Below are 64,548 nucleotides of genomic sequence, written 5' to 3'. Positions count from 1 at the left end.
ATTTCCTGTTTTGTTTCACCTTAGTTCTGGTCTTTTCTTTACGTTCATCACTCATTAGTTTCACCTGCTTCGTTATTATGTGCACCTGTTTTCATCTCTATTTAGGCAGCGTCCTCCCATGAGGACGCTGCCAGATTGTTCTAGACCCCAGCTCAGACTTTCCAGCGTTATATTCGGTTTTTGGTATTTGTGTTTCTGACTCGGACTGTTTTGTGGATTACCCTGTTCTGCCTTGCCCTCTTATCTCGGACTGCTCATGTGTATCGGCTTATCGGACTTTCTATACGGACTACGCACTTTGGATTTCCTTGGATGTACTGTTTGCTGGCTCTGACCTGGGACCGATACCGACCGTGAGTTTTTGTGTTTGCACCGTGTCTTGTATGGTTTTTTGTTTAGTTTTAGTTCTCTTAATAAAGAGACTGTTTTTGTTTACACACTTCCTCGTCTGGCCATTTAATTGAGTTCACAAAAACACTTTTCGGCCGCATTACGCGCGCCGTTTCTGACAGCTCTCTTATTCACTTTTGTGCACTTCATTTTGTTGCACCATTCTCACCTCACATCTACTGACCATTTGGAACAGCTACAGTATGAGCACTTTGGTCTTTTGGCACGGTCAGACAACATGTCATATAAACTAGTTGCATTCAAGCATACCCTTGTCACCCACACATTCAGGGAACCATGAAGGTAAAAGTTGCCTTATGTGACATTTTCAATTACAATATGACAAATTATGGAATTTTTAGGCCTACATCAATTTTAGACGGTAAAGAAATCTGAAAACAATATAATATCAGTTTATAGTCATTTTTTAAACATAAAGGAATAAGTAAACATGCTCAGCAATGACAACTCAAGAGTTGTGACAACTTTGTATGTTGAAACAAGATATAGTTTTTGTGCTATTTTACACTTCACCAATAAAATAAAGTAAACAGACAAATAATAAAAAATAAAAATGTTTAGCATTTAAATTAAGATAAAAATTACAATTTAAAAAAATGCAGCCTAAACATCTATTCAACAAAATGTATTTTTGTATATTATCGACCATTTATTCCAATATGGCATATACTTTGGCATTAGCTTTGTCAGTGCTTCTGTCCCCATATTAAAAACCAAAAAAGTACAACTACATTTAATTTTGACAAGACATAGACAATAGTCAAATACATTAATTTGCAAATAATTTGAAAGAATCTAGCAAGACAAAGAACTGATAAATTACGTTTTATCTATCTATCTATCTTTTTATTAATTACATTAAAGAGGGTCTTTTTGACTCCCTTTGAAACGAGCCTGAATGTAGCCTAATGTTATGGCATGAATGAAACATAATGACTACAACTTTTAAGTCCACCTTTTTATCATTTATCTAGTTAATATTCAGGTAAACAGTCATTTTGGTTCACAGTAGAAACAGCTCTTACCTGAGTAAGAGCACTACTTTCCAGGCGAGTAAAAAGCCCGCCAAGGAGAGCTCATTTCTCCTCATTGCTCTCCAGAGCCTCGGAGACCTCCGCTCTCCTCGCGCACTTGATGCTTTCAGCACCGCGAACAGCGCTCGTGCTCCAGCTGTGGTCAAACAGCAGGCGGGGGACAACTCAGTAACATACTGTAGCAACAGAAAGACTGCGAAAAATCAGCGTTCTGTTACTTCCCACTAGTACGGAAACCGGCATGGAAGCGAGGCATCTCACAGAATAACTCAGTTAAACAAAACAAACAATCTGGGCGAAGCGCGCGACAGCTATTCCATCTGCTCTGGGCTCGTTCTGTGCCCTCGTGAAGCACGGGGGGCAGAGAGACCCGCCCTCCGCTCCGGATTGGTATGATTGACAGACAGATACGCCAATCATGTAGGCTATAGCTTTGTTAATTTCTCTAGATGAATCGCATCTGAAAATAGAAGCCTGGGGCTGGATCAAATGTAACACCCACCCACGCATTATTACGCGCTCACCTCTCAGTGTGTCTGAATATCTTTATATAGCTCTCCATTCAACCATCCTCCTCATTTTCTTTTCTCTCTTTTCTTTCTCCATCTGTCTGCTTTCTGTCATTCTGCTCTGATAGACAGATTCACATAGAGCTGCATGTGAGTGTGAGTCCCAGCTGTCAAGTAGGCTATTCTGAAGACACCTGGCCATTTGTGGGGAGAGAGAAATGTTGATTGAACTTCAGGATTTAGTAACATAAGGCAAGAATGCACATGCAGTCCAACCTGTCCCTAGGCACTGTACTTGGAGAGTGGCCTGTTGTCCACTGTGTGACTCTATGTCGGCAGTTTGGACTTTAAGTTTAGTTTCTAAAATCAACATTGTCTGTGTGTGTTCTATAGGTTAGGCATTAGTGAATTGGATTTTGGGCACTAATGATGATAAAGTGATACTTCATTGAAAATATCACTACTTCCATTGTAATTGTACATTAGCAGAACAGCAATGATGCAGCATAGTTTGAATAATATGAATGTTTAAGTGTAGAATGGATGATGTTGCAGGCTGGTGTTTTTACGTCTCTATGCTGGTGAGAGCTGTGCCCAGAGGCTTTACAGTATGTTTTCAGGTTGTCTGTTCATCCATTTGTGAGGCCCAATCTCCTGAATGTGTTACCTATAATTTTATCAAATTTGACATAAATGTCCACTTGGCCTCAAACTGATTAGACTTTGGTGGTCAAGGTCAAAGGTCAAAGGACCACACAGAGACCTCACGTCCACCCGGCCCATTACTGTGAATGCAGTATTTCAGAAATACCTGAAGGGAATCTCTTCTAATATGGCACAAGCATCCACTTGAATACATGGATCAAATGATTAGATATTGGTGGTCACAGGTTAATGGTCAAGGTCACAGTGAACTCAGATCTGTCCCATTCCTGTGAATTTAACTGGTTTGCGGAGGCATATAACCGTGCAGTAATTCCAGTCTGTGAAGGAATAATTTTATAATAGCTACCTGTCAAGTTAAAGTGCATTAGGCTTCTGCAGTTTCCAAAATATGTAATAGTACTTGAGTAATGGTTTGTTTTACTACAGTACAGAAGGTTGTTTTCATTGTGACTTAAATAACTATGTGAAGTAATGAATGCACTTTTTGAGATTCCGTACATATATCACAGATGTTTTGAATATTTAAATATGATGCAAACCTTCAGAGATTAGCCAAGCAACACCAAATATTCAGATGTATACTGTAGCTTCATACTCTATGTTTAATATATGTCACTGTAATTTCATCTGCTTCTCAGGGGAGCTTTTCAACAGAAGTATCATAGCATGGCACAATTGCAGCTAATAAAATTAAAGACTCCCTTCACTCAAAATGTGTTTTTTTCTTATTTTTATACCTCATAAATATCTGACTGGAGCGCACCTATGACATGAGTTGAACTGAAGTTTTGTGTTGAGGGCCACATAAACACTTTTCCTCTGTGGCAAGTTTACATACATTGAAGTCAGACTGACATATGGCAAAATGACATTTTGAAATAGTAGCCATTTGTCAGAGGTTGAATGTTATAGCTTATTCATGTCAATTTATGAGAAAACAGTAACCTTAATATATTATTGCAGGACCCCTAGCCTGCACTGTGCCCCCACTGTTTGTTCATTTGTCTTCGTCAATGTTAGCTAGCAACACAGCTAATGGCTCATTCACTGTGCAGATGCAAGGCTAATGGCTGCTACCGGCCACTTTTAAGGTGAAATATTTTCTTCCATGTTACTCAATATATGAATTGATGTTGTTAATCAATCACCACACCTTAAATTTTAATATCACAACTCTGATACACTTTACTGATGATTGGATCTTCAAATGCTCACAGAAATGTAATGTTATGAATTTCAATTGGATTATGCAAATATTTTCTTCCTGTATGCTGCCCTCCACTATCCTGCCCAGTGTAGGTACAGGTTTATCACTTTCAGGGTGTTTTTGGATTCCTCTGCTGAAGGAGGCAGCTGTCTGTTTGCTTCCCTGAAATCTCTGTTTCAACCATGGACATGCAAACAAAAGTTATGATGTCAGAAATCGGAAAGCCAATCACAATTTACCACGGACATATCTACAGATTTTAGGAGTAGTGAGGAACCTGCTGAAACCTCTGGTCTGAGAGCATTTAGAACAACTTTTCAGTGACCGGGAGTAGGGGAAACAGAAAATATACCAGAGTGCACAGTTTATAGGGTGGACCACGGAAAAGTAGCCCGTGCACTCGAGAGCGTATTGGAGGTGGACTACTTTTCCGTGGCCCACCCTGTGGTAGCAGAAGTAGTTTTTACCTTTCATACGCTATATACTAACAGCATACTCACATGAGGCACAGTTGCTTCATATGGTTGCCCCCCTCCTCACTCACCCACTGGCCTGCACTCACACTGCACATGAAGCACACTTACATCACCACAATGCAGCTGAAGAGAAGCGCTCTCACATACAATAGCACATTATGTTGGTGTTCTGTGGCTGGGCATGGTTCATAATCACAATGTGTGTACTGTGCCCAAGTCCCAGGTCTTCCAGACGGGCCAGGGCACAGCACATTGAACTGTTCCTGGGCAAGGTATGAAGCAGTCACACTAGTCAAATGAACTGGACTTTGGGCTCATGAGTTGATTGACAGTCATGGTAGATCAGTGTCGGTGGTTAGGCAGTTGGTGTTTCATAGGATGAAAACCAGACAGAGGTTCTATCACCAGGATAGCAAGTATTACGTCTATACCGTATGTCTGTACTGTACATATGCAGTATGTCTGTACAGTATGTCATCCAGTTAAGAATTTTAAACTGAATATTAAACACCATTGACTGTATTAAAACCTATTTTAATTTGTAAAATTACCTTTGGTCCCTCAGAGGACTGTGCTGTAGTGATCAGATGTAAGCAATCAAAAAAAGATGAAAATCAAAAGTTATCATTTCATTTCAAATTTGAAGAACTTTCTGAATGATGTGTTGCTTTCTTGCACAGCAGTTTAACAGTTCCCTTACTTAACATTTAATGGAGTAGAGTCTTAATATATGGCCCTACCTGAGTAAATAATGTGTTAGAGGAGTTTGCAAAGACTTTTGCTTTTATGCTTGTTAAGTCTGCTTGCTTGCACCACCACACACAGCTTCTCTATACTTTGTTCATCTGTGCCCGCACTCAGGCCTTAGGCCTTAGAGGTACCTCTGAAGTACACAGTCGGTAACCCAGATTCACACAAAGGTTTTCATCTTACTGAAACATATGTTTCATAGAAAACATTCTGTTCCACTTGATTGGACTGTGGTCCTGCTGTACACAGTTGTATATAATTCATTGCAGCACTTCAGCCTTAATATCTGTGTTTATGATGCTGAAAATATTTTTGTTTTTGATGAAATTGCCAAAATGTATAAATTAAATTATATGTTTATTATTGGAGGTCATATAAATGCTGTAGGAACAACATTTAGCTAACATTAACAGGCTAACAGCTGCTGTTTGGCAAGAAAAATTGGAAAAAGTATGAAGACAAGTAGTTTAGATTTTTGGAAGAAAAATATCTTAATGGCTCTACTTAAATTTATATTGGTATTACTGCATACCCCAAAAAACTGTGTGTAAGAATCATTAAATATTTTCTTGATGTAGAGGAGCAGCCCCTCCTAGTTGCCTTATCACTGGCTACCTTAGCTGAAGAGCCAGAGAATAAATAAGTTACTGTCGCCACACAACTGTCTGTGGCCAGTAATTGATTCAGGTGGAAGACACCAAGAGCATTGCAGTGCAATAAGTGCAAAATAGATCCAACAGAACATAAATGAATTATGAATGATTTGTTTTGCTACTTTAAATGTTTTCTCTAAAGCTCATTTTTTAGATTCACCATGTTTGTATTGAACTTTCCAGACTATATCATAATTCCTCATCATCAAATGATCCACACATCACCATCACTAAGTACAGAAAGATCACCCACAGTAACAATGAGTAAGCTTTACAAAATGTATACTTTCTTTACAAAGCACATGCATTAGAGATATTAAACTAGCTGCTTCAGTCCCAGAGCAAAATTAATAATCCCTTATGCACAAAAAAAACTCTGCTCACTGCTCTTTTTTGTGCATCAACTGCCAAATGCTGCATGTGTTTTGTTGCTCTTTCTTTAACAGTTATAATAAAACTATAAAACTATAATGGACATACTGTATATATAACTGTAGGCTATATCTGAATGACAAAAAGGCAATACTTTAACAGACAAAAGAAAACAGCAATATTCTCTGTACCAAAGAAGGCTTTGTTTTAGAGAGTATCATGAAATCACTATGTAATTAATATGAAATTAAAATCACAATCTGCAAATAATTCACTACCTTATCACAGTCTCTGGTAAAGCTGATACATACAGAATTAAAATCTATAAATTGTTAAATTCTACATCACAAAAACACAAAACCGGTGTATTTCCCCTCATTTAAAACATAACTCATGACTATATTTTTGAAGCAGTATAATCAGCTGTTATGAATATGGAATCCTTGCTTATTGGTTTAGATAGATACTTTTATTGTCATTTCACAAAATATACAACAACATTTAGATGTGTCGTGGCTAGAGTGTGATGCTGACTAAATTAATTCAGACAAACCATCCCAATTTAAAGGATCATTTAATATTACAATTATTCTGAATAGAGTAGTATTTAAACACATAATCTTGTAGTTAGGGAACAGAGAACAGAGAACAAATTCACTCCTCCTGCCATGGAATAGATACAGTATTACATGAGACTTGTCACAGAGTCAGACAGTCTTTGTCAGCCCACAGTCAGTTGTCAGTCTTAATTCAGCGTCCCCCCAGCCGGCTGGGTCTGCGTCCCCACAAAGTACACGGTTTACTGTTCCAATAGCATTGTCATCCTCTCTCCCCCTTCTTCTGCTCTAACCCAGCTTTTTATCTGCTCATACTCACACAGCCCTTCATGGCCGGAGCCATGAAGACACGGTCCCATGCCACCTACCCACACACACCATTTCTTCCTAGCATTGTCTAAACTGTCCAGTACATGACCTTCTAGGTCACATTGACCTAGCACACATTTCCTTTTTCTAAACCTGAACAGAGCACACGAACAGTTCACATAAGCTGCAGCTACAGTATATCCATTCCCTATCTAGTCTTCCTCGGGATGTTTACCCATAAGTTAATCAAGGGGGACACAGCCCAAGATATTCTTGCCTGCGCCAGGAACAGATCAAGCTTCTGTACACACTTAGCTCAGCCTTACATCCTTACACAACTAACACAAGTATTATCTAAATATGAACTACATACTGTTCTATTACATATTACCTCTGGAATCTTGTTTATTGCTAACCATTACAGTTGCACTTCAGGGTACAACTATGTAAATACCGCTGCAGAGCTGCTCCCGTACCACACCAGGATGCCGTGCGTCAGGACACTCTCAATGGCGCTGCGATAGTAAGATCAAAGCAGGTGTTGTGTGAGATTTATCTTGAGTGTCCTTAAGAAGTACAACCTCTTTTGTGCCTTTATGACCAGCATATTAGTATTAAAGGTCCATGAGAGGTCCTCTGCAATGTGAATACCCAGGAATTTCAAACTTGCAACCCCCTCTATGTCCTCGCCGTTGATGTACAGTGGTGTGTATACCTCCTTATTCTTCCTAAAGTCAATTATCAGTTTTTTGGTCTTTTTGATATTGAGTGTGAGATTATTTTCTTTGCACCACGCAGTCAGCCCTTGCACTTCCTTCCTCCCTGTAGGCAAACTCATCATTCTTATGGATCAACCCTACCACTGTCGTGTCATCTGCAAATTTGATAATGGCATTGGTATTATATGATGGGGTACAGTCATGCGTGTACAAGGAGTAAAGGAAGGGAACCAGCACACAACCTTGTGGGGTTCCCGTGCTCAGTGTTAGGGTGGAGGAGTGGTAGCCTTGGTGGTTGTAAACTCTGCTGATGGTGATACTGATGTCTTGATTGCCAGAGAGTCTTGTCTGGTTGATCCAAAGATTTTCTAAATTGGGAGCCTAGAGGGGTTCAAGAACTAGTCAAGAGTGCACCACAATAACTCAGCACATGACCTCAAAATAAACTAAACCAATAATACAACGATAAGCTTGGGCTTACAATACATACTTTTGTAAACATTCAGATTTTTCAACAGTTTGTACAGAAGTTCAGTAAACCTCCAGGCACCATGCATCCCCAAGGCTCATAGTTGCATATTGACCTCACCTCCCTACATGGGAGGGGACAGTGGTGCAATGGGTAGAGCAGTCGTCCCCCAACCAGAAGGTTGAAGGTTCAAATCTCAGTGCCTCCAGTCCATGGCAGATGGCTGCCATTGGTTCTGTAGCGGAAACAAATTCCTTAAAATTCCAGTAAAGGTGATTATCCTTCTCCTAAACTATCAGTCTGAAGTCTAGAGATACTTTCCCATTGAAGTGAATGGGAAACTGGTAGCCTGAAGTAACAGTGCCATCAAGTGCACATAGCAAGCAAATATGTATTTGTTTGCCACAGTGTCTTTCTTGATACCACCGCTAAAGGTGGAAAATGTTCTTTTCTACATACACAGCTTTGAGGAATAGTCATGACTGCAGTTGTAACTGCCCGCTCTCCTACAATAGCTTCCTGTATTGCTGTCCTATTGTCCTTTGGCAGGAGCCTGGGCGGATCGTCTGCGAGGTGGGAGTGGCCAAGGTACAAAAGCCCTAGGGTATGTGTCATGTCTGCTATAAGATTATTCCTATGTCCACAGTCAACTTGGAAGGCATTCCCGGTGACATAGGACGTAGCCAATTCCAAGTTTTTTATATTGGATCTGCGGACCAAGGAACGAGGACAGTGTTGGAGGAGCCATGACCAAGGAAACATAAGCGCATCCTCCATGGAAGTTTTTTATGAAATAATGCACCACTTTGCAAGATTTGATTCTTATAAACTCTAGTTACTTTATAACCTTTAGCTACTTTTCAGTTCTTCATTGTCTTTTAGTTACTTTTCATACCTTTACTTTCCTTGCTTATACATGTATTGATGATTGTCCAGAACTTCTGAGCTGTGGTTACTTTAATACATTTATTTTCCTTGCATATATATCTTCCAATTGTATTGATGAGAGTCAAGAGATACTGAAGTAGAAATTGACTACTTTAACTTCTGTGTAGACATAGTGTTTGTATTAATGAGGTCCTGAGCAGGAAGGAGTTAACAGGAGTTAACCTACTCGCGCCAAATGAGCAATAGGATTACAAAGTGTTGAGTATAGTACCTCTGTCCAGGGCGGAGCAGCCCAAGAAGATACATGTATTGTTAAAACGTAATTCATGGCTCAGATGACAGATCTCCTGCAGGAGCTCTGTCGCTCTGATCCCAGCGCTGTAATGACTTCACTGTGCCCAGACTTTCAGTAAACTTTCTTTTGATTTTAAACAGTCTTCTCCTCTCTTCACTTCTCGTGCTTCCAACAAAAGAATTAGGTTAATTTCTAACACTTTATCTGAAATCAAGTGGTGATTGGACATTCACCTGAAGGATCTGAGGAAAGCACATCCTCAGATATGATAATAACAATATGTTAATAATGTGTTAACAGTGTTAATAACAATAGTCCTCTCTCCTCACGTTTACCTCACATCTTTTCCTTGCATTATACATGGGTAAGACTAAGGAAAAAACTCAAGTGAGGGAAATGACATTATCAGAGACGTGAGATGTACCTCTACTCTCACAAGCTGCACCCTCTCTTTCACTGGGCAGCTTCAGCATTTCCCTTTAGTGTCCACAGCCCCACAGTTTGCCTTTGTTTACTTCTTATAACACTTCACACATCCACTCACTGTTCACTCACATCTCACATCGTCAACTTAGTTTTAGATGGCATACAGTAGCTTTTGTTTTGTGCAAGGGAATGAAGATGAATGCAGATGACTTCATTCTCTTGCACACTTTTTTGTAATTTTCACTCATTAATTTGAACAAATTCAGTATTACTCTTAGTTTTACGTTTGTACTCATGACAGGTTTGTGCTTGGATTACAACTCAGTTTCAAATGCTGGAGACTGAAGAAATACAGCAGAATGTGAAGCACTGAGGAGTGGAAAACAAAATGATGTATAATACATACCACGAATATAGGGCTGTTACGGGGTATGCAAGTTAGGTAAGTTAATGTCCGGCAACGACGGAGCGTCTGCCAGAGGTATAAATAAGGAGGAAGGTAATCATCGGGATGCACCCCAGCTGTGTCCACTGACAAACGAGTCGCTAATTACTGAAAGCAACACAGCTGAGGTGCAGATCCCGCAGGATCGAGAGAGCAGAGGAGAGAAAGGTGGAGAATAAGCAAGTCGCGCCGAGCGGCCCTGACAGATTTTAGTGGCGTGATGGTGATCTTCAGTCCACATTATCTTATCTGTATCACTGTCAGCTGTTATTGTCTCTGGGTGTCTCTGTGAAAGATCAACTAGAAGAGAAAAAACCAGTCATGATATGTTGGGCACACATGCACCAAACTGCAGGCGCTTCATGCACATAGTGTGTGAGTACAGAGATGACATTCCTCTGAGGGAGGGATGACTCACATTTAGGCCATCCTACAGCTGAGAGTAAAATGCTGAACCAACCACAGGTTCTGCTTTCCTCTCCCACTAACCAGCTGCTTTGCAGTGTGTTACTCTGTGGACTTCCTCTGTCTTGTTCATTCACAGCTGCTGGAGACAAACATGCTGTCAGCATTTTATTAACATGTTTCATTTATAAACAGTCATCATTAGTGGTAAGATTACTTCATGTTGTTCAGACTGCAGTACATGCATAGTAGCTCTTGTCCATCCAGACCCTTGGAGATCCTTAATAAAGTGGCTTCTACTATAGTTTACAGTCCATTTTGATTGTCATGATTGGTCTAGGCATCTGTAAACACATCAGCCTAAAAGCTTTCACATCAAGAAGATGCTATGTTTGTGGGTGGAGTTTGTTAGAACTGGACATCCTCCCTCGGCTTTTGGGTGGGTTAACATCAATTGCACAAACCTGTAAAAATGTATTTTTCCTCAGATTGTAGAATAGAAGTTAAATTTGTTGTGTGTTATGTTACTGTTACTGAGAAGGATCTGCTATACCACTGAGAATTTTGTTCAGAATGCTGCTACTATGAAACAAAGATTTCAACTGAAAGCTATTTCTTCTCTATCCCTTATCCTTATGAAAAAAAAAAAGAAAAAAAAAAAAGGGAGGCGACAGTGGTGCGGTGGGGAGAGCAGTCATCTCCTAACCAGAAGGTTGAAGGTTCAAAACTCACTGCCTCCAGTCCATGCACCGAAGTGTCCTTGGGCAAGACACTGAACCCTCAAGTTGCCCTCAATGGTTAGAGCAATCGGTTGAGTTGGCGCCACAGATGGCTGCCATTGGTTCTGTACTGGAAACAAATTCCTTGTGTGTAACATACTTGGCCAATAAAGGTGATTATCCTTATCTGTCCTCTTTTATTGATGAGACTTGTAAAATAAATTCTGCTTTGATCTGTTAGATATTAGATTAATGTGTTAGTAATGCCGTTTAGTAAGATTCAAAGTCTGCTCTAGTCTGTTTTGTTTCAAGGTTAGCAGACAGAATGTTGATTCTGAAAAGTGAATCATGGCACCAATTGTTTTCTTGTAATCTTGTAGCTTGTGTTAGAATATTATGTCTGAATGAATTCCTTAGCTACGCACCACGTGACAACATACACACACGTTGAGCTTCCTCATTTTGTTATGACTAGGTAAAACGCAGTGGCTCCAAGCATGTGGAGCTCTAGATAAGAGATGGAGTCTGCGGACCGACTTCATCTGGGGTTCTGTAATCTTTTTGTGTAAGGGGTTAGCCCAAAACTTATAAATGTATTAGGCTTTGTGTGGCCAGGGACTCCTCTCTCCAGCAGCCAGTGTGTGTGTCTCTGGAAGGGGGAACAACCCGCGTCGTGTTTGTAACTTTTACTTATGGTTTAAAATAAATCAGCACTAAATGAAGAAAGACGGACTCCTTCATTATTCAGAGCTGTCCATAAGAACTGGGGTATTACAGATCTTTCAAAAGTCACTGAGCAAAGTGAGTATAAGATTTTCCTATATTATCACCTTTTCTGCTGACTTGTGCTGTCAGATCGGCTTTTAATCAAAAGCGGAACACTGCAGACTGCTGACTTGTCATGTAGTATTAAGTCGTCGTCTGATCAGCTACCTCTTTAGTGCCAGTAACAGTTAACTATCAGTATGTTAGATAGAAACAGCCCTTTTACAGATGTGCTTTCTATCAATTGTGTATGATGGTGTGGCTTTACGACTGAGGATGATACAGATACAGAAAGCTATGGAAATGAAAGTTGTCCTGAACTTTGTCCTCCTCACTTTTGCAATTCTGAATGCACCTCTATGTACGTATGTCTGCGTGAGTATCAGGTAAGGATCATATTTCAAGAATGTGTCACTGTGGGCATGCCCCAACCCTATTCACTGAGAAAAAAGAAAGGAAACCTTTCTTAATCCAAAGTCCAGCACTGAGGTGCGCTTGATTTGCAGATGGACTCTCACACCAAAACAGGGAAGGTTTACCTCCAACCACACAAACCTGGCAAAGTGAGTATTACCATTTATTCTCCTGTATTTTCAATGAGCCATTTTAATGAGCATATCTGTTCAAAGGAAGAATAGGACATGAGGTTGACCATACAGCCCTGTTTTCTTACATGGTTTAATTGCTTTGTGCTATGATTAAAGCAGTAAAAACATAATTAGAGTGACCTGCTAATGCTGTCAGAACGCCACATAAATGGTAAATATGTAGCTAAGAAAGTTTACGTACTATAATGTCATATTGGTTTTTAATACCGCGTGGCTTTGTGCTTTATGTATTTAACAGATGACGTTTAACACACATACAGGTATCTCTGGGTCTCATTCCACAGTTAGCTGAGGAAATGACACGAGTCAGGTCCTCGGTAGAAAAAGCCCTCAAACCTTTCTGTGTATTGCTCAAATGAAACTAGAGCAGGAATCCAAATGAACAAGTTGAGACACAGCACAGTTTCCTTGCTACACATTCCTGTGCAGTACCAACAGATAGCACACGCTTGTGTGGTATCACTACACTGGGCAATTTACTGAATCTCTGAAAATGCATCTTACTCACAATCATCACACCTAGAACAATGTAAGTATGTAAGATCCATTGAAAATTACTGGTAACCTGCTGTAAATGCTCCGTTTTAATGCATTACACGAAATATTAGCTGTATGTCTGTTAATGTCAGTAAACTACAGTTATCAGTTTGTAATAATTTGTTACTTAAAGGCACCATAAAACTGACAAACAAGGTCAGTATCCCCTCTTTTATTTTGAAGGGAGGACTGGGTGAGAGATGCCTGGAGGATTTTCTTGTCTTTCATTCTGTTTATGTGGTTGACGCAGATGGTGTGACAAATGTTTACCTCACACATGCAGGGGATTAAAACTAAGTATCCTATTCATACCAAAATGGTTTAGGTTGAGTGTAGAGTATGTGCATATGGAGGTGGAAGGTTGACATAATCTAGAGGAGGAGGACAACGTATGTGGTCCTACTATACTTTATATGAAGTAGGAACAGTATATTTACAGGCTGGAAACTAGCTGCTGACACAGTTCTGCTCTGTTGTGACCACTGTCACCCTGAGCACCCTTAATCAATTAATAACTTCTCTGTCATTAACCATCTGTCTCTGCCTTCTCAGAAATGGAAGCCAGTGTGGTTGTCTCTGTTTCCTCCCAGTAGCAGTGGAATGGGTCGACTGCAGATCCAGGACATGGGAGGTACAGCGATCTTACAGTGTCTGCTTCTATCACTATTTGTCCTAGAGTGGTGTCAAAGGAAAGCTCCAGTTTAGTGCAACTTTGATCTTATTCTGGTAATTTGAGCCATCATTTCTATCAGTTATGGCCACACTGTACTGACAAAGTGCATTAAGTTATTAAGATGTTGGAGCATCGTTCCATTGAATTTCATAAACCTTTTTTTTTAAATAGAATGTAAATTCTGCAGTATTTCCTGATATATTATTACTGATAGGAAGGACCACACCTACATTGTTATAAAACCACTGAATTCTCCTGTGTTGAAAGGGTTGGAAGGTGGGTGGCAAGATGATGATTAATAAGATAGGACAGGAGAAACACAAAATGATGTGTATTTAGACATTCTTCCCAAGTTTACCTTTTCCCCTGTGATGTACTTTATAATTCTATCTTTGGGGCAGATGAAAAGTCACTTTCTGGTTGAACTGGTTAAAAAATTACAATGTAAGTCTTGTTTCAGTGCTTTGAAGACCCACACAAAAACAAAAGATAAAAAATAAACACAACAAAACTTTGTAAGAGTACAGTTTTGTTTATGCTAAAAAAAGAGGTTTCATTAATTGCAAAATCCCAGTTACTGATGTCAGAGCAGGTGCTTTAAAAAAATGAACATGCAAAATTAAATTTATTTAATTTAAGAAAGCTGTAGTGAGAGATGTAGCAATCCTAAGCGATAGCAACATCAGGAAGAAGGAACACGAGAAGCTCGAGAAATACCAAGGGCTGAAAGAAGAGCTAGAAAAGATGTGGAAGGTGAAGGCACAAGTATATATATATCAGAGTTACTTTTTAATCATATTCTGTTTATAAAACTTGCCACCATAATAAAGGCTTTTTAATTTTTTCAAGATAAGTTCTTTGGTTGCTTTTTCAGTTTATTAAGGAAGTTCCACATTATCTACCAAAGGTCTTTTTTCCCCCAAGAGTTCCAAGAAGTTCTCCTAATCTATGGAGCTTTAAAAATGTTTATTATTATATTTTATGATTTATATTTAGTGAGCTGACTGAGCAACACTTGACAAAAATACACGTGCTGTTGGGATGTGTACATTGGAGATGCTTCCACATAAACAGAAGATGTGTTGGTCTAGAAGCTCAGCTAAAACCTTCTTGTAACCTCCCCATGATAAAAAAAAAACAAAAAAAAAAAACAACACAACAGTTACAGCAGTACAAATACTGGCTTTCAAGAATTCTTGCTTGATTTCTTCTTCGGAAATTCTACTCACACCTCTTAGTTAAAGGTAGTCCCTGTGGGTATTTGGCATTCAGAAGAGCATGTTGCCTGATGCAGCTCCTTCTCCCTGAGGGAGACTGTGTAGACTCAGAGAAGATTTTCTTTGCTGAAAATGGGCTTGGCATAATGCAAAGTGTGTGTAACTGCTGTCAGTATGTTTGACAATATATTGGTAAGGTGGTGTTTTTGAGAGTATGTATGATTATTTCCTACTATTGTAAGGTTTGTTTGTTTTTTTATTAAAAACAAAAAAAAAACTTCATACAAGCTTCCAGATCCAACTGAATGAGGTGTACCTCTGCTGCTGGGCTTGTGATTTAACCTGACCTGTCTCTGTCTGTCCATCATGTATGCTCCAGGAGGTAGTGGAGGTGACCATGGCGCTGGGGGCAGGAGACACTACCACCATCCTCGTGGGGACAAAAAGCTGAAGGTGGTCCGACTGTCCGAGCTGATCAATGTCCTCAGACTCCCTCCAAACGCCGAAGCCTGTCCCATGGTCAGCCTGTCTCCTTGTTTCTAATCATTGCCTGTATCGGTAATGGTTAAGTAAATACTACAAGCTGCTGTTTGTGCTGCTCTCAGGAGAACATGTCAGCATTTTGTGTGGAGACGCAGGACAGAACAATGGTGTTTGCTGCCCTCAAAGACGAATGTATGGACTGGGTAGAAAAACTGTCCCATAGCACATTTCAGGTGAGAGTGAAATAAGAATTAGATAAGTTGTGTCAATAGTTAGTACCTTGATAATCACATTAATAATACATTTATACATTCTGAAATGTTAAAACAGGCCCTAATTATGTAAAGCGGTATATCATTTTTTAGGAGGAGATACACTTTTACTTGCATACATTCTTGTACTGTTTGGATAAAAAGTTACTTAAATTACTTAGCTCTCACTTTACTGACTGTGGTCATTCAGAATGAAGAACCTTAGCTGACTGTAGCTAACTTGTAGCAGGACCTAGAGATCTTGTTCATGAGAGCAAGAGAATGACTCCTCACCCTGATCTCGGTTCAGGGGCTAACACAAGTTGTCAATTTCTATCCTGTCTATGCTCAAACTGAACGCTAGTGGACGTTACTCTTTACTGCAGAGAACGATATTGTTATCAACAGTTCCATCTGTGTTCCATTCATGGGGCCATTGTGCATTATTTTTTGTGATTATTTTGTCAAAATGAACATGTTAGTTTGGCAGCTGTATTAATTTTATACCTAGTATATAAATCAGTTTGAATGCAATGTTTGGTCTATGTGGATCTTTTCTAATCTGACATAATAACTCTGTGCCTTCCTCTCCCCTCACTGGTCTCTGTCTCAGCGAGGAGGGGACTCACACTCCAGTCAGCTTCATATGGAGGAGAACCAGATATATGCCTCAGCAGATGATGGTGACTTTCCTGTTACTACATTTTAATCTTTTCTCATTCTCACATGTGTGTAACTGGTTTGACATTTTAACCAACACATATACATGCATGCAACAAACAGCTAATAGTACAAGGGACAAACAGAATCATGTGCAGTTATCCATATTTTGGCATAAATATGAGTATTTAGAATACAGTGAATAATACCTCAGAAGTATTGTCTCTAGACATTTTGTTGCGGCTCTGGGTCATCAGTGAAATTTGTATTAACTAACTGCTATCCTTCACAATTGACACCTTCAACAACAGGTACTTTGTGTTTGACCATCAAATCAGGCTTCAGTGAAGTGTCCTTTATAACTAGATCTTGTGTGTGCAGTTGATTATGGTGTTAGAGAAAAGCACATGGAGTCACCAGGCACATTAGGATTTATCATTTGGGTAATGAACATCTACAACAAATTACACAATACTGTCTTTTTTAAATCAGTATATATAACTCCTAAGCTTTATACTAACTAAAGCACTTCATACTTGAGGGAAGCTTAAAGGTAACAAAACAAAGTTATGCTTACATTCAGAGCCATATTCTGTGTTTATCCTTGAGCCATAATAAACACTTTGAATACATTTCCATCCTCATTCAATCTTTATGGAGCCATTTTCTGGAAGCTGGTGACACCTGCATTGTCTACACCCATGCTTGCTTGTTAGCAGCCTTATAATATCTCACCTTTGTTGGTACATTGCTACGTTTCTTAGCACATCACAGCTTCCAACATCAGTGGAATAGCATGACCAGCACCACTTAAACCCAAGTGTACAGTATGTGAATGTGTCCTAATGACAAAACCAAATCCCATCTTTAAATCATGGCTTTGTGCTCAGCTCTATCAAGTTGGTTTCATAGTAATTACAGAACACATTATTTCTTTCCAGTCTCAGAGTTTTGGATTGTGATACAGAAGACAGATGCAGCAACACGTTGCGGTCTGCAGGGGTCATACTGGCTGCAGGTAGGACAAGAGGCACTGCTGCTGAAAGAAACCCAGACGAAGAACACTGTGAGAGAATGGCCATATGAGCTGTTGAGACGATATGGAAAAGACAAGGTACTGCTCATATGTTGTCCATTAAAACTGACTTATACAAGTTTCATTAGGAGTGTTGCAGTGGATTGCTTTTCATTCTTATAACTGTTTGTTAGATAAACATACTTCATGTGCCTTTTTGTGTTTTCTTACCAGCTGGCTTTAACCATCGAGGCAGGCCGACGCTGCGACTCTGGTCCTGGAACATTTACTTTTGAGACACAGCAGGCCGAGACAATCTTCTCCCTGATAAAGAGTACCATAAAGCGCAAGACTGCTTCTCCCAGCAACCAAAGCCAAGAGAATGAGAAAGTCATAACCAACATACAGACTCATTCCCCTCTTCCCGAAATACCCGATATGAGCAGCATGGCTGCATTTCTGGAGACCAAACTGAGGACACAGGAGAGGAAATGTGCTGCTGCAGAAGAGAGTGCACATGGTCCAGAAGATCTGGCTGGTCAGTCAGAATGTGTATCAGCACAGCCAGCTCCTGTCACACTCATGCCTCTCCCGATGATCCCTACACATGACATCCCCTCTGTAGGTCAGCAGAGTGGCCTTTCAGATGGCATATATGCTGATCCAGCTGAGTGCCTCCAGTCTGTACCAAAGCCACAACCGACTGCGGCTCTGTATTTAGACCCTGCCACTGTTCTTCCACTCAAACCCCCAACAGAGCCTGGTCCTCCCCTTCCAAACTCCTCCAGCTCACATCCCTGCTTTAACATTGATCACCCAGATTCAGTCTACTCAGAGGTGTTCGACAAAGTCAGTTCAGTCCAGAACAAACAAGCTGTTCAGAGCACAGGAAAACCGAAGTGTGTTGCAGATGATGAACCCATTTATACTGAACCAGTGAAGGCAGCAGACGTTTGCCATAAAAATGAAACCAAACCCGATCCATTTGCCCACCTTTATGCGCGCATCTGTAAGACAGCACCGTCCTCGAGCCCCTCGACAACTTCTAGCATCGCCACTTCCTGCTCCACTTCCTCTGTCTCTGTTACTGCAAGTACAAGCGCAGCAAAAGACACAGACCAGTCTCCAGATGACGTCATCTATGAAACCTTGGGCAACATTTAATGACTTGATACCAAAATACTAAACCCAGGCTTTGAACAGTCTGACATCTGTTTTTCTATTGTTTTAAATGATTGCTGGTAAATGTAGGAGTTTTTGAGACAACATACTGTACTGTACTAGCATTTCTCCTGCATTAATGTACTTTCTATTTAATGTGTGTATAAAAAGTATTTTTTACTTTTATTTACTATTTTAGTATTTTCATAGTTTTCAGTAATATGAGTATGACTGAGGTCTCAACAAGAGGACTTACTTCTACTGTATTTCAAGTGTTCCTACCACACACTAATATTTTTAGTATTATACAGCTCATCCAACCATCCATCCAAAAAAAAAAACCAGTAGCTAACCCATTACCACATATCAAACAGCTGTTTTTGAGCTAGGGTCTCAATGCAGGAGCTCCCACTTTATAGGTGAAGAAATGTCGATCCGCGTTAAGTTCCAGGTGAGACGAGTTCAGTCTTTTTTTTTATTACAAGACAACATTTAGTATTTTATCGCATTTCCTAAAGTACATTTTTGTCATTACTGTGGATTTTGCTTTTTTGTCAATCTTAGATTTAAGATGCATTTCAAACACATTTCAAATACACAACATTAACAGATCAATTACATTTGCTTTCGTTCTAGTCAAAGTATGCCTGTTGAATAAATAAGGTAAGTATTAATCAATTTACTGAGTTGTGTCTTCCTGTTCTCCCAGAGAACTGGTTTGAGTACGATGTGTCTAAGAATGTTTTCTGGCTGTTTTCCTAGTGAATGCATGCCTGATTCTAGAAGCATTCAGAGGTGTAGAAAAATGCCCTTTTAATAAATATTTAATTTGTATTGTACCTGATCTTTTCAGGATATTATGAGGCTGGGCTGTAGGTCTTACCAAGCTCTTAGCAGCTGTCAACTCTCACGTAATTGACAGAACAACACAGCTAAGTGGGCTGTAGCGGCTCCAAAGATGCTGGCTGGTCATATGTTGAACATACTGCTCTCTTCTATTATGGACCATATGATTATTTTACAAAGCTCTGCTTACAAACTTGACCATGTAGTAAATGTGTCAAAAAATTTGTAAGCTTGCGTACATGTGCTCGCATAGGTTCCCATCACTGCTTGTGAAAATAAGTTTGTAAAAACTAAAAGCATAAACCTGCAGAATGGAGTTTGCAGCCAAAAACCTAAATGTACAAGCCTGCAAAATTCAGTTTACAGATACAAACCACTGTTTCCAAGCACACGTTTTTTTTTAATAATCTGTTTTTCCATATAGTACATCTCTGCACTTTGACAGTGTTAGACTGTAAAGGAGGCATCAAACCAAACTACCTTGTACTTTGGCATCTGTTGCAGCATTAGGGGATAATTCTGAGTCTCTGTAAAGGGCTGACAGTCTGTAAACACACAGCTTATGTGGACCTTTACCAGTGCTTCTTAAAATCTAACTACATGTACATATTTAAAATAATTTTTAAAGGGCAACATTGGTAATTTTGTATGTTATGCACACAGTCTAAAACCAACAAAGAATTTTATGTACTTACAGTACTGTAATGTCTGTGAATGTCAAGACCAGTTTAGCTTATTCATCAACCTCCGCTGTTGTCTGAAAACATTTAAAAATGTGATGTTGCCTGAATTGACAGCTACCAAAATGGACAGTGCTCTGTGCTTTCACGCTGTACTAGATACGTATTTTGGTGAAACAATTTAATGAGTGCAATATGATACATACATTGTTTCTGCAATAACAGACATTTATAAAATGTTCAAAGTGATGTATGAAGAAGCCTTTTAGACAGCTCTAAAAGCTGTGAAATGAAGACAAACTCAGAATGTTCCCTTAGTAACAAGTACACAAGTGTATTATTTTGTTTTATTTATATATGCAAGCAATTTATGTCTTTACAAATAAAAAAGCCACTGTCTGCTCAAGCTGTTGGCACAGATATGTACAAAAGTGGAGGAGTGAATCAGATAAAGCCTGCTACTAAGCAACCAGAATGAATTACAGAAAGTCTCCAATATTATGGACAAACATAAAAAAAAACAACTACTCCCAACGTCCAAAATGTCCAACCTGACATAATGCATATGGATCTGAAACATGATGATCAGTTTAAGGTCACCGACCAACATCATCAGCTTTTAGATCCATGGTTCAGTTCATGATGGACGAGAGCTGAATCTGTTCAGGCACAGAGGATCTGATTTTACATCCTGCCATACAGAGCTGAGGTTTCATCAGAAAAAGATCTAATCTTTCTCACAGAAGGTTAGAAATGACATTTCATGTTATTGAAATTCATGCTTTACCATGCAGACACGGTTTCCTGACTCCTGTCACAAATGCGTGTGGGCAGGATCATGGAATGGCAACATGAGTCCACGTTCAGCATGGTCAGTGGGTAAACAAGAAGGACGCAGGATTATGTCAATACACATATTCATCTTTACAAGGAGATGTAACTTAGAGAATAAATGAGGAGACAAATGGAGAGCAAGCAGCTCACATCCCCTTTCTGATTAAAACAGCAGACAGATCTGTTCATGGCTGCCTAAATAGGGAATCTTAGTTTTTATGTGATTTGGCTTCAGTTCAAAGACTTTGATGCTTCACACAAATGAAAAACTGAATATTTTCAAGTTTATTTTGCCATATTCCTAAGTGGAGATGAATTTCAAAAGGAAACTGATATCAGCCAGTGTTAGTTTCCAGCATCCCTCTGAGTCAAAGTATCAGCATTCACTGAGTGTAGCAGTCTAGACGCAGGTGTCATTCCTCTTGTGATTCTCTCTATATTTGCTTTAGAAGTAGCTTAATTTATTATTTAGGCTTTTAGTGGACACCAGGAGCTGTGGTGTGAATGTAGCCTAAACTCCCAGGGAGAGGAAGAGGATGTGAGCAGAGGTGGGAGCAGGATAATGGGTGGCCAGAGCAATACATTACACCGCAAATCCGCTTTATTAGGATAAACAATAAATAACACCATGATCATATCACTTAAGACTTGCAATCATAGATTCATGCACTTTTATGCCAGAAATTTACGGGAATGGATTTCTTGTTTACATCTTGATTTTGTCAAACTGCTACAATATATTGCTCTGGTGATAAACAACTGAGAAAGCAAGTTAGCTTAGCAACACCATTAGCAAGAAGAACCGCAATACTGCACACTGAAAAATGGAAAATGAAACAAAAGCAGCAGAACAGCGCCAGTGGGAAAGAATTATATTTTTTTGTTTGTTTTGTTTTAATCATTAAAATTATGACCATTGAATGCATAACCATGCCACAAACAACAACTAGAATTACTGTTTTTTTTGTTTGTTTTTTTAACCTAGTATAAGATTATCTTCATTATTATGAATTCATTCATTTTCATCATTATTTCTTCAGGTTATAACCAATGCTGCAAGACTATACACAGGTCCCACAATGGGGATCTCAATGCACTTACACACCAAGAATAAGAGAGAGAGCTCACAATGGTCAATAAGTGCACAAAAACAATTTTTTTCCCTTTTATCTGAGGTTAAAAACACTGACAAGACATCCATTGTCAGGCAATGAAATGGTCGAATACTGTTACTGTAAAACTAGACCCTTAAAAATACTGACTGTACTGTATGCAGCTGAGATGCACCTGAACAGGACACGAGTCTGATGGAGTCTCCCTTCACTGACACTGATGGTTGACACTTCTTTTTATTCAGCTGCATTTACACAACACAAAGAAACAGATCAAAACTCTGTTTTACCTATACAGCCTTGGAAGAAATTAGATTATGTATGGTTTGTGAGAAAATCCCAGGCAAGCATAGCTTTAATGCCTCTATGAAAAATCAGCCACTAAAGATGTTATTGCATGTTTTGTTCACATGGTTGTATCCTCTGTATACATGTGAAACCTCACAGGTTCTCTTTGACTAATATTAAAATCAAACAGCCAACTATGAGATCCATGTGGTCACAGCCTTCATATGACACTGCTCTGATATGGTCAGTGCCTGAGGTGCCATCTTGCGAACATTTCTGCCTCTTGAAGTACTATGCTGATGTTTTTGGACATTTCACTTTATTTACCACAAATAACATATTGTATAGTCTACATTATTGCCAAACACTGCTAAAACATTACTTTAAAATATTTAAATGTTTTTATGCCTCTGAGCCAGCGTAGCCGTGGCCGGAGGCAGTATGCTTTCAGGTTGTCCATCTGTCCACCCCGTTCTAGTGAATGCCTTGAGGGGATTCCTTCAAAGCTGGTATAAACATTCACTTGGACTCAAGGATTAACTGAGTAGATTTTGCTGGTCAAAGGTCAAAGAACTAGGTCTCATTCTTGTGAATTTGCTTGGCTGACAGAGGCATAAAACCATGAGGCTGTAATTCTAGTTACTACCTTTAGTCAAGATATCCATTACCATGTAAAAAACATCTTGCAGAATCTCAAAACCTGACAATCCGTGGCACACATTTATTTTTACATAATTTCTTCTCATTCAAGAAAGCTCCCATTATTTATGTGTGTGTAAATGCAGCTCTTGTAGAAAGTAGAAGCTCAGGACACTGGGTGTGAACCAGCTCCTCCAGACTCTGCCAGCAACAGGAAATCCTTCTCCTGGCTGCTCACCTCAACTGTTTCACATACAGTATATGTATATCTTTATACAGCGTTAATGTAGGTACAGTGCTTAATACTGCCCACAACAAAAGGAAAACAAATTCATTTTTTCAAATTAAATGAGTTCACATTTAAACAGTTTCAGAGATTAAAAGTTGATAATTAAATAGTGAAATGATATTGGTGAAAAGTAGAAGAGCAAAGAATTATGGCTCAGAATGATGGCGGTGGTGGAGGTGTGTGTGTGTGTGTGTGTGTGTGTGTGTGTGTGTGTGTGTGAGCGTGTGCGTGTGCTGATAGTCTCATCAAGTAACACCAGTGTCATCACCACTGTCACCACCGTCACATCATCAGGACAATACGCGTTCTGAAGACAAACTGAATTCCCTCTCAGTCATCTCTACTGGCCGATAGAGAGTCATCGCTTTCCTTCACAGCTAGAACCAGGACGTCACAGTTATCTTACTCTAATGGATGGTTCAACACTACCTAACAGATAATACAAACATAACAGCCCTACAGTTTAACTGGATCAAATTTCAAATCTCCTTTTAAACACTGTATAAGAACAACATTCTTCTACTGGGATCAACATTATCCTGATTTTTGGCATCATTTCTCTAGGTTAAATCAGTTCTCTTAAAAACATTAAAACTTGACTATGCTTAGAATTGGACTCCATCATGAAAATATTTAAAATCCAATCTGTGCAGATTAAATGAAAAATGATGAAAATATTGCAAAGTTGCATCCAGACAGTGCTGCTGACAGCATCGCAAACATAAGCAGATGAAACTCAGTAGATGAACTGTGAGTTGAACAGTCTTTAAAACTACAAACCTATCCTGTACAGTAAATTGTTGTAAATCCATTCTCAAATCAGTGATGTTGGACTTCATTCTCAATAACATGCCTCCATTGGTATCAATCCCTGCAGTTACTTAGGCTGAGTTTCATCTCATTTTACCTGGTTTCATTAGCACCTACAGAACTTTTTTTATGCTTACGTGCCAGCAGCACTCCTGGCCGGAGGCATTATGTTAGGGGCTGTCTATCTATATGATTCTCATGAACATAATATCTCAGTCCATGTGGACTAAAGGATGAGCTGATTAGATTTTGGTGGTCAAAGATCAAAGGTCACTGTGACCTCATGCTCGCAACGTTCTTGTGAACATAATATCTCAGGAGCACTTTTAGGGAATTTCTTCAAATTTGGCAAAACAAGGATAGATTGATTCAATTTTGGTGGTTAAAGGTCAGAGTCCAAGGTCAATGACCTCATATCTGTCCATTCCCGTGAATTTGACTGGTTGGTGGAGGCATACACGTGCGAAGTGGTAATTCTAGTTTTTCTTAAATTTATAATTCAGTGTTCCCAGCACTGCATCACAACCATCCATTGTAAACACCTTACAAACTCAGCCAAAGCCTTCAAATGATGCTAAAAATTGAATCCTAAATCTTTAAAGACTTCTACTCTAACTGAAAATAATGATACCAACCAGCCACCCAGTGACAAGTTGAACATTAGTATCAGTGAAATTCAGCTTACAAAAATATTTTGCTCACATTAGGGCTTGTTGAAAGAAAAAACATGCCGACAAAATGAAATCATTGATACTCTCAAGATGTGCGTTTGTGTGTGTACGTGTGTGTGTGGGTGTGTGTGCAGAACCACTAAAATACACAATTCATTACATGGAAACATGAAAGTGATATAACCCATATCCAACACTTGCCCATATTAAATTACCCCCCCCCCATTCTTAAATTACACATAAATAATACTGATATAAAAAAAACTGATGAGACTAAGACACACGATAAAAAGACTTTGTGCTGCTCAGATGTGCTGTTTCTGAGGAAAAATCACCAGTTTATACAAAGTGGAGATGAAAGAGGAAGGACACAGAGCCTTGTTTCACCAGTTGTTTTACACGGCCTTTTGGAAATCCCCACTGCCATATGAAGTGCTCTGACTCTGATACCAAGAGTCTGGCATTTCATATACAATACAAATAAAGCAGCAATATTATGAGAATTTGGATTTACTTATGACATAAGTCATGTGCATATTTTAGCAGGTTAGCAGTTAATATTGTTATTACATTTGCTATTAAACTCACTTAACTGTATTTCATTTTGAAAACCCAACCCCACTGTGCTGTATGTATGTGTAACAACAACGTGTGGAACAACTAATGCAACTAGGCTCAGGATGAGTGGGGGGAAGGAGGAAGGGTGGTGTCGGAGGAGAAAGGAGGGAAAAGAGAGGGGAGGGCAGGAAACGTTAGCAAAGCTTCCCATTTGTGCCTAGGAGGTACACATCTCCTCAGGGACTACACTTCTCTGCAATACCAGTCATCATAGAGTGGCGAAACGACACAACACAGCATGACACCACCATACAACACTGCCTGCACAACACTGACCATTCAGCCACATCAATGTGTGAGTGTGTGTGAGAACATGTAGGTGAATCATGTGTGCTGTGTGTGCTGCAAGTACTGAGGCTGTTGGGGTTACAGTGACAGTGTCCTGTTGAACAGCCACTGTGTTAAATGATGAGCTCATAGACACCAGACTCATCCGCGTGCCTGCTGTAGATTGCTGGTGTGAGTGGGTCATGCTAGCAGCTAACAGCAGTTCTGCCGCTTGCGGTGGTTTTGTTTTTGTTTCTTTCTTTTAGGCCATTTGCAGTTGACTGCCATGCACATTCACACATTGAGAAGTAGATTTTTTTGGGTGTTGAGGATAAAGGGGACGGCGTGCCTAGGAATGGCACAGAGCAGTCCTGGAAAATCTTATATTAAGAAGTTTTCATAAGAAAATATCATCAACTCCTTAAAGCTAATGTTCAATTATTGGAACAAATTTATTTGACTAATCACACAATTAGCTCCTCATCAGTTCATTGTAGTGGTGCACACTGTGCCATTGCCAGCACCACCTCCTGATGAGGAGGAGGAGGAAAGTATTAGTCTGGATTCAATTTTCACTTTGAAGTTAAAGCTACAGTAAATTCACATGTCAGGAACAAAAGTATCTACATTAAGGAGCAAACCAGCATAGTGGATGCTAAAGTGTTAGCATAGACCACCTGAGCCGCTGATCTGCTGCGGACATGAGGATGATGGTGTTTATGCATTCATCATTGTTAGCATCTCATTTCTGTCTACTCTTGTCTTTGTGTGTTTGAATGTATGTCTGTATTGTTTATTCGCTCATGTATATACTGCATGTGTCTCTCCTTGGGCTTGTTTCAGGCCCTGTGTGTGTGTGTGTGTGTGTGTGTGTGTGTGTGTGTGTTTGTGTGTGTGTGTGTGCATGTATCTCCTTGTGTGTGTCTGACAGGTATGTGTGTGCGTGTGTCGTTTCTTGTAAGCATGCGTTTATGTGTAGGCATTGAGGCGTTCTTTGGAGCGTGTAGAGTGGATGTCATGCAGCTCCTGCTCCTCCTTCGACTTGATGTCCTCGTACTTCTGCATCCGGCTGGCATCCTTCAGGTAGCCCCAGTTAGCAGCTAGAGCCATCAGGAAATGAACCTGAGGGGTGAGAGAAAGAGTCGAGGTTAATAAGTACACATAAAGCAAACCAAACAACAAACCACTAGTTTAATTTGAGCATTCTGACACATTTAGTCTATATGGTCCCTTAGTCAGACAGGTAGAGCTTGGACAGAGTACCAAAACTGAATAAACCTCAGTGTACCGGCTGCTGCGGAATCTCAAATACGGCTTTCATACTACATACTATTTACAGTATTCAGTATTTATTATGCACAAATGGCCATAGCACAAAGATTTTTGCTGCTAATACAGAAAGAATATCACAGTTTTGACCCAGCAGGAAATGATTCAATAAACAACCCAATTAACACCCGAGACCATGAAGTGACTGCTAAACTTCATAAAGAGAAAGCTAAATGTTTTGTCCCAAGATAAAGTACTTGGGTACTTCAGTACCCATCTCACCACCACCTACATTTCCTGTGTGCAGTGCACTGTGCGACAATACTTTGCATCAACAGCACACTCAAAAATAATTCAGGCATATATCCTTCCATCATCCCTTGTTCACTTCCAGCTGAAGGCCTTTGCTGCTACTGTTTTGGTTCATGCTCAGTGCTCTGGTGGAGTTGATTTTGACAACAGCAGGGAGCTGTTTGGCACGAAAGAGCTCCAGAAATCCATTGCACACTACCTGCTCAACATTAAACAGAGATTTCCTTCAGGAACAGCCAAAATGGTTGTGTTATTGTATGTTATAAAATAAATTGAAATAAAATAAATCAACTTTGTCTCTTTTATCAGAACCAACAAATAATTACTGTGATATATGTAATTTGAACAAGGCTTAAGAAAACAAGGAGCTTTGATCTTGATGGAGAAGATGCTGGTAAATGTGCAGTAGGTCTGAGACAACTGCAGCTGTCTGTGTAGACGCTGGACCTGTTAGCTTGTTGAACTCTGGTGCCCCCTAGTGGCCAAATAACTCATTTTGTTTTTCCTTTTGAGTGTTTGAGATATTCACTACTGCTTCTCATTGTAGAGGCTTAATCAACTCACAGAAATGGAGTTGCAACCTAAAACCATACATGGTGACAGGGATTCTTCATATTTCTCCATTTAAGGTACTGTATATTTTAAGGCTTGACTAGCAGGAGAAACGCCTTCCATACCAGCTGCTATAAAGCAGAAATACATCAGACTTGTCACTTTTAGTGTATGTTTTAAAATTAGGCATCTCTCATAGTGCTGAGATTGTTGTGTGTTTAAAGGTTTCGGATTTTTTGTTTCTGTGAAAGAGAACTGTGGGGGAGGTGGAGAGTGTTTCTGGGATAGACTCCAACTCCCTGTGACTCTGAGCAGAAGTGAGCAGAACAGAAAATGGACGGATGTGTGTTAATGTTTTGCTTTTCACACTGGTGGTGGACAGGAGAGAGCGATAACATGTAACAGCATGGGCCCAGGTTAGCAAATACCTGCTGAAAGCATTCAGAGTTTACAGGGACAGCTGCCAGAACCGATCCTCTCCACACCTCAGATATTTGAACGGCTTGGTGACTCACTGTCTGTATTACTGCAGACTCAAGAGTGGATTTACTGTACTCCTTGCCCTCTCGCTCTCTCTCTCTGCTTCTCTTTCTCTGTCTCCCTCTAGGTAGGTTTGAAAATGCACTTCTATTATTTGCACTTATAACAACAAAACATGCACAAACCCCTCAAAGCCAGAAGATTCTGGTTAAAAAAACATATGCAGTAAAATACTAATCACTTTTGCCCATGTGTCTATTTCATTCGTGCTGGAAAGTTAATCCCAAACAGTACCATTTACTGTACTCGAGCCCTAAGGTCAGTCAGACATGAAAACATTGGTTCTCACCATGGCGATGACAGCAGCGCCTGCTCCTGCCAATGCGCACACAAACAGATGGAAGGTCAAGTCCAGCTGCAACACAAATCATTCAACTGTCATTTGTGACTAAAATTAAATTTTAATTTTGCCACTTTTTATATATATATCACTTCAAGTTTACTACAAAAAGCACCAGTCATGTTGCTCCTTCCATCTTTCTGTGTTTTCTCTTACCTCATTAGATTCACACATCTTGAAGAACTTCTCAGTTCCTGTACACACCTTCTTCTCCTCAGAGATGGTCACCGCTCCTTAAAAAAAAACAAATAAACAAAAATACATCATCAACACAGACTGTTCCCCTGTCACATCCATCGGTGGCAAGAAGGCTGATGACTGAACAGAAGAAGCTCTGGTCATCACTTACCCTCAGCCTTGAACCATTATTGATCAGATTTAATTTGACTGATATTAACTCTTCACTGGTCTGTTCTGTTGACCACTGGGAACTGACCAGTATGCTGCTGGTGGGAATACAAAAACACAACTCAAACTGACCTCAAAATGATCACAAACTTGAATCCAAAGCCTTATGTGCCAGGGATTTTCTTTTTATGAAATTTCCTATGTGTCCCCATAAGAAATGTTCATAAGGACGTTGGCTGGTAGGTGGCAGTGCTGCCAGGGATGCTACAAAATACATCTTGATTTGTCTTTAGCTTTTATGTGGGCATCCTGGAGAACAACATGGTGGACACAGCTGAGACTGCATTATGTAAAATAATACATAATCATAACAATATGTGATTGAAATACACTGTGTAACTAGAATCAATGTGTCTTTAAGAAATGGCTTAATATGGTGTTAGAAGTAGGTAAAGAATTTAACCATGTCTTCTCATTTGCAAAAGAATTCTGGGACACTGAGCAGCCTGATGTCTCTACTGTGCAAGTGCTAAATGTGCAATGGACCCAGTGCTTATTTAATTAAAATTCTATTAAATGTAGATGTGAGGCATCAATAAAATCTCTAATAAGAAGAATTATTTTGAAATGTAGGTACTGTGAAAATCTCTTCTGTAAATTCTACACTGAGAATTATTGTGGGCTTATGATGGATGCTTATTTATTTGGTTTTATTTTTATCTTGTCCGAATAGGCTGCTATTGTTCATTTTCAGAGTTTTTAAAAATTCTTTTAAGTTCTCTTTTGGACATGGTTCTCATAACCTGCACACTGCTGTTAGCAGGTTTCACTGTTGAAAATGTTGGTCCAGAGTCCTGCAGAAATCCTTGCTAAACACCAAATTCTAAGCTGTGGAAAACGTGTTGCTGAAGTTTGAACCTGTCCTGTCAAAAACCACTAAGACATTTTTCATGATACTGGACTGAAACATTTTTTATTTGACTCTGTTTTGTGGTTTTTATAGTGGTTTGACCACAACCTGAACATATTTGCACACAACATAGTTCCTGGTATTGAGGTTATGCAGATGCACATGCTAAACAACACATCATTGCCAAGGACACCTCAGCAGTAACTGCAGAGTAACTGAAACTGTTGTTCAATCACTTTCATACTGACATTTTCCTAGTGCTCATGTCTAACTTTTAGCTCACATGTGTGGATTAACACAACTGAGACAAACACATGTTCAGTCCACAGATCTTCTGTCTACTGTGCACCTACTAATATGTAGAGTTACAGGCTGGGGTCAGTCATTAAACCACTAATAAATTGCCATACAGAAAAGTAAATGACAAATTCATGAAGATAATTGGATATAGCTCAGTGATATCTCCCACTCACCGTATACTGGCTTCTGATGTGGACAATATGGCAAATACACACAGTGTTAAACAGGTTAGAATATTGTTGTATATAGCAAGGAAAGTGATTCCTAAACACTGGATCTCCAAGGACATACCCACAGTGGAGGATGCGTATGGAGAAATACAGAGGACACACTGCCTCTTGAAAGGCCAACACTCACCATACATAACAACAATCACAAATTCATTAAGATTTCGTAGCCTCCAGTATGATAAACATAATGCACCAAAATGGACTGGACATCATCTTAACCACTTGAATGGACAGTGACTGACTGTGACCAGTTACAGAATTAGCTAGTGGAAGGCTAGGATGCCATATGTGTGTGTGTGTGTGTGTGTTTGCTAGGTTATTGTTGATACTCCTGTTCCTGCTTTATGTGTGCATGGTGTTTCTCCTTTCTTTTTGTGTTGTTGCTTTCATGTGTGTTTAACTGCTGGAGAGGGAAAGTTTGGTTCTGCCCAGTATACATTTTAAGGCAATGATGGGACACAGAAGTTGTAATGGAACTGAACTACTAATACAAAAATATATTTACCTACTAATAAAAATCTATTTTTAAAGCATTCTGAGGTCGCTCACACAGACTATCTGATTCTGGGCTGCACACTGTATATTGTCCTTACACCACATGGTACACTGTGGGCTTTCTACTGGCAATGTGGCAGTCCTGTTGCACACACAGGTTCTTCCATTGTGTTTGCCAGTTTGGTCTTTTGGTGAGTCCCCTGCACTAAGTGGGAGGATGCACACAGCATGAGAATGCTGGGTGTGTGGGATTATGAGGTCCTGTATTTCAGTTCACTTCACTGGCCCACTGACACAATTTCAACATCAAAAGATACAAGGATAGAGTGTGTGCAGAAGCTGTTTGACAGTTTCTGTGGATGATGATGATCAGTTCCAAAGGGAGATGTTTTTTAAAAAAATGCATGACTTCTAGCTGTGGTCTGAAAGAAATCCGGTACAGGATCAATATGGGAAGCAGTTCTTCTAAGGCCAGAGCAGCACAGTGGCCAAATTAACTTTGTAAAAAGCAGGCCAAAGGTCACCAAACTTGAACTCAGGAAATAAAAAATGAAGACCCTTTTCTCTGTCCTGTCAGTTTTGAACTGAAGTGAGAGGACTATGAAGGTATAACCTGACTACACCTTAAAAGCTGGAGCTCATATAAGACTGTGCTTCTCTTTTATCTGACTTTTACCTACTACTGGATTTGTAGACTTGGGCAACATAGTGTAGGTATATTGCACAAGACAATGCAGAGATGGTTGACTTACTATTTTAATGAGAACAGTAATATGATAACGGGTTGATATGCCACATCCATGCATATATCCACCAGTAATATTTGATGCTGCCATGGCACGTACCAAACTGACGCAGGTCCAGGCAAAGGTTGGTTCCCACCACCAAACTGCTGTTCTGACACATGGACCAAATGTTGAAGAACATGAAGACTGGCAGGCTGGTGAATGCTGTCACACCAAGCCACACCAGAAAGAATAGGTAGGCCAGGAACATCAGCTGCAAGCACACAGACAAGAGATGAGAAGTGACACAGGCAGTATATTCTGCATTGACAAGCCTTCCTTCTCCACTGCTCAAAGAACTACAAATGTGCAGTAAAATTTGCCTGAGCAGAGGTGGACAATGCCTCATCTCTTTCTCTGCCTCCCTCCTCCACATGAATCTGAAGTGACTAACAGACAAGACGTCACAGTCAGATGGAATTTGCAATGAGAAATACACAGTATATCACATCAGGGAATAAGTGCACAAAGATCTCTTAGCCTCATATAATGAGATAGACCAGTCTCTGTTTTGTTGCAAAACAGTATCTATTACTCATAAACACTCTCATCCATGTTTGTTCTGCTTCAGCTGGCAGTGCCAAACCGGTTTAGCATCATTACTTTGTGATATATTACACAGTAGAGTAGAGTAGAAAGACTTTAAAATGTAAACTAACTGACTGAACCATGACTGAGTTTAACCTTGTGTGGATTCTTTTACATAACAATAAAATATAATCATTATTTAGATTCAGCTTTTAAATAAGTAATATATATTATTAATATCAATAACGTACAGTGGCAAGAAAATGTAAGTGCACCATTGAATTGTTTGAATTCTTTATTTTACTTGTATTTATCTATAAATTTGCCTTAAAATATGATCAGATCTCTAGCTAAGTTACATTTACATCCAACACAGTCAGAGAAATGATTGTTATACTTGTCCATAGTGACTACATCACCCAAACATTAAATGTAGGTCAGGATGAGTAGCTGAGGACATCAGCTGGAGCAAACCTGGAGTCCAGTCACTGAAACCAGACTGGAGGTGTGTGCTTGACCTACTCTGACTTAAAAAAAACTCTCAAACATTTTGAGTTTGCTGTTCACAAGAAGCACCTGCTGGTGTGAACACAGATCTCAGAAAACCCAGGATCAATGTTGATTTGCATAAAGCTGGAAAGGGTGACAAAGTCCTCTCATCGGGGCACAGCTGGACAAGCTGTCTATAAGTGGAGAAGACTTAATGTTGTTAGTGGACGCCCAGCTAAAGGTTTAAAGGAATCACTGGAGCCGCTTCATCTCTATTTGAGTTGGCCACACACACATCACGGTGCACAGTCCATGGCAGGACACCGCAGAGGAAGCTGCAGCTTTCCCAAACACCGCAGACCTGACCTGTGCCAAAGAGCTGCTTAACACTGCACAGCACTACTGGCAAAATGTTTTGTGGACTGATGAAACTAAGGTGGAATTGTTTGTGGAGAACAAGCAGCACTATGGCATAAAAAAGGTCACTTCATACCATTGTGAAAGCATCAGGGAGCATCATGACGTGGGGCTGCTTTGCAGAAATACCAGGTTTATCAAGGACTCTTTCAGGATAATGTGAGGTTGGTTGTCCACCAACTGAAGTTGAAGCTGAGTGATGCAGCAGGACAATGACCCTAAACATCAAAGTAAATCTAATACCAAATGGCTTCACTGGAGTGACCCATTTAGAGCCTGGGCCTTAATCAAACAGAGAGACTGTGGAATGAGTACGGGAGAGCAATTCATACCAGACACGTTAAGAATTCCTCCTGAGCACTGTGCAGGTTTGATCCACAGCTGCTGCTAAAACAACTGGGCAATGTGGTTTTTAGCAAACGTGACATTTGTACAAGCAGTACATTTGTTGAGGACTGATTTTAGTGGTGGATGAAGATATATATGGTGCTCTAGTGAAGTGCTCACAGCAGAAGGACAGTATATGCAGATACAGTGTTCAGGTTGATGATTATGAAGAAACATGCCCACAGTTCAACAGTGAAGTTTGCTTACGAATGCAGTCAGGCAGCGTCCACATGCGGTGATCTTGAACTCTCCATAGAGATCTCTAATAGCTCCAGTGGTGAAAAAGCCCTCCACCAGCAACAGCACTCCAAACACAAAGAATCCAGCTGCAAGGCCATAGATGATGTACTTCAGTATGTCAATACTGTGGAGAGAACACACCCACGCCCACAGTGTCAGTGATTAATGAGCATTTATTTCCATGCTCGACTGCATCTTGAAGTGTTATTTGTAGATCTAATACGCATCTTCAGCTAAATGACTATGTAGGAATGCCAAAAACAAGTCAGTTGGAGGATGAGCTGGGGTCTGGGATGGGGGGGGATTTTCAGTTCATGATAAGTGTAAAATGTATACAGTGAGACACTCACTTTTGCATTTGTCAGATTTATTTCCTCTTATCCCAGAACAAACAACTCATTGTGCTTTGTGTTTGTAATGCCTGTTTCCATTACTTACAAACAAACAAAGAAATAAGAACAGCTTCTCAGTATGGTGGAGTTTTTCCTAATTATGATATTTGTCTCAATTATGTGGAAAAAACTTATTGTGACAGAGAAGTGGACTTCCACATGTACCTGGTATTATGAACTGGGTCAGGAGATGTGAATTAATCTATAGAGTCATGATCTCAGTTTTAGTCTTATTTTGGTGTTGTAGGCGGGCTTTGTTTATGTTAAATTCTGAAATAAGCATCCACAATAAGACTTGCTAAATGATGATTCAAGATGTATTTTTTGCAGTGTACAGTGTCTTTTGAACATTGACCCCTTCACTTTTTGCACATTTTGAATAGTTTTAAATGGATAAAACTGCCACTGTTGCCTATCAATCTACATTCAGCAACCCATAATTATAAAGTAAGAACATATTTTTTAAAGAGCTTGCAAATTTAACAAAAAATCAAAACCCGAATTCTTTCATTTACAAAAGCATTCAGACCTTTAATTCAGTACTTTGTAGAAGCCTCAAGCTCATCAAATTGGGGACAAGTGACTCTGAACTAGCAACTTCAGATTTGTCCACAGATGTGTGTTGGGGCTTTAGTCTTGGCCCCTCAGTGATGGTCAGCGACTGGTCCAGAAGCCACTCCAGTGTTGTCTTGGATTTATGCCACTGGTCATTGACAGGCTGAACCGTCACCCCTGTTTCAGGTCTCTGCACTCACAGAGGTTCACAATGATTTCCTTGGACTTTATAACCTGGTTCTTGTCATGACATGCCATGTGAATTGTGGAACCTCATATATGAAGGTGTGTGTCTTTTTAAACTATGCACAATCAATTCAGTTTGTAGAATTTCCACAGGTGGACTCCAATAATGTTATAGACACATTTCAAGCACAAACAAACTTCAAAGACATGTTTTCACTTTATCATGATGGAGTGAATGTGGATTGTTGGGAATAATGTCAATTTTGTCCTTTTAAAATCAAATCTCCAACACAATAAAGTGTGCAAAATGTGAAAAGGTCTTAATATTTCCTGAAACCACTGGACATACAGTACACACATGACATATGCTTTCTGACAAAATATGCTAAATCAGCTTGTGAACTGTTGTTTTTGCTTCACTATTGACAAAACGGAGGCATCGAAGGAGAGGTTCACATTTTTTCTGTACAATCTCATATGACCATATGTACAGTGATCGAGTTACTGTGGACTATGCTGAATAGATGTGATGTCAGTTTTGGGAGAACCTGATCAGTCTTTTTATTCAGTGCATCAACGGTGAAAAGAACCTGTCATTAGGCTGGTCACAACAGGGGACACCAGTGACCCCATGGCACAGCCATACTTCTGTCTGTAAAAGCCCTGACTGTAGAAGGCAGAGGTCAAGCACAACATATACAGTGGATTCTGAAGGTTTTCACACCATTTCAAGTTTTTCACATTTTGTTATAAAGCAAAATAGGTGTTGTTTGTATTTTAGCAACATTTTGCTTATGACTTATTGATATATAAACTTCAAATCTGTGAATATCTTTCCAACTTTACCAAAGTCAGCCACTATGACAGCCCATTGTCAGCGCACTGACTGACAGCGAGCTCATCCTCTGTGTCTGGGAGCAAATATGACATTTGCACATAACATGTGATTTAGATCACCCCCTCCCTTTCACTCAGTCAAGCACATCGGAATGATCTAATATGACTTCACTCTGATGGTAATGTGCACAGGTTTGCTCTAATATTGGACATTTCTGCCCTAAAACTACACCTTTGCTTTGGTGGACAGCTTCTTTTAGCAGAAGCTACATCACTACTTAGATTCACTGAAAACCCCTCTTACAGCAGCAGTCTGCCAAATTTAACTAAGTATTTGCTATATATGGTCTAGTCCTTGATGTACACTAAGTGTCTCTGAAAGAAATACTGAAACTGGCATCTTTCCAGCCAATGTGGAAGAGAAGAGGAATAATTGCAGTGACCAATAACAATTCTGTCAGTGCAATAATGGGGATGTCAGTGTTGTTTTAAGATAAAATTTAGCCTAATATACATTTATAAACTTAGTGACCAGAAAAGATTAACCTTCATTAGTAGACTACTGTGTTGGCCATGACACTAGCTGCCAAATAGACACTAGTTGTGTATTTATTAGAAAGACCGAAACTCCACTTATACCCTGAAAGGCTGCAACAGTAATTACTAAAGTGTTGAATAATGCTGGAAACTTAGAGGTAATGCAGCTCAAAATGTACAGTCTGTCCTGTGATTCTAAATGTGATGACTTCTCCACTGTGATGGATTATCTTGAACAAACTTCAAGTGTCTGAACGTTGCAGTGCAGCACATTGAACTACAGAGACTTTGCTGCTTGGGGAAAAAAAACCTTTTTGGTAATTTCTTGCAATTTATGGTTATCATGCTAAAACAAGGTTCCTTTCATTTTTGTGAGAAATGAAGGTAAAAACAAGTCACTCACATGGTAAACACATCCAGTGTTTGTCCAGGGGCTCTGATGACTTCAAAGTAGTTCTGGAGGATGGCGACGGTGCCACTTAAAGCCTCATGGCCACACCCACAGAATAAGGCCACGCCCATATAGAGGAGAACTGTAGCGATGAGCGAGGCCCAGGGCAGACTGCCCACACATCGCTCACAGCACTCCTTACAGCCTAAACAAACACAGAGAGAAGTGTAATGCTGACAATATCCTTAACATAGACAACATGATGATTACAACAGCTGACAGAATGTTCATATGGACAATTCATATTATTCAGAAATGTGAAGGGGGCCTTCTATAAAATAAGTGAAACAACCAAGAGCAGTCATGGTTATATCTAAAAGCATCAATGAAAACAAGTTTCTAGTAATGTATGAACACCCCAGAGGATGATGTAAAGCACTGACACAAGCACCAGGGTTTTTGCCTTTTCCTATGAAACATAACTCTGCTGAGAGTGGTGAGATTAAAAGTGTTGCTCAAAGTGTCTTCATTAATTGTGAGCTTATTAATTCATCCATCTATTTTCTGCCTCTGATCCAAGATGAGGTTTAAGAGAAAGCAGGGTCATAGACGTAGTCAACACATCCCTCTGCTTATGAGGAGCTTACTTTCACACCATGCACGTACAAAGGAGACAGGTGAGAAAATCAATACACTGGTCTCAGTGACCAGTACATCCAGGATGAATGTAGATTAGCTTAAAGTGTAGAATTAGAAAAAGAAACTTTCCTACAACTCTCTAGGCTGTTTAATTCACACCGGTTGGGCACTTATCAGAGGAATGAGGCAATAAAGCCAATGAAAATAACAGTATAAGTATTCAAACCATGTCCTGTGCATCTAATCTAGAGCAACCAGTTATACTATACCTCGCTACTGGCTATACAATAATATTATACACGAATATTATAAAAATATTGGCAGAATTCAATTCAGAACTCTCCTTTTTTCCCCTCCATATTAGCCACACACACACAGAGTATGCACACACTGACTCCTACAGACAGACATAGGCAAATAGCGTGTCAAAGATAAAGAGAAACACACCCACATTCCTTCTCTCCTCACCTCCCTCTTCTCAGAAAGGGGTTTATTTGTCTGTGTGTGCATGTGTGAGTCATTGTGCTACTGAGGTTTAATTGACCAGCCTTGTTGCTATGCCAACAGGGGTGTGGCAAGAGCCTGCTGACCCACTTTGCCTGTAGCGTTGTCATGGAAACAGCGCAGCTCTGCCAGTGTTACAATCACACTAATGCACATTTTCACACACGCAGCAACAAATGCACCCACTCAAAAGAACACTCACACACATCATCGATCTGCATAAACACAAAGTCTGTTCTTATTTTCATTATTCTTAGTTTGTGGAAACGATCAATGTGCAGTTTCAATGCTTCTCGACAATATACAATCCAGGAACGGAGGAACAAAAATGGCTGCTATACCCAGTAGGGAGGTACCATTTTGCAATGACTGACTCCATTTAATAAAAGATTCATTGCTCATGAGCTTCACGCTCACTGTTGTTCTTTGTACATACCTGAGTTCAGTCATGTTCGTTTGGCCCCCATTTCTCCACATATAGAAAAAAAAAACCTTCAGGCCGTATTAGTGCATCAGTTCTGAGGCAGATGGACAGGCGCATGGAGGAGGAGTGTGATATTGTGATATGATTTAAATGTGTTAGGAGTATGTGTGAAAGTGTTTCTGTGTGGGGGTTTATACTGTGTCTTACGTCTAAATATTTTCATACATCTGCAAATATCTGCATGTGTATGACTGCACAGTTGTGTTTCTGATGCTGTGTGTGTGTGTGTGTGTGTGTGTGTGTGTGTGTGTGTTTGTGAGTATGCGTCCTGAATTTCAGCCATGTTCTAATCCTTGCCATATTTCCATATTTGGGCTTTAAATGCAGGAAAGACCCAGTGACCTGGTAAAAACCGGGACATGCAAAATGCAGACAGAATCGCCTCTGTGTATCCTGTGAGTGGCTGTTTCTGTGTTTCTGATATGATATAACACTAATCATCAATTTTCTGTCCAATTTCAAAAAAGTACTGTAATATATATAATATGTAGGATTTGTAAGGCTGCTGATCACCATCACTGTAGTGCTTGTTTAGAGATGTACACAGTAATTTTAATGAGTATGGTACTGTTTAAAACAGTGGTTATATGTAGAGTGACAGACAGAATTCCCTAACTGAATCTGGATATCAATATGTTGTTTATGTTTTACTGTTTAATTCACACATATTTGCTTATTGAAAGGCATTTTATTATGTGATTTCTTGTTTGGGTTTCTATGATACATAATGTTTAAATTAACAGTCATATTTTTAAAAGTATTTGTACAATAAATAAATGAATGCATATTTTGATACAAAGTTCAGTTCTTCATAATTTATGACAAACATATATTGTAAGCTTGTACTGTATGTTGTAAACATATGCAAGAAAATATTTAATAAACATAAAATAAACAAATGTATATTTATTAAAATATTGTTAACAATAAATGACAACATTTATTTATTTTCATTTCTTTTCTTATGTAGACTAACCAATATGTTTGTTGTATTTGTCCATTCATTTCAGACTTATATCTTTTAAGATAAAATGTCTGTTTGACACTAAGTCAAACTGTTACAGTTAAACATAGTGTGTTACAGTGAAATGAACATAAAATGGACACCTGTATTTGAAATTACTGAGATCTGTTATATATTGTACATTTATTTATTAAGTTTGGTTTTGTTATGTATTAATGTGAGAATGTCCTATTTCCAAAATTTTGCTGTGTACATTCCTTTCTTCGATTTCATTGCAGATGCCATTCAACTTAAAGTGAGATTGTTATTCAACCGGCATCTTGAAAGTTCAGTATCATAACTGTCCAAATTAACTTTAGATTTTGTCAGGGGTTTCATGGTTCATGCTGATTTCTAACCTAACCTTTAATCTAATACTGCTACCACCAGGACAGCATCACTGCATCACTCACAGTCCCATCCAGATCTAAAAGGCAAGTATGTGATGATTTACACGGTACATTCAAGTCAATGATTCTATTGGATGCTCATTTCCTTGAGACATTCATAGCACAAACTTTTACAAAATAAGAAGACTAAACATTTTGCTTGAGGAACTGCAATGATTAGCCCATTAATCAATTAGTCAATCAACAGAAAAATAAATTCTAAGGATTTTGATAATTTAATTGTTGTTGTAGTCTTTTTCGATCACAGTAAACATGCCAAACCTTTTGTTGTTGTACATGGCATTATAATGATTATTTTTGGGTTTTGAGCTGTGAGTCTGACAAAAAAAAAATCTTCTGACAAATCAATTAGTCTGGAAAAAAATGATGAGCAGATTAATGAACGAAGAAAATAACCATTAGTTCCAGACTTTAGTTGTTTGTGATCATTGTGTGTTTCCTGTTTAGAGTTCACACAAAGACACACACAGTGTTCTTTTCTAGCTTTTCAGTTGTAAAATGCATTCATACTTGCACAGTGAGATTTGTTGCTCATTAGGCAGCAATTTGGACAGTGCTGTCTGACCTGATTGTCTATCAAACAGCGGTATGTGTGTGTGTGTGTGTGTGAATCTCTAAGAAAGGATTGCATTGTTTATCTAGCTATAGTTTGCTGTTCTGGATACTCTTCACCTGCGTTTACCTGCAGTAGGTGCAGATCAGCACAGACGTGCTGACTGAATGAATAAGTTGATGATCACCAACAAACAAAACCACAGTTAGGGACAAGCACGCCGGTAACTCAGCAATCGATCCTTCAGTGCAGTATACAAACACTACTCATTCTGTGCTAATAACAGTGAAAAAGTATTGATTAGAAAAGGCCTTTGATTTATAAACTATGTACAGATGTGCCATCTGCAAGGCTTTCTGCACTTTTATAGTACAACTTTATGTCCATGAACAAACCATTGTGATGTAAGAATCCTGGAAGCATCCTGAGTATTCGCCAGCCTGTCAAAGAGGAGATAAACCATCCTCTACTCACAATCCCCAGCTCACACCCCTCACCATGGCAGAGCAAAGATACAGGACAATGTGGTCATTTTTCACTTGTCAATGTACAGTAAACATCAGAAACTGTGATATATACATGAACAAATCTGTGTAAACATATCAAAAGTTATGGTACCCCGTAACCATCTTTCATGAAAGAGGATACTGAACAAACAGCAATAAATAAATAAATAAATAAGAAGAAAGAAAGAAATGGGGAGGAGGAAGCCCCAGCAAGACCAATCCTATTCCAATGATGGATGTCTTTCAGACAGATGGTGACCAGGCAGGCCATAAACTGGAGAAATCATTATAATAATTGATCAGCTGATAGTGTGAGAGGATGTACTGTGGGAGAAGTAATCTACTGCTCAAATTTACCTTCCACAATAAAATACTCTGAACTGAGGTTAAATTTAGAGTCGTTAAAACATTCTATTTATTTACCCTGCTGATTTATAAATGTAAGAATTATAGCTGTTAATTTCAATGTAATGTGAAAAGGTCCATATTGTAATTATATTGCACTTTTTGTTTTGTGACTGATCACAATTAGTTGGTTCATTCTTGTATTAAACAGTGCCAATTCTTAAAACTCTGATTTATGTATGTGTCCATTAATGCATCACAAAGAGGATTTTAAGTGTCTCTCAAAAGAAAAATTGAATTCTGTACTGAAATAAGTAGAAAAGGAGAAGAAAGCCTGCTAAATGTAAATTGTACAATACTTGTCATTAACAGAAAAAACTACGTCACTAAAATCTCTTGGCAGTGTACCAGCTGCGACTATGGCAGACTGAGCCCCTATAAATACAAACACAAATGGACCAAAAATACACACTCTAGCTTAATATTTTGCCCTAAAGCTGCTATTTTGTAATGACTTTTTTCCAGCATGCTCACAAAAGACAACTATTCAGAGCAGCACTCAAGCTGAGAGAAAAACACTTTTTAGCGCATCACAGGACCCTGAAATGACTCTTTATAAGCCCTTCAACCCAACCAATCCAACACTACACCAGTAAAATATATTAGCCCATTAACTAGCAATTACTTTACAAAATATTCCATTAAAATTATCCACCCTCAAAATAGAAATCATAAACAAAGCACTATTCCTGTGTCTTGTGAAGGTGTAAATGGAGCGTTTGAGCCACTCCCTCTGTAGGATGATCAGCAGAGAGACAGCCTGTAGTGGTGATGTCATCTGCAGGCTAATGCTGGAGCAGCTCCACATAACGGTGAGAACTGAAAACACTGCCAGGCCTCTGTGATCACAGGCTCTGTCACTTTACATTGATATGGGAGGATTGTATGATTCACACCTGGAAACCACACATTCAAATACTAGTCATGATATAGTATCCTGTAGATATATTTAGATATAGAGATCTAACACAACTACTTATTTCTGAACTACAGAGAATGTAACTAAACCACAATGATGTCATTATGTAGTGTAGGTTCCTCTGTGCACCAATGAATAATTAAAAGAAGAGTTAGCACCTAATAAAGACAATATCTAAAAAACCCAGCACCCGAGAAGTCCAGCTCCACACTGACATCATGTCGTTGTCCGTGTCCTACTCACATAAAACAGTCCCTCACAATCTGAGGGTACTTGGACTTTGAGCATTATGAGTGACAAGGTTCATCATGAAGACAAACATGTTCAGGAACTTTCATGGCCATCTTCTTATTAGAGTCTTAGGAATTTAACGTAGAAAGGTAACAATTTGTCTCAAAGGTCATAAACCAAAAGGGCTTTTTGGCTTATGAATTACAGTAAAATGAAGAGACTGTGGGAACCTTTGGGGGAATGAAATGCAAAAAGGGCCCACAGATGGAATGAAACCATGCATGTTGTGGTTACATACTGTAACCATTCACCTGCCAGGTGCTACTGTCAGATATGTTGTGATATTTCTTATGTACAAGTGAAATATCTGGGTTGATATTTCATGGCAGTCTGCCCAGAAACTGTCAATGTCTGGACCAAAGACTTGGTCCATCAAACCAAACACAAGCAGAGTAATAATACATTGCACTCAGGGGAAGGGTTAATCTCTTCCAATCACCACTGAAGACAGTCCAATGTGTAAATGCAGCTCATGTGACAGCAGAATGACCCTTGTGTTAATCTAGTCTTCATTTCCTGTGTGAATGGGAGGTAATAAGATTAGGAAATTCTCCGATTTCATTTTCAGCTTCTTTCCCTCTCCTGTACCCCCCCTGGCTTCTCCTCTCTCACCCCCTGAGGGCCTGCCGCTCTAAGTCAGTTTGTATTGACTTACTCCTCTCTCCATTAAGTTGCTTTCCGTTAGTGGTCATAATAATGAAATGGACATGAGGCACATACACAAGGTCCACTCTTAGTTGTATGGTTGCTGTCAACTGTATAATACATTACAAATTAATTTCACACAGTAATTATTGCCTTTTCTGCAGGAAGTGGCCACATAGGACTTCCTTTGGTATACCACCAGTTCCATGCTAAGAACATATTTTTGAGTCAATATTACACCATAAAACCCTTCTTATTTCCTTAATATTTCCACTCTAATAACATTTTTCACTGCTAACACATATTATATATGATTATTTATACTAAATCAGTGCCTCATTGGTTCATTAAAGCTTTTCTCAAAACATTTTCTCTGTGAAACACTCAGCATCAAGTGGGTCTTTCCCAGCAAAGCTTGCTTCAGGACTTGAATTCAGGATGTGTTTCATGATTCCTGTCTGACTAATTTAAAGTTAACAACTGGATCATTAGGATGAGTTGTGATGTGCAAAGACTGTTTCCAAAGAACCGAGTGCCACAAACTCAAACCTGACAAACACAGAACTCAAGGAGAGACTGATCAAACAGGAACAGATCAAACAAATGCAAGAAAACACAGACCACGTCTCTTAGGCTGGTATTTGTTAATATAGCTCTGTTTAGGTACTTTTGTCATGGGAAATGATGAACTGTGCCCCAGAATTCTTCCCCCCCCACACACAGTTTTTGGCACTGTAGTCACATAAAAAGCTAACAAACTTTACTGAACCTAAAATACAGATTATCACTTACAGTGTTATTTCATAAGGGTGTGAGACCAAATAAAGGACTAGAGATGTGTAGATAAACAACATTCCAATATTTCCTGTTGGACCCAAAGTTACACACAAACAAACAACCAGTCTGAGAACTCCAATTAAACCCCACAAATCCCTGAAAACAGAGCTACAGTAAATCCTTGGAAGGTTGACCTGCTACAGGAAAATCAGATCAAACCCTTCAGCGTTTCACATGTTCCCTGTCAAATCTTTCACACTTTCAGTTTGTATTAGAAAACATGAAACTTTAATGATGCCTCTTGATTGCTTGGGGGATTGTGACAGGAAGTAACATTAGAACTGATTATATAAGATGCTGCAACTGATAACGAGTTTTAGTGACCATGTTTCCATTAATTGTGGATTTCCATTATTAGAACCCAGATTAAAACAAAGATAGCCTGGCTGTCACACATCCTACCATCAGAAAGCTGCATGACATTGGCTGCACAAATAAGTAGTAAATATGAAGGTTCAATGACAGCGTTAGAACACATTCTGAGCCAATCAGTAGGTGGGTTTCACTTCACCACTTTGTATCTATGCAAATTTGTACCTTCAACTGCCTGATATTTTAACACAGTTTTTAATCTTTTCATTTGATGAGTTATTGGAGTCATGGGTCACTGTCTATGGGAGAAATGAATGAGACTTCTAATTCAGGGTCAGAGATGGCCAGACACACTCCTCCTACTGTGCAGCAAAAGATTTGTTTTTAGTAATTACATTTTTGTTTAATTATGTTTGATGAAAGAACATTTAATACATTTTAATTCATATTTATTATAAATTTTAAATTAGGTTATACTGCTAGACTTAACAAGTATGCTGTATAGTCATCAGCAGACAATATTACCACACTTTAGAAATCCAGTGTTGCATTTTGCACCACTGAATTGTATCTTATTAATAATATTAGTCAGCAACACACCATCAGTCATCTGTGATAGTCATGTGCACAGCCAAGTTCAGTAACAGGCAGTTCTTATACAATGTCAGGTAACAAAAGTGCAAAGAATTTGTGTAATAAGCTTTACATTATAAAGACCTAATCCAGAACGGAAAGATTCAGTAAATAGGAAAGCATGCATTCTGGCAGTAATGATCATGTCATATTATTATAACAAATATTTTGGTAATTAATTGATCAGCTACAAATTACACTGTAAGTCCACGTACTTCATATGGAACTGTCTTTACCAACAACCCTGCATTACTTGATTTCTCTGCCATCTTTAAACATTCACACTCTATACCACCTTTCCTCCTCACCTGTCCTGCACAAACACCTGTATTTTGTCAACTGTGTGCATCCCATTTATTAAAACAAGAAGAGAAGGGAATGAGAGAGTGGGAGGCCTGTGACCATTAAACTAAACGAGAACGTAAAAAGACATGGACTGAGACCGGTGTGGGATGGGAAACAGTTTAATGGATTAAAAGAAGAAGTGAGAAGATAGGAAGAAAATTAAAGAAAGAAAGAAAGTGTCAGAAATGAACAATAATGTTTGCATGAAACATCATATCTCCTCATTCCACTTTCTGATTGGCTAAAACAGGTTCCTTCCAGAAAAAGCACATGAATCTGCCTATCAGACAACAGAAGACATGTCCATAACGGTGTTACCATAGATACAGTGTTAATACATGTTAATACAGTGATACATGCAAATAATGGTTAATTTTTCATTAAAAAATAAAACCACCATGATTTATGTTTGTGAATCTCTATATGCAGCATTGGTTATGTCATATTTCAGGCTGAAGTTGTGATGAACAACATGGACACGCCCATTTTTAACCACCGACAGCAACAACAAAAATATGGGAAGGCGCAATAAAAACCATGAATATGCTAAAGCATAAACACACAGAGGAAGATTTATTGTAATTTAATGGAATGTGTAAGATTTAAAATGTTTTTAAAAGGCTGCGAATGAACGAGGGGGTGGGCGGGTGGTGGTTGTCGATGGTGAGATGGAGGTGAGCAAGAGATGAGTCAAAAAAGAGGTTTTGGGAGAGACAGACAGAAAAAGACAGACAGGTAAAACAAGAGAGAGAAACCCACAGAGGCAGAGAGACAGACTGACAGAGCCGAAAATCCAGATTGAAACATACTGAGCCAGAGCGGCTGAAGAAAAAATACATAAAGTAAGATGGCCAGTGATAGAGAGATATGGAGAAAATGGAGGGAAAGGGTAGGGAGTGACACAGACAGCAAAAAAAGGAGACATGCAGAGAGCGAGGGAGAGAAGAGAGGAAAAGGGGTTCAGACAAGCATGAAGCGTCAACAATAAACGCTAACAAAGAAAATCCCAATAGAAGCATCAATCACAGTGCCACTTATCCCTCCTCCCTCCGATTTTGTCTTTATTGCAAGGTTTTACCCCATGCACCCTCCTTCTATCACCCTCTTCTCCTCCTTTCTTCCCCCGCCACTCCCACCACCTCATTCATCCATCCATACATGCATTCATCCATCTGTGTATCCATCTGTCCATCAGCCTCCAAACAACACTGACCCATCAGTGTCTGCCATCTCCTCTCATCCTCAACAATCTGCTTATTTATGCATCCATTCATCCAAACACGCAGAAAAACAGGGTTGTGTAATCCCAGGTACAATCAGAAGTATAGATGGTATAATTAAAATTCACTGCTTATCTTGTCATTTCCTCTGAGAAGAATGATATGGTATAATTAAAATTCACTGCTTATCATGTCATTTCCTCTGAGAAGAATTAACGAGGAAAATGGTCTATGTCAACTGTGGCACGAAATGTGTAAATTAAATGTTCAAACTGATCTGATGCTTTGCTGCTTTCTGCAGGACATGTATGCTGTCTTCTTTCTCTCTGCCCACAACACACACAAAGGAACCCCATGATACAGAGACGGATGGATGAACAGAACAATGGCAGAATAGCACATCTGATGAAAGAAAACTGAACAAATTGCTCTTCAGTCCTACCCTTCTGGCTTTGCGATTCATCCATGTTTTCCTCCATTCTGGCAGGTTACAGTCCTTTTGTCTCTATTTCGTGTGAAGCTGTTTAAAGCTAGCTCTCAGCACAGTTGGACGTGTGGATGTGGGAGGGTGTGTGTATGTGTTTTTTTCCCTCCCTGCAGATGATGGAAGCTCAGGGAAGTCCCCCTTTCAATGCTCCTCTCTCTCTTTACTCTCTTCACTACCTATCTGGGCTTCTCTAGCATCATATCTCTATATCTATCTACTTTATAGCTTCTATAGATTTCTATACACGTTTCTTTAACTAAAGAATATATTAGTAATAGAAAACCTGACTATACAGCAAAATTATAAATGATTTTCTTAATATAAAACTATTTTATTACAAAACATAGTCAAATATGATTTTACATAAAAATTAAACAGTCAAATAACTCAGCTAATACCTGATGTGAAGTGCTTTCATTTAATATGAAAACAAGTGTAACCCAGTTGATGTCAGTCTACACTGTCTTTAAGTGGGCAAGTTAGTCTGATGAGATCTAAGAACTGTACATTCTGACACAAAAAGAAAGCCCATATGTAAGGGAGGACAGCATGAAAACATCCTTAAAGAGCCCATGGCATGCTTTTCCTTGTTTTCTGACTTATCTACAATGTTACAACGGTGAATTCTCATTTTAAACATGACCTAAAGCTCAAAAAATGAGGTGTACGTATGTTCTAGTATTTCTATGCAGAAGTAACTTGGTTCATACACGTCTCGCAAACCCTCACTCCCAAGATTTTCTTTTCCTAACAAAATTAAGTATTACATGATAGTTTAAGGATCTCCTTAAATCCTTGAATGGTCATAATCTCCTGGCTGCTGTGTGTTCATGTGAGCTTGTCTGACATCCACTGGTGCCCCGACTGGTGCCTTGTTTGTTAGTATTTTTTTTCAATAAAGCTTATTGAAAAAAATCCATTCTTGCCATTGTAAAAGCGAAATTTTTGACTGCACCTGGTTTGTGGATATATTTTCCCTGCTGCTGCACTGTGACCAGAGGATGTGAAGAAAAATACAGGGCCTGAGGTTACTGCATGTCTGGGAATGTTCCTGTACAGGGACTCGATGTGATATGTGAACTATCCTCTCATTTTTAAGAGGAGGCTCTCGGGTTTTATCATTCTGAAATAATTACAGACTATTTGCAGTTATGATGGGTGCAAAGCTAATCTAGAGGTACCCAAGAATAAACTGCTGGAAATGAGCAAAATGAGCATGTCATGGGCTTTGTAAATGACAGGATTTATCTGAGTAAAATACACTGGAAAACATTAACAAAGAGGAGGGAGACCCGTCGAACAAGGTACAGTGCCTTGCGAAAGTATTCGGCCCCCTTGAACTTTGCGACCTTTTGCCACATTTCAGGCTTCAAACATAAAGATATAAAACTGTAATTTTTTGTGAAGAATCAACAACAAGTGGGACACAATCATGAAGTGGAACGAAATTTATTGGATATTTCAAACTTTTCTAACAAATAAAAAACTGAAAAATTGGGCGTGCAAAATTATTCAAATCCACATAAGGGATGACCCCGCAGGCAAATGGGAACCATGAAGAGGCCGCAAGGAAAGCAGCAACCACCAAGTACCTGCTGAGAGAAAGGCAAGTCCTGAGAAGTCAGCTGAATGGAAAGAACAAAGGAGGAGATAGAGGCCACTGACATCAAGACAAGGAAGCTCCTTACAATGCATGGCGGGTTTCACCCCAAGTCCAGCATCCTGAGACTGTACACTAAGCGGAAGGAAGTAGGCCAAGGATTAGTGAGTCACTATCCAGGATGAAACAACAAAGTTCCATGAATACATCAGGAAGATGGCCCCGAGTGATGATGTGCTTAGTGAATACCTCAGGCAGCAGAAACCAGAGGAACAAGGGAAGGAAGAGCAGGAACCCTCATGGAAGGACAAACCTCTGCACGGTATGTACCACCGTCAAATAGAAGAAGTGGCTGGTATCGAAAAATCCTAACAATGGCTGGACAAAGCTGGACTGAAAGACAACACAGAGGCACTAATCCTGGCAGCACAAGAACAAGCTCTAAGTACAAGTCTTGGATGTTGCTGTCTTTCTTTCCTCCTCATTGTAGTTCCCATGTGCCTGTGGGATACCAAGGTACTTGTAGGTAGTCTGTATGCATGCCATGTTGCCCCCTGGTAGTTCTAGCCCATCAATTTTTACCACCTTCCCTCTTCTTATTATCATCTGGCCACACTTCTCCAGTCCGAATGACATCCCGATGTCCTCACTGAAAATCCTCATCAGTCAATGCTCCTGTTCATTCTTGGCATACAGCTTGATGTGTAATGTAGAAGAGGTAGCTGATGGTAGCTCCTCTCCCGAACTTGTACCTGTACCCACCTCTTGTGGTGATCTGACTGAGGGGGTTCAGGCCTATGAAGAACAGCAGTGGGGATAGTGCCTCACCTTGGTATATACCACACTTGATGGTCACTTGTACAGTTGGCCCAGAGTTGACTTCCAGGGTTGTATAGTGCCAGGCATTCCCAGATCCATGGATGTGGCTTTGAGTCATTGGCTTTGCTGTAGTCAATCCAGGCTATACTCAGGTTGGTCTGTCTGGATCTTGAGTGATTGACTGCTTTATCTATCAAAAACTGGTGTTTTGAGTCTCTGGTGTTGTTTCTAGTGCCCTTCTGAGCTGTGCTCATGTACTGGTTCACGTGGACCTGTAGCTTGGCAGCTATGATGACTTATAGGGTCTTCCATGTTGTGAAAAGGCAGGTTATTGGTCGCCAGTTGGATGGTGCTGTTGTGTTAACCAGTCTGGATGGCAGCCTGCTGCTAGCAGTTGGTTAATCTCTGCTGCAGGGCTTTCATGCGCTGCTGTTAGCCAGTAGGCATGAATCATGTCGGGGCCAGGTGCTGTCCAGCTCTTCGTGTTCTTGACTAGCTACTGGATGTCTGCTACAGTGATGGTGGCTGGTTCCTGTTCAGGGAGATTCCTATGGTCTGCTCTCAGGTCTTGCAGCCACTGGGCATTGGTGTTATCTGCTTTCAGTGGCTCTGCTCTGACTGTATTGCTGCACTGTAGCTGGGAGTACACCTTGAATGGTTAGGTGTTAGGTATTAGGGTTTGGTAAACAGGGCATTTACCCTTGTAGCCTCTCTCTCTTTAGTGTATTTTTTTAGCCTTGCTGCAAGTGTTATGAACCTTTGTTTAGCAATCTCCAGGTGCCAGTCCCTTGTATTTTTCTAGCCTTTTTTATTCTTTATCTTCACACCTTTCTGTCCTTCCACCATCTGATTAACTTCTCTGAGTGGTCTTGATCTTACTTTCCAGCCTCATTTTCCAGGGGGGATATGTATGTACCACCCTTCTTCTTGATCATGTAGCCAACCATCTCTAGGATCACAGCAGCTGTTGCATACACCCATTCACTGGTCTGAGTTATGTTGATAGTAGCTAGTAAGGATTGTGGTGAGAGCTTTTTCAGCATCTGTTAGCATTCTTTCCCACTGAGCCTTGGTATTCAGATGTGGGGGTTAACTGTGGACAGTTTATCCATCATTTCCTGCATCATATCAGAGGCTGTGCCCTCCGGTTATATAGTAAAAAGCGGCCACCCTCAATCACAAGAGGAGCATGATGGCAATCCAATAGAGGAAGACAAAAAGCCCTCCAGGATAAGGCCATTAAAGAAAGAAAGAAATGAATAAAAGAAAAATAGACTCCCCAAAAGAAATGAATTCAACCTTAGAAACAATACACTGCATAAACTACAGCAGAATACTTTATAAAAGCCTCAAAAACTTCCTACAGGAAAAATTAACAGATAGATAGATAGAGCTTTTATTTAGATTTAGGCCCATTGGTGGCAAAGGCCTACATTGTATACAGTTCACTAGCTGGTAAGAGCTGTCCCCAGATGTGTCCTCGACAGCTGACCCTTTCAACTCAGAAATAATAACATTTACGGGGGACTGCACCCTAGCCATAAAATGTGGTGTGGAGTGGCTCCGCTATAAGGAGAAGCTCTTGTAGATGGGGATGGCATAAATCACATTAACCAAAGGTCTTTTGTTAACTAAAGGTTCATTCCAGAGAAGGGTCACAAGCTGATATGTGATAGTGTTTCTTTAATATACGGGATACAGTGAACTATTCTGAACTCTGTGCTAAGTAGTAATAAACGGATTGAGAGGTATCTGCTTTTTCTTCAGCAGAGACCAACCAGCTGTTAAAATGAAACTGCCTTTATTTTTTTCTGTCAGTGTTTCCATTGAATCATACAACTTGTATTCTGTGTAGGTGACTTAAAGGCAAGCTTCTCTTCAATGCCTGACAAAAAGTTTGGAAAATTGTAAGAGACTGATTTATGAAACAAATTAGAAATGTGAAGTTGTTGTTCAAGCATGATGGAGACTGTCCAATTTAAAGACTATAAAAATCCTAAATTGTTGCCTGTTCATGTACTTTCATCCACTGTCTGCAGCACTCTGAATATTCACCCTCCTGCCTGGCATGCGTGCCAGCTCCAGCAGTGGAGGCCTTAGGGTCAATTATACAGGGACAACCCCATCAGGACAAAAGACAACAGGTCTCCAGCTACTGATCAGCATTTTCCTGCACACCATTCAACATCTACTGTAAAAGATGCTCTTATCCACTATTTTTTGAGATTTTTGGAAATTTTGCCTGCTTTCAACCAGCTCTATTAATCAGATACCAAGGAAACTATGAGTATGAATTTAGGCCAAATAGGGCAGGAATAAAAGCATTTGATTGACTGTTGCTGTATTACTGATTTTGAACAATTAATACATTTTGCTGTTAGCAATAAACTGTAGTTAAATTTTAAGCTTCCTTGATTTTATTATAATTTGAGGAATGGTTTTTGTGTTCATTGTCTGTGATTTAAAATAACAGATTTTGTGTGTTTGACTCAGGTCAGCAGATGAAGGCTCTAGACTGAATTAACCATTTCCCTAGCAGTAAAATTATACTTGCAGATTACATACTTTTCAGCAACCATAACAGCAGTTATAATAAAGAGAAAGCTGTCCTTAAGTAAGATGTGTCATTAGTATCTTTAAGTTAGGCCAATAAGGGTGCTAGTGAAAATGTGGCAGGGGGAGGCCTTAGGAGGAAGACAGTTTCTCAGCCTCAGTCTAACATGTTACCACAGGTAGGCTAGTCTTACCACTTTAATGTGAGGGCTGAGCTGGACCCCTGTACTGGAGTGTCCGGGCAACACATCCGGTGGATCCTGTTTTTTCCCCCCCATTTAAAAATGTGCAAAGTTAAACTAGGACAATATAATGTTAGGATCGCTCGAACACACAAATGAGCGAGCAGTAAGGACAGACCCAGGCGGCTGGCTTCGGTGCAAATAGGTGGTTTTATTAACAATGGTGAAAACAGGGGTGCAATACAACATACAACAAACAAGAGTAATGGACAGAAGAGAATATCACCGGGTGATGACCAGCATTAGTGAAGGAGTCCTGTCCATGAAGTGATGTGGTTGGGCTGCGAGAGAAGGCGACACTCCTAAGCTGGTCAAGGTGGTGATCCGGTGAACTGAGGAGTAGCAGAGAGTGGTATCAATGAGGAGACTGTGCATCGACCTGTAGAGGAGGTTGGTGGAACTGAGGGAGCCAAGGTCCAAAAGAGAGGTCCAGGACGATAATAAATCAATGTAGAAAAAGGAGACAATAGGTATATCCCAACATGAAAAAACAATGGCTAACAACGTAGAAAGAACCAGCAAGGGAGTGGAGGTAAAGCCGAGTATAAATAGGGAGTGACAAAGGAGGCGCAGCTGAAGAGTGTCAGAAATCAGGACAGGTGTGTTCAATCAAGAGAATCAGGGAGAAGGAGCAGACTAGAGCGAGAAAGAGAGAAGAGAGGAAGGTGCAGCCGGGCAAACCTGACATATAATTACATAAACAAAACTTTAATAGTATACCACATATTGACCATACTACAAAAATGGTTTTAGATCAAAATTTAAGCCTTTAGGCGACAAATTATTGAGAAAGAAAATGTAAAATGTTTCCCTCCATAAAAGGATATTGTTAATTCCCTTCTAGGTCTCTTCACATATTCAATCCCAAAATATCTCAATGTATATAAATTATATTTAAACAAGTTGAAATGAACAGCACCAGGATTCTTTTGATCATTAGTTCATATGCAACTTCTATGTTCTGAAATATGAGTTTTAAGACAACATGTAGTTTTTCCATTATAGGTCAAAACACAAGGATGTTTAATCATATAACAGTTTTTGTATTGCAAGTATTGATGCCTCTTACATTAATTTTTTGTCAGAGTGCAGATGAGAAAAGATGTCAAATGTTTGGAGGACACTTATAAACAATATGTGGATTATCTTTGAAAACTAATTTAAGATTAGCATTAGAGTTCAAAATGTGCCAATGTTGTCAAACAACTCTTTAGCCAAAGGAGAATATTGTATAATGCAAAGCAACTGTCATTTTTTGAAACAGTCCTTCTATTATCTAAACACTCACTTTGACCAACGTTCTCAAACCTTTTTACTGCACTTTGAATCCAGCTTTGTTTCTATGCTCTCTCCCTAAATCTCTGAACCATATCAGCAATTCCAGGGCTTAGTATCAGAATGTGAAGATCGCAAATAAAAATCCCCTGCATCTACGCCGGCCTCATGTAGAATATTAGTGTACAGGGATTCAACATCAAGTGTCACAAAAACCATTTTGTCAACAGGAAAATCTATAGTTTTAAAAATCCTAATCATATCAATATTATCTGTTACATAAGAGGGTAATGAAATGCGATGACAACTGGGTCAGAGCATCTCCCAGACTGCAGGTCTTGTTGGGTGTTCCTGGTCTGCAGTGGTTAGTATCTTAGTGGTCTAAGGAAGGATAAACAGTGAACTGGCAACAGGGATGCCCAAAGCTCATTGATGGTTAGCCTACTGTACATTAAATTTTTAGATTCCATTTATACTATTCAAAGGATTAAAATTATTTAAATGGTTGAAAATGAGAAATACTGTACATTGGTTTCTATGAAGAGAAAGAGTCAGGGACTGTAGTGGTGATATCACACCTAGAGTGGGGAGGCTGTTGGATTTGTCTAAAAGATTCTCTCTAACTTGTCCTCACGACCACAGTTTTCACTCCTTTTACATAAGTTTTTCACTGAATGGTCAACACATATGTGCTCTTCTTGACAGTAGATCTATGGAAACACACAGATTCACAGTAGATGCACAGTGAGCTGCAGAGTGACACGAGCCGACCAACTGCTGCACAGTTTACACAGTATTATCTGGATGGTCTTAATGTTATGGCTGACTGGTGTATCTGACAGCAGAGAGTAATGCGTTTTACTGCAGCCATGTGTGGTCATTGCGCGCCCTCTAGAGGAAATGAGTGAAAACTGCAAAAATGGCTGATCAAATTTAATTGAAAACATTTTAGATATGAGCTTTATATTGTTTGAAAAAAAAAACAAATGTCTTGATAATAAATGTCCAGCTAGGCTTTGGAATGAACCCCAAATCATGTCCGCCTGGTGAAGACAGCATGTACTCCCTAAAAACAAGGGACCATTATTGGTCCCTTGTTTTTAGGGCCAGTAACACCTTCAGGCTGTGTATGGTCTATTTGACCAAGAAGGAAAAACTTTAAAAATGTAGCTTTGTTTACACATTATTGGCTTACTACATACGTAATTCCATATACAGTATGTTATTTCATTGTCCTATTGTTCTCCAGGACAATAGGCGTCGGTCCACAGGTGAGGGTTCAAAGACAGGTAACGACACTCACCGATACTGGGCTATAATGACTCAGTCATTAGGGGGGACATTGTTGGCCTTCAAAGGACTGAAACACCACCGAGGGGGATAAAAATCCCCGGCTCAACGCCAGTTGGGCAGAACATCTTTGACCTAGAAATCTAGTCCCGTTGATTTTTTTCAGTTTACTATGACCTGGATGACTGAGAATCTGCACAAACAACACACTGACTTGCAAATCCTTTTTGACCCATATTTATTTGAATACATCACAAAGACAAAATATTTAATGTTCAAACTGATAAACGTCATTGTTTTTTGCAAATATGCACTCATTTTGAATTTGATGCCTGCAACACATTCCAGAAGAGCTGGGACAGGGGCAACAAAAGAAGGGGAAAGTTGAAGAATGCTAAAAAAAATAACACCTTTTTGGAACATTCCACAGGTGAACAAGTTTCAAGGCATTTGATATAGTCAGAACTGGGGGACATCTATTGGCTAAATCTGTGATACTGTATTTGTATGGGTAGAAAAAATTTGAGATCATAAATAAACAGAAAATAAGTGGTTTTAATGCTTTTATTAGTATTTATTATTGACACTACAACTCTGTTTTGTCTCCCACAGAATGAAAAGTTCTGTACAGTATATGTAGTATTCAAAACTAGTGCAAAGTTCAGTCAAATTCAATTTAATATTATTATTATAGAGGAAAACTCAACAAATCCCACTTGAGCAAGCACTTGGTGACAGTGGGGAGGAAAAACTCCCTTTAACAGAAGAAACCTCTCACAGACCCTGGCTCTTGGTGGGCGGCCTTCTGCCTCGATTGGTTGGGGTGAGTGGATGGAGGAGAGACAAAAGAAAAGAAAAGCAACAAGACGCAACAAACAGACAAACACGGGTTGATGTGGCTGATGACTGCTTATCTGAAACTTACAGTTCTGGAGCCAAGGCTACCTGCAGAAAGGTACAGGGAGAGAGAGAGGACACCAAACCTATCCTAGAATGCATGTCAATCATTTCATTAATTTCCTATAACTGACCTTTAGTTTAGAGCAAATTTTAATTTTTTTAAATGCTATGTGTGATGCCCTTTTTGTCCTTGACTTTGGGCCAGTTTGTATCTGTTGGTAAATGTATTTTCAGGTCAAACCGAGTTTTTTTTTTTTATTTGTTTGTTTGGAGGAACATTTGTTTATACTTTTTGTAGAAATACAGCATGTTTGCTCATATCATATGTTGTTTAAGGTGTGCTGTCCACATACTGTAGCTTAAAGCTTTAGTAAATTGTTTTTATGTGCTTAAAAAGTTTTGATGAAACATTTTCTCCTAAGGCTACATGTGCACAAATATGCCCCAACTATGACCATGTGACTGGTTCTACAGTATATGTAAACTGTTTAAACTAATCTCAAAAACAACAAGAACAAAGCAAAACAAAAGCACTATTTCCTACCATTTGATAAAAACTACAGTGATAAGCTGTGTTTAACAAAGATGTTTTTTATATTGATTTATGCACCATATTTAAAGGTGTCTTCAATAGGAATCAGTAGGCTTTGGGCTGAGATGTTCTTATAGGTCATAAAGCATCAAACACATTGTTGGTTTCAGTCTCTTTGTGAGACTTGTTGACAATAAGACATAGGAAAACTACATTTATCCTTTTAGCCTAGCCTCAGTTGGCAAACAGTGCCTCTTCTGGACTGGAGGGGGGAGTCTGTGACCAGACTGAGTCCACTTGAGAAGGTCCCCTCCCATCTGGTTTTGAGACAAATGAAAATATTCCAACTTGAACACTATCTGTCTGACAGGGTTTTCCCCTTTATTCTCTTACTGACATCCAGAATCTACTGGTAGCAGGGGAATTCAAAAATTGGGTTTGTAAATGTAGACAAAAGTAGATGCATTCAACGTGTTTGTTACACTTCAAAGATATGCACTGAATTTGAGGAGTAACACTGAAGCTTAACAAATTTTGTTCACAAAAAATCTACAGGGGAACTTTAATTGTTGGTCTTCAACAGGACATGAGCTCCAGCATGAGAGTCAGATGCACCACAGGGATACCCAGTAGTTTAATGAAACAGAAGTTACCCTAAATACACTGTCCTCTACAACATGTGGCCAGTGGAACTGTGGTATTGACTGGAGGCATTATTACAGTATCAATGCTTCAATAGATTAGAATGGAGGAAAAGTTTGTTTTTGGATCTTTCAATTCCCACAGTTCTACTCTCTGATTCTAGTCTCAGGGATGAAATCTAAAGCAAAAACATCTGAGAAAATGGCCATTCTAAGTAAGAAGATTTATATTGTTAAATCTTTACATTCTCATGCAACATTGATTTTAGCTGCTCTGTAGAGTTAGAGTATGTGCTAATCTTCTGTGCCGTGCCTTTCTGAAAAAAATACCCCATCAAATGTAAGGGAAGCATTTGAGAAATGAGTAAACCTTTACTTAAAACCAGCAAATATGGTTGGCAGAGCAGTAAACTAGTTTCACTTTATCAAATTTGTTAAAATAGCACATGATCAAATTACTGGGGGGCTAACCAGTAAACCACCACACCAGCTGACTGCTGGTGCTGTCTCTAACTATGGCAATATTGGTGAGTGTGTCTGCCACTTTGGACCAGATTGAAATTTCTCATCAGCTATTGGATTGCCATGAAATTCCGTACAAAGATTCATGGTCCCTAGATGATACTGTATGTCTGAATGACTTTGGTGATTTCCTGGCTTTTCCTCTTGCACCACCATAAGTGAAATGTTTCAACAACTGATGGACTGCCACATAATTTGATTCAGATATTCATGCCCCCTGGCAAAGATCAGTAACACTGACGAATCCCCTGACCTTTCTTTCTTTAATCACCTTTATTGGCCAAGTATGTTACACACAAGGAATTTGTTTCCGGTACAGAACCAAGGCAGCCATCTGTGGCGCCAACGCAACTGATGGCTCTAACCATCGGGGGCAACTTGGGGGTTCAGTGTCTTGCCCAAGGAACTTCGACATATGGACTGAAGGCACCGAGATTCAAACTGCAGACCCTCTGGCTGGGAGTCCTCTAGTGCCCCCAGCTGGCCACAGTTTTAACTTACCTAGTGAAGACCTCAGTCTACTTGTATCTACTAGATGGATCTGATCCAGATATTCATGATCATCTTAGAACAAACTGTAATAACTTCTAATAGCCACTGACTTCTCATCTAGTACCCAATTTAATTTTCCAGTACTTTGGTATATGGCCAAGTCTCAGCTGATTTCTGGCAGCATTCATTGTACTTAATGTTTAGTACTAATTAACAAATGTGAGCTTGTTAAGCATGCTATCATCAGCATTTACTTCAATACGCTGCTGTACCAACAGCCTCACATGGCTGCTAGCATGGCCATAGACTCTTGGTCTTTTTTATTAACAGTAAACACTGTGAAAATTACTTTTGATGACACTTTTTAACAATAATGATGGAGTTACCTCCAAGTTAGTAAATATTTTTTCAGACCAACTTGAAAAATCCCAAAACTATCTTTTAACATGTTTGCAACTAATAGATTAGCAAAAAAAAAAAAACATTTTAGCAGCTTCATTCAATTTTTCCACTGTTTATGAACAACTTACAAGGTTTTGGTCAAAACTGATGAGTTTAATAGAAAATGATGTTATACCAGAGGCAAAGTCAGAAGTGAATAGTGATCATTTTCACATTTCCCTCTGTAGTTGACATGTTTGGAAGTCATTCTGTAGCAAATCATTATCACTTGATTATAACACCATGGAAATCTTATAATAATGACTACATATGGGCATTACAAACATGATACGAGTCCATGAGAAGAAAAGGAAGCAGATATCTTAACATTTTCATTTCTGTTTTACCTGGCATTTATTACATCTTGGGCATCTATTGTGTTCGAGAAGCTTTTCAGAAAACCTGCTAGCCTCTAACTAGCAGCACAAATCACAGCTTCCTAGTGAAAGAAAATAGCCGACTTGAGTTTTCAAAAGCATACACTATACATAACAAGAACCACACTGATACAGCAATTAATATTGTTAATAATATTCGTATTCCTTATATCATAATTAAACACTAAAATGCAGCCAGACACAAAGCTTCAGGCTGACAAGTTCATCAGAAAGAAAAAAATCAAAGTGACATGCAAAGGTTCTCTTTGTCCTCCTTATCTTCATTGTCCCCATCTTCATTGCCATCATCAGTGCATTGCAGTTATTAAAAAATAAGCTTTTTGTTCATAGTTTTCTATCTACCTCACAGCAGTGAGAGCTCCTATTGGCTCAGGTTCAGTATCAGCAGCTGCCATTGGCTGAGCATAGAAAGCTCTGATTGGTTCTCAGTCTGTGTGGCACATCATCCATTTGGCTTCAGAACTCATATAACAAGACTATATGCATGTGTGCGTGCAAAAAAGTGTTTATCTGTTATGATAATGAATGTCAGTATGCAATGATATCCCTTATATGTGATTTATCTTTTAAAAGTTTATCTGTGTTCACGTTGCTGTACTGACCTATAGACAGGGATGGGCAGTATTTCTCTGAAGTGTTTGAAGTATTACTTTATATAAACACATTGTTAAAGGGGCACTTCACCAATTTAATCCTCCTCAGCATATGACAATGTAACCCGGGTAACCCAAGTTATCAGGGAAAAGGATTTGTAAATATTGAAAAAGCCATTGTGTGATTTATATGCCGCATGTGCTACTTATTTAGTGAATGTATTTGCATTACATATTAATGCCTGTTCTGCCTTGTGTTTTTACAAGGCTGGGTTTTGTGTGAGGTTGGATCCAGCGGATTCACATTGGACACACGGGTCGTAACTGATGTATGGCGAGCCACTCGAGCTGTTTTGTGTACTGAACAGCTTTGAACCATCGAACTGGTAGGAGGATTCCTTTTTCCGTGCTCTTGGATAAGCGGGACTTGGACTTGTTGGGATCTGGTTACTTTAATTTTTTTGTTACCACAATGTCTCAAGGGAAGGACCCCGGTTTGGACTTTCCTGGAAGGAAGCAGCAGTTTTGAGTTCAGTCATTCGATCTATGACCTCAGGTTTATTGGCTCAAGCGATTAATTTCCCTTACCCACACTTAACTTAAAGGGAAAGTGATTTAAGTGTGATTGGAGATAACTTGGAACATAATTTTGTATACTAAATTGCTTTTGATTGTTCTTCTGTGTATTCAAAACATTGATTATAGTATTTTGGTTGAACCCAATGTCAACTCCATTAATTTTATTGAGATGCAGTGTTAGTTTGTCATAAGAGATCAATTTTGTTCTGTGCACATGTTTATGGAAATGCATCTCTATTTTGAGTTGTAAGAGGGCAAACAAAAGTGAATGTTATACTGTTTATCATTTAATTAACTCTTTATATAAATCAGAAAAAAAGCAACAAGACTCTTCTCTGGTTATTCACCCATTTGCACTGCCCTCCTCTCTCTAGTAGCCGCTCCTCTCTTCTGATCAACTGGCCCATACTGGATGTTATGCGAGAGTAATGCACTAAGCCTGCTATACGCTACAACAACAATTGTGTAATATCATTGCTTGCTCCTGAAGCAGCACTGTCAAGTCTGAGAAAACAACCCTGATGATGTCATAGTAGTGTCATAGTTATCTTGTGACTGGAGACTACAAATTTATTTCAGAAACATGTACATCTGCAAATTTATTTTAATCTTGAGAGATAAAAACAGGCTTCGGTGGGTACTATTAACATAGACATTTTGGCTCCATTTCAAACACATTTAGTCATGTGCCTGAAAGGTATGTGATGTGCATTTTTAAAAAGTCATGACATTTGAATACATAAACTACAATGTAAACAAGTATGGGTATTAGTAAATCATGCAAATGAACACTATAAACTTCTTGACAGGTGCCATGTTGTGTGTAGTTTTGTGACAAAACTATTCATGACCAGATCACTACATATCTGGTGTATGTACATGTCTGTCTCCTTGCTCCTTTAAAAAACATTCACCCGAATAATGATTTGCGAAGTATAACAGTCTTATTATTAGATCTTAGTGCAGAATTTGATACGGTCATGAATTACTTCTAGATAGATTGGTAAATAGGGTCGGACTATTGGGAATGGTCCTCAAGCAGCTTAGATCATATTTAGCAAACAGGGGATGTGTATTCATTATTGGTAATTGTGAATCTGAAAGAAGTGCCATGAAGTACGGTGTCCCACAAGAGTTGATTCCTGGGCTCCTCCTAATCAACCTGTAAATGCTTCTCCTTTTTCAAAATTTACAGGAATATAGGGTTGCTTATCATAGCTATGCAGATGACACCCAGATCTGTCTAGTCTGTCTGTCACTTTTGGCTGTTCCCGTTAGGGGTCCCCACAGCGAATCGTCAGTGTGACGATTTGCATTTTGACATTTGGCACGTTTTACGCCGGATGCCCTTCCTGCTGCAACCCTGAATCGAACTCGGACCACAGCGGCAAGAGCCTGGTCAGTCTGGTGCTCTCACTAAATGACTATGGTCTTAGAGACTTGTTAATCTCTATGCCTTAACAAAGTGAACAACTAAATGTAACCAAATTCTCTTCAACTAAACAAAGACAAAACAGAAAAAAATCTATTTGGAAATAAAGAAAGAAGGCTGTGATTACCTTGAGTCCAAAGCACTAAAGACTAAAACCTCTGTCAGGAATCTTGTTGTAATCATTAATGAGGATCTAAAGTTTAATGGCCACATCAAAGCTGAAACCACATCATCATTCTTGCATCTTAAGAACATAGCTAAAATGAGAAACTTTGTCTAAGCTCATTCATGCTTTTGTTTCTAGTAGGGTAGACCACTGTAGTGCACTCCTGAGTAACCTCCCCAACAAGACCATCATACAACTGAAACTTATTCAAAATGCTGCTGCTAGAATACTGACAAACACCAAGGCAAGAGAACACGTTACTCCAGTCCTTAGATCTTTGCTCTGGCTTCCAGTTAAATACAAAATTCAACTTAGGGTCTTACTCATGGTCTACAAGTCTCTCAATGGTCTGGGACCAAAACACATCAGAGCTATGTATGTATGTTTGCTGAGTAGATGTCTCGGTACTGCAGGGACTGGTCAGCTAGTGGTGCCCAGAGTTCAAACTAAACAGGGTGAAAGTGCTTTTAGCCATTATGCTGCCCACAGCTGGAAGCAGCTCCTATTAGACCTTAGATCTGCCCCAACTGGAGCCTCGTTTAAAACTATGATAAAAATGATCCTGCTTTCCACTGCTTTTAATCAATATCTTTTCATTTTATAATTTATCTACTTTTTTCTTTCTTCTAATTGTTTAATTGGCATTGCAATATTTTTATTTATGCACTTTTAAAACACTTTGAATTGCCTCTATGTATGAAGATAAACTTGCCTTGCCTTGCTCTTCTTCTCCCTTGTTATTGCTCTGGTCAAATAGTATGCACAGAACAATAACTAATATCTAGGTTAGCAGCCAGTGGTTTAAAATACTGACAATAACGGATGCATTTCAAGCATGTTTCAGTCCTTCATTACAAATGCACTTATATTTTAATAAATACAGAGCTTGCCACATATGTTTACGCTTCAAGTCTATTTTCTTTCAATGCAGCAGCATTAAATACAGAGACTGTGTGCTGGGCTGTGAGTGCTGCCAGTACACTTCAGTGTACCGCTGTGATGCTTTCACTGCAAGGATGGAGCAGACAAGTCACTGCCATTTAAAATCTTTTGCCTACAGACAGCTACAGAGACAAAGCATCTGAGCACATCAATAATATATTACACAATATGACAGTGTTGATGGCAACTACAGGACTAGTACAAAAAAGAAAATTTAGTTTAAACTTACCTAAGAGTTCTGTTTGGTCTGATTTTACAGACACAAATTATGAGTACTGAATCTTTATGATCAATCTTGTATGAACCCCACTGATACTGCCAAATTTGAAATTCAAAGTCTACTTGAAACTCAAAGCTACAGACAGGTGACAAATTAAAGGAAAACCTAATATAAAATGTCTTAGTAAATTAGTCTGGCCACCAGAACAGCTTCAGTGCTCCTGGACAATGACTCTCCAAAGCCCTCATGCGGTGTTTTGATGAAGGTGGTGGAGACGTTGCTCCAACATCTCCCATAGCTGTTTAACTGGGTTGCAATCTGGTGACTGTGAAGACCACATCATATGATTCATGTCATTTTCATTCTCATCAAATCAATCAGTGACCCCTCGTGTCCTGTGGATGGTGGACACTGGAGGGAAACCACAGTTTTATTCATGTTCTTTCATTTAATTCGTCACCTGTCTGTATATTTTTGCTTTATCTCATCCAATGCAAACTGTTCGATCACCAGCTTAATGCTACACTGTCTCTTTGCTCGTCCACCCCAGAGCATTTTGTAACTACTTACAGCATGACACACACAGATGCAAATTACTAGCACAGTCAGAGAGAGAAAGAGAGAAAGTTCTTGTAAATTACATTTGAAAATAACCACACCTGCACCTGACCTGAGACTGAAGCTTTACACAACAAAATGCTCTGAAACTGACCTGAAACCAGGTACACATGCGGGACGTGTCTTGTCTCAGTAAGACAGTTGAAGTCAACATCAAATTGATTGATGCCCTACAAGCTGGGCATAACCTGACAATGTCACCACAGTTAATATCTACTTAAAGTTTGTACATCTTTATGGTAATAACAGGATACTGTATAAATTGTAAGCACAATTGTTTCACCAAGAACCAAGTGCAAATTGATTGAGTATATTCATGTCTGAATAGTTGGTGCTGTTAATGCTTGTATTTGAACATGTCATCTATGAGTGGTGTGGAACATGTCATGAAAGCCACTAATTGCTGATTTCTACATATATTTGGTGTTTTTCGAACTGTTGCAATGGCTTTTGTTTTTGATTGTAGAAAATTTAGTTCATCCCAGTAAAAACCAGTGCAGTCTATGTGTTGGTTTCAACCCAGTCAATCTCAGTGTCTCCAGGTTGCATTTGTTTGGTGTTTTTTGATGCCACCACTAGGCGTCGACAAAGGCAGAAATGTTTAGGTTCTCTACAAAGGAACTTTAAAAGAACTAGTGATTATTTTGTATCAGCATACATGTTCACAATACACACATACACAAACTCTGCCCGTCCCTGTGTATAGTGCACGTGTACTTAAACTGTTGTGTGTGAGAGAGAGAGTCCATGCATCTCTTGGGCCTGGTAAAAGTTAAAAGTCTCTACTAATTAGGGATTTTCAGGCAAAAATAAGAAAAACAATTAGGAATAATAACATCATTATCTGTGATCACAATTACTATTATCTAATGGATGTGATTTTTCAGGACATCGGTATTTGTTCATAGCGCTCCAAGATTCTGCTTTTGTACTCACAATTCCTTATCACATCCCTGATTAATGTTGTTATTGCGTTAACATCAGCATCACTGTTGTCCTTGTTTTCTATACAAGAGGTGCCTCCATGGCAAAAAAACTACAAAACAATGATCTGTGTTTGTTTAGAAAACGGTCCACTGTGCTTGATTGTTTTTCGTGAATTTGTAAATGACCAGCTATTTTTCTCGCTGATAGTCAAGTGATTCACTCCGTAGGTGGGCAGGTCTTTGCTGAAGCCTGACAGCCAAGGGGTGGGAGGACAACATCTGGCCAGTCTTTTTAGGCTAGATTTTAAAGACCAAGATCAAGAATCCTTAGAGAGACATGGTTGGCTAAACTCCAGATTGAAAATTGGGGCAGATCACCCACGGTGAGTGGTAATTTGTC

The 64,548-nt window shown here is 39.3% G+C and overlaps 4 protein-coding genes across 5 annotated transcripts in view; 1 reads left to right on the top strand and 3 right to left on the bottom strand.

The window, feature by feature from the left end:
- Positions 1-1,773, bottom strand: part of LOC109975006 (glycine receptor subunit alpha-3-like) — a gene marked incomplete at its 3' end in the record, with an annotated part of 53,017 nt that extends 51,244 nt beyond the window's left edge. The window contains exon 1 of the mRNA XM_020625510.1: positions 1,437-1,773. Coding sequence (XP_020481166.1) covers positions 1,437-1,501 — 65 coding nt within the window. The remainder of the gene's footprint in view (positions 1-1,436) is intronic.
- Positions 1,774-4,500: 2,727 nt separating this feature from the next.
- Positions 4,501-18,683, top strand: dok1a (docking protein 1a). Its single transcript, XM_020625509.1, has 7 exons — positions 4,501-4,575; positions 8,682-8,720; positions 13,773-13,851; positions 15,490-15,629; positions 15,716-15,826; positions 17,472-17,618; positions 17,754-18,683. Exons 1-7 carry the CDS (start codon positions 4,501-4,503, stop codon positions 18,681-18,683), a joined length of 1,521 nt encoding a protein of 506 aa, XP_020481165.1.
- A 1,832-nt stretch (positions 18,684-20,515) lies between these two features.
- On the bottom strand, positions 20,516-47,084 carry LOC109975009 (neuronal membrane glycoprotein M6-a-like). The gene is made up of 7 exons (XM_020625514.1): positions 46,923-47,084; positions 36,787-36,979; positions 33,844-34,000; positions 31,876-32,029; positions 28,904-28,980; positions 28,697-28,762; positions 20,516-26,856 (listed from the first exon to the last, which is right to left on the bottom strand). The coding sequence occupies exons 1-7, from the start codon at positions 46,957-46,959 to the stop codon at positions 26,704-26,706; spliced, it is 837 nt and encodes a 278-aa protein (XP_020481170.1). The 5' UTR covers positions 46,960-47,084; the 3' UTR covers positions 20,516-26,703.
- Positions 47,085-63,046: 15,962 nt separating this feature from the next.
- The window catches only part of LOC109975013 (glutamate receptor 2-like), a 122,479-nt gene continuing 120,977 nt past the window's right edge, over positions 63,047-64,548 (bottom strand). For both annotated transcript variants that reach the window (XM_020625521.1, XM_020625520.1), the window contains exon 19: positions 63,047-64,548. This exon is cut by the window's right edge and continues 224 nt beyond it. The gene's annotated coding sequence lies outside the window, so the exon portion shown is untranslated.

The sequence above is a fragment of the Monopterus albus genome, unplaced genomic scaffold (genome assembly GCF_001952655.1).
Source record: "Monopterus albus unplaced genomic scaffold, M_albus_1.0 scaffold356.1, whole genome shotgun sequence".
Taxonomy (NCBI): domain Eukaryota; kingdom Metazoa; phylum Chordata; class Actinopteri; order Synbranchiformes; family Synbranchidae; genus Monopterus; species Monopterus albus.
The sequence above is the reverse complement of the archived record's forward strand: the minus strand, read 5'-3'. Positions and strand labels throughout refer to the sequence as shown.

What these genes read in the sequence shown, in the direction of transcription:
- dok1a (XM_020625509.1), top strand. Translation starts at nt 4,501, where the DNA reads ATGTGTGTACTGTGCCCAAGTCCCAGGTCTTCCAGACGGGCCAGGGCA. An exon ending in TTGAACTGTTCCTGGGCAAG is followed by an intron (nt 4,576 to 8,681) that starts GTATGAAGCAGT and finishes GTCCTTTGGCAG; the next exon opens with GAGCCTGGGCGGATCGTCTG. An exon ending in GCGAGGTGGGAGTGGCCAAG is followed by an intron (nt 8,721 to 13,772) that starts GTACAAAAGCCC and finishes CTGCCTTCTCAG; the next exon opens with AAATGGAAGCCAGTGTGGTT.
- LOC109975009 (XM_020625514.1), bottom strand. Translation starts at nt 46,959, where the DNA reads ATGGAGGAAAACATGGATGAATCGCAAAGCCAGAAGG. An exon ending in TGAATCGCAAAGCCAGAAGG is followed by an intron (nt 36,980 to 46,922) that starts GTAGGACTGAAG and finishes GTGTTTGTTTAG; the next exon opens with GCTGTAAGGAGTGCTGTGAG. An exon ending in AGATGTGTGAATCTAATGAG is followed by an intron (nt 28,763 to 28,903) that starts GTAAGAGAAAAC and finishes TTTGTGTTGCAG; the next exon opens with CTGGACTTGACCTTCCATCT.